Raw genomic sequence first — 51,745 nt, 5'->3', positions numbered from 1 at the left:
AATAACGTTAAATTACGTTAAATTTATTAACATAAATTAAGTAGATGATTTACGTACTTTTTGGCACGTTAACTAACAGTATTTAACAGATACCAATAACTACGTTAGGTAAAATCAAATAGAACATATATAATTACAATGAAATAATAATACGGCATTAAATTAAAGATTCATATGAGGAATATTCTTATTTATAATTTATTCTTAACAAGACAAAATTAGCATTTAACGAGAAATCGTTGAGTAGTAGACACTAAAAGAATGTCGAAACATGAAAATACTTTTACTGTCAAATCAAATATTGACCAATTAACACGATCTCGATTTGGGATTAGGGTTTTATTTCAATGACCAACACGGAAGTAAAAACTTTTCCTTTAAGAAATTATTTGCTATGTACTGTATCTACTATATATATATAATCTATAGAAACTCGTACCTCGAAAGTGGCAGCTATGTATTTGTATTAGCGTATCTTGGTATTTTTAACTGACAATGAGTGACATACGCACATTCAACAAAAATTCTTTAAGGAATTTTATAATATATTTTTCCGTAACAAAATTTGTTAAAATTTGTTTTGATTTAAATACTTTTCTTTCTTTTAAGCAAGAAAGTAAAAAGTAATGTATTATAAAATGCAATACAAAAATCTTGTCTATATAAAATTACTCCTTAACGAGTTTTTTTCAGTGTTGATAATAAAAACATAAAAAAACTAAAAGTTAAAAATTAATTATTTTTTAATTTTGTCAATATTGCTTTTGTTAAAAATAATAAAGAATTGATAGTGATATACATAATTTTACCTGAAAGCCAATAAGAGTTTTTAATACCATTTAATAGAGGAATTGATTTATTATTATTATATATGGTAAAGAAAACCAAGAAAACCCATGTGAGTAGGTTACTTTTTTATTTGTCTTTATGCATTGCATTACTAAACAATGTATATTAAGATTAGATTAAGAAATATAAAATTATTTACATTAAACACAAAGTTTAAAATTTTTTTAAAATAGTTTTAAAATATATTTAAAAAGTAGTAATGTAATTCTATCGTAGAGAATCCGCTAAATGTTTTCCTTGATTGGAGGATTCGCAGGAAAGTGGAGTTTAAGAAATCTTTTCCATCTACCATCCATCTAACAAACCTTCCTCCTCTTTCCACTCCCAGATCTCTGGTTTACATGCGACCATGTTTCCCACCAATTCAAATAATTTCCTCCTCCTAAACCAATTTTCTTCGAATTTCCTATTTCACATTTCCCATACTCCGTTCATTACTAGGTTTACTTGCCTTGACCACCATTTACGTTCTCCAATCCTGAACCTCAAAATATTTTACTTCTTCACTCTTAACGATAGTACCTCCTTCAAATATCTCTATAACTCCTTCACCATCTGCCTCTTCCAGTAGCACATCGTCCACGTATGTTAGACTCAAGATTGTCCTTATTTTCATGTTCATTTCTTTCTAAAATTTAAAAAAAATAAATTGTTTTTTTTTTGCTTTTCCTTAAAGTATTTATATGTCGTCGAAAATATATCTGCACCAGCCGTTTAAAGCGCACAACTGACAGTTATAGCAGACGGATAAGTAAAACTTTAAATGCGTTTTTCATAAAATTTCATTTCTCGAACTGGTGTGCACGATGTCTTAAGTTGTACTCGATCGACTAACTTTAAATTTGCACAGAACCTTGAGCAGACCTTACCGTTGTCGCATAAATTACGATAAGGTTTTCAAAAAATGTTTATCTTTTTATATTTTTTTAATATATTATAAGTTTAAAACAACAAAAGAAAAAGATATTTATCAAGATTTTTCATTTTTGGTGGTTCACACCATTGCCACATTCATACAAAACAAGATGCCATTTTGTTTGTTTGTTTGCTTCAGATAAAGACTTGCACTTTTTCTTTACAATACTTTTTTCAGTCAATCACAGTTCATGTAATTTTTATTATCTTTGGTCTAGAAAAATAATTTTGTATAGTTTAAATATCAGTAAATATGTGTACCACAATTCATACCCAAAAAGATTTATAGTTCTTTTTTTAAATTCCGAACAAAGCCGAAATAATCGCATTCTAGACAAGAACACTCCATTAAAGTATTCCCTTACATTCACAGTATACAAATTGAATCGCAACAAACTCAGAGAATACTCTACATTACATTCCCAAACCGGAAACATTTGCTCGTTCTTTTTTAAACCGTAACTCTATACTTTCGATATTTTTATTGTTAATTGCTAACTCGTTTTTGTTCTAATTATATATATCATTCATCTACTGTCCGTTGATTCATTGTCATCCGTACCTCTGCAATTGTCACGCTATTAAATAATTTAATATATGTACGAATTTATGGTCTTTCCCTATCCTCTTCAATAACTCTTCCTATTTGCTGTTTAGCAGTTCATAATTTGATTTCTCCGTTCCTTCATCGTTACCCTTTTTCGTCATTTTTAATTCTGTTTCTCCCCACATTTCTCGCATTAAAATTCTCCCCAATTAATACTCTTTCTATCTTCCACCTCTGTTTTCTCCCAAATTCTCTCTTTTTTGTTTCTCCCCTCAATCCCATTATTTCCTTTCTCAGTTTTTTAAATTACATTGAACTTTTCTCTTTTTAAAAGTCATATTGTGATGCATTATTCTCTAGCTTTATTCCGTAGCATCTGTTTTCGTCTATTACCTCCTTTTTACCTTCTATTCTCATAACTTGATCAGTGTCACCAATGTTCCTTCTTTTATTCTGTTCCTAACTATACAGGTTCCTATTAATTCCACATTTATAACCAGCTGTATCCACAAATTCCCTACTGTATTTTTTGCAAAAATCGATTTCTCGCAACACTTTAATTATTATAATTTCCTTTTTTCTCCCCGTTTTCCTTTATTTTTCTTTCCAATTCATTTATCTTCCTACGTGTACTTTTTTTCTGGGTCTTTATCACTTTTATCCCTTCCTTTATTCGCTTTATTTCTCTGTATTTTCTTTTCAATTCTTTCAACCAATTCTTCCAACAATTCTTCTTCCTTCTTTTTCAATTTCCCCAACTCTTTCATTTGTCCTCTTCCATTTAATTCTGTAGTCATTTTTCATCTCTTCTGCTTTATTTCTTTAATTCTTTCATATCTCTCTTCTCCGAATGCCGTGTTTTCTGACCTCTTCGAGTCTTTTTCTCAACTGTTCTATTACCATAATCAACTTCTTTAATCGCTTTCCCTCATCTTCTTTCGAAGTTATTCTTATTATCTCGCTCGTTTTAAAGCTTTACATATTTTCCTTTTCTTATCTAGTATCCCTTGAAATTACCTTCGCTTTCAATACTAAATAAATATATTTTTTCATCATTGCCCTAACCTGCCTTTCCTTCTCATTCCTCTTCTCGTCAATTATTTCCTTTCCACGTTTCCTTTATTTCGTTCTTGTTATTTTTATTTATTTCTTTTTCGTATTTCTTTCCACTTTCTTATTTCCCGCCTACTTCCTTCGTTAGTTGCGCTCTCTAAATTCTAGATGTCGCCATCTATTGCTCTGAAGCACCACAGTTACAAAGCAACACGAACACAAAGCAGCAAAAATAAGATCGGTACTGCGATACTGAAAGCTTAGAAGATGCTAAATAAAATTACACGACTTCGGGTAGGACTGAAACTTTATAATAAAAATATTTGTACAATTTACATATTTATATAAATAACAGTGTACTATTTTAAGGACAAGATGATACTTCCTATTGTCTGGAAGTATTTAGGTCCAGAAGCGCAAACAAATTCCAAAGATGGTACTTCAACCCACTAGAAAATTATTTAACAACCCACAGAGGTTTTAGTGTCAGACATGTAATTTCAGAAACTAATGAAAGTTGGCCACAGTTGCGTAATTTTGTTTAGTATCTTCCAAATTCTCGCTTAACAAAGTACATGCATATAGTAATATATTCTTCTCAGACACATTTTCATACTTGATCAAAATTACATATTAGTTTGGTCCAAACGCCATTGAAATATATAACAGTATTTAAACACAAGTTTTCTCCTTAATCGATCCTCCATTCTTATTTTGTGAACAGCGAACAAATTAAGGAGTTTTATAAAACACACCACAGCTTTTTCATTCGTATCCTTGCTTCTCTATAGGCTTGACCCTACTTACTTTCTTCATCTTCTTTTCAACCTATTTTGTACTGTATTGATTCCTTCTCCTTTTACATCATTCATAACTTTCCCTTTTTTCATTTTTTCCCCTTTTCTAGAATCCCTTCTCTCAAGTGCTGTTAAAATTGTAAGTCTAGACTCCTTCCCAAAGAATGTTAGCTATTTTTCAATCGTACCTGAGTCCTTGAAAATATAAAAATATAGACAAATTCTAAATACTTTAATGACGGTCTCAAAAACGACACAGTTCTCATGGCGTGGCCTTAACAGGGCATGTAAAACTATAAGTAAATACAATACCAACAATGTCCAGCAATTTTTCGCAGAGTTTACGAAAACTTACTAAAATGTTAAATCCAATACGACCTGCAATCTTTACAATAAATGATCTTTATGATATTATCTAGATGTTCCGCACAGCACAGAAACATCATATACACTACAAAAATATGAACGTGCAGATGCAACTACGACTCGTAGCATGAGTAAGCTAGATAAAAATAGTATACCAAGCAATGATGATCAAGCTCGACTTTTTCAAAGAAACTCTGCATCTATTGCATTACAGTAAATCATCCTGATACACAAATTTTTATTTTTACATTTTGCATTTTATCTTTATAATAATGGTGTCAATAGATTGGTGAGCTTCTCACGATCAAAATGAGTTCAAATACGATGAAGAAATTTTACTATTATTCCATTATTACTTTCGCTATCTGAGATATTTAAATTCATTGCAAATGAAATTCATACGATTTGCGTCGTGTTCGGATTCACTTTGATTAGGAGAATCGTACCAATCCATTGATACCATTATTATAAAGATAAAGTAAAAAGTGAAACATTTTAATTTTTGTACAATTTCTATTTCACACACTATTTCTATCCCGCTTATTTTCACTATGTTTATTTTTTTCCTTGTCAATGACCTCGAGACTCAAGCTCGAGATAATTTCTAGAATAAAATCGTTACATGCTCCGCGATAATTTCAATGCTAATCTCTGATTTACTTAAATTTAAATAAACATTAGTGTACTATTTTTCACCGCCTGTCTAAGAGTGAATTTAAATTTATCATAAAAGGCGTTTACAAATAAACAAATATTCTATTCTCTCTTGTTAACTTAAAAATTATCGGCGACTGTAAATACGCAATATATCGCACTCACAGTATCAAATTTATAGAGTTAGATTCTAAAATTTTTTAATCACACCAAGCATCCACATTCGTAATAAAATTAAATTTGCACATCGACGATAGATATTAAGCAACGTTTCAATATAAACGTTATAAATATTTGATGAAATATTTCATATAGACCGTATTACATGCGATAGAATTTTAATATAATGTACGTACATTGCACATCATAAATGAAGTTAATGTGTACTTGATACTTTTAAAGATACCAAAACATTGAAATCTTAGAAAATATTATTACTGTTTTATTTACGTTATTATGTTCATTATTACTTCGTGATTGTTTATAAATCGAATTATGCTTCATAAAATTCGTTTGCTGTAGATATGAAATCGGTAACAATACATAAATTATTCGTTTAACGAATCGAAACTTTCTTTGAACTTTTCTTGTACCCTTTTAGAATATTCGAAACATTACTCATAAACGTCACGTACTTTGTGTAACTGTATAAATTTCTGATTGGACAATGCGGAACAAAAGACGTCATGCCGCCGACGAATAATTACGTAAGCAACGCTTTGGTCAGAATTTTTTTCCATTAAATAAGTACGTGCAAATATTTAAAAATTTCGTACTATTCTAATGGGATATAGTAAACACAGATACACAAATATCCGTATTTAGAAGTAAACAAAATGTAGCACGCGAGGTATAACTGTAAAAAATGTTTAGGTAAATTTTCTCTAATTAACTCTTTTATTTCTCACTCTCAATTACATTTTTTTAATTGCACACCTTTATTCGTTCTATGCATGCAAATACACACAGCAACATATTTGTTCATACATTTCAGAAAATCTTTTAACGTAACTGAAAAATTACCGATCCTATACAGTGCAAAAAATTGTATTACCAAACAAATTGAATTGAACATTTTGTTTCTTGCCAACTGTTCACGTTTATTTTGTAGATTGCAGTCGCATAAAAAAAGAGTTACGAGTACATGTTTTCAATGTGTCGTTGCAAATTGCACTTCAATTGGGATTATTTAATCTTTGTTTAGAAGAATATGATTTTATATCAAAAAGTTTAAATTATTTCAAATTTTTATGGGGAAAAAACACCAGTTAAGGTGCATTGAAATCACATCGGGATCATGAATTTAAAAATTAGGTAGATTCACCACATTTTATTAATAAATTGTAATATGTAAGTAATTTTGAACAAAAAGACAAGGAAATTTTACAATTTCCATTAGTATACTATCGTTAAATCTACCGATTCCTTTTAATTTTGATTTTACAATTTTTTATATTTTTTTGAAGTCAGACATTGAATTTTTACCTTAAACTTCTAATATTATCACGACCATAACGCGAAAAGATTTTCGACAAAATAGAATCCGCTCTACTATCATTTGCTAGATGATAGTAACACCAATTCAGATTTTTAAATTTCCTTGTTTTCTAATCTTGTTTTCCACCAGTCCAGACCAAGTGTTTCCGTGTGATTGACCACCATTTTTATATAAATACAAATTTTTGTTCGTTAAATTTATTATCTAATAAATAAACATTTGATCAGGCCATCACTCTTACTTTCAACCTTTAACGTATCGATATTATTTTCTTAATGATTGGGTTAATTTTGAGTCCAGTTCACATATATCTTATGACGTCTTCAACACTTAAATGGTATCAATTGTTTTAGGTTCAATAACTTATACATGGCAATTACATGTTCAATGATGCAGCCAACATTGATTTAAATAACAAACGCGCCACGCGTAACAGACGCCCGGTCATTTGCAGGCATCACGTTAGGTGAATTGACAATGAATCATTGACACTTTTCATCAACCAACGATAGTCGACGTTCATTAACATACAAAAATACTTGCAATTAGCAAAGTCACGATTTTTATCAATATCTGCTATTTTAATTTATATTAATTGCATTAACGTGAAAATCTCATCCTAAATGAATATTAACATTATCAATACAGTATAGAATATTATTTTTACATTTACGATCAAATATATTATTCTTAATTTATTGTTTCTATACAAAATTTACCATTCCTTTTTTCCTTAATTATTTATATATTAATTTCTTTGACAATTTATGTACTATTAGAATCAAGTAATATATAACATTTCTTTATTATAGTGCTATTTTTATTGTACAAGTTTGACACTTGAATTTATCGAGACTTTAGAAGGTTTAGTGTTTTTAAAATGATAAACTTATTTGAGTAAGTTATGTCAATTATTTGTTGCAGTTCATGTTATTATCTGCTATTCTTAATTTATTCATTTCTCGTTATGTTACAGAAACATTATTTCTTTATTTTAAGAAGGGTACATTGTAGACATTGGTTAAATATTCTACAACCACGATAAAGATGCGACATTTTCAGTAGCAAAAACATTAGATATAACCATATTCATTTTCATGCACTTCATTCTCGATTTTCAATCCAATCGTCATTGGTGACCGCATCGACGTAATAATATGCGAACGCGGAGAAACATTTAACCAAATGTGCGAATTATGTATACACAGCCATCGAAATTTTTAAATGTATTCGTCAGATGAATGAATTTAAATTTAAGGTCGTAGAAGAAATGAAAGTCTCTTTAATAACGAATAGTTTCATTCTCGCTATCAATAAAACATGCGTTCAGTCTTATCATTTCACAGTTTTTGTTTTACATAAAGAAATTGCCATTTTTAACATCGCTAACGTATTATATTGAACATATTGCAATCGATTAGGATTTAAATTCTACTAGAAAATAGACTTCACAAAAATGAATATAATGTTTCTGTTTGAAACAGTAAATATTTGAATATCTAATTTAAATATCTAATTCATGGTGAGCACGAATGGAATGTGTCGAAACAATTACTGAAGAATGCAACACGTAGGGGCCCCGACCCACTCTCTATTGCAATTCACACGTGTGTGACGAAGACAATATACTCATCAGAAATGTATGATTTATAATTGTTTTTCTTACGAAAATTGTAACATCGAACAATCGATGAACATGTTATTTTGCATTAAATATTAAAGATTCTGTAAAGTGGTGAACAGAGAAATAATAACCTTTCGCTTACATAAAACGTTTTAAAGCACATAAAAATTGACATATACATAATTTATCAACTGTGTGAATATAGATTTTTATATAAATATATATAAATTATTCTATATAATGAAAGTAGTTGTTTTCAATAGTAATTATTTACAGAAGATAAATTCATGTTTAGTTTAGTTGCGTCCAACAATTTAATTTTATCAACGCTTAATTTTATCAATTATTATGTTATGAATATAAATGTGTAAATTTTAAGTTGTAAATTTATCTGGATCATAATTCTAATGATTTGGATGGTTATGCCGTCAATATTTAAATAACTACTTCCGATAATAGAAATTTTAATCTGGTTACTCTGCTAATAAAAACAAATTACGATAGTAGAAATCAATGAGAAACAAAAATTTGTAAAGTTATTTAGTACAATGGATCGCATAAATGCAATTATAAACTAATTTTAGAAGTCTTTTAGTAACAGTTAACGACTGATAACTAAATTATTTCATTAGATTAAATTGGATATTGACTCTAGTGTACTTTCGGTATGTCACAAAAGTATTATATAACAATAAAAGTTAAGTAATATAAAGTTAATTTTACGACGACTGAGCAAGGCAGTAAAATTTAAAAATTATATCTGGAAACGTGATTACAAATGTGACATCAAAACTTTACAAATATGATACAAATATATGATAAAAATGAAAGTAAACATAATAGTTAAAATGAAATATAATTTTAGAAGTCAGAAATCTTCCATAAAACTTCAGTAAACTTCCTTAAAACCATTTGTAACCGTAACACACAATTTATTAAATGTTTTCGACCGACTTTAAAAAATTATTGTATTTGTATGTAAACAAATATGGCTGATGAATTAATTTCTATAGATGACTTCACTGCCTGCATGAGTTTTCCTAACGAGCCAATTTAAAAAGGGATGGAATTTTATTAAACTCTAATATGTTGTCTATAACCTGTAGAAGACAAATTTTTTAATTTAAAAATTGCAAGAAAATTACACTGCTGTAAAATAAAAAAGAGATATTTTACCTAAAAACTTGCTCTTTTATTAGCAAATAAAAACCTGAAAAATTAAAAAATTAAATAAAATGGCTCGCTAGGCAAACAATAAATTTATCAGCTATATATACATCAAAACATTTTTAACTCTGTGTGGATGTGAATAAAGAGACACCCAAAATACTGTATTGTTGTGTTCTAAATCTGGATCGAATTTTGATAAATACATGGAAACCTAATTTTAGAACAATTTATTTATTATCTTGCCCCCAGAAAACTTAAGAAAATATACTGCAGAATCGAAAAATAAATATTGTAAACATAATAGAGATTTGCATGCATGGTGAAATATCCGACAAAATAACCTTGTAGAAATATTCGATAGAGCCGTAGACAATACTGTTTAGAAGGCAAGCTACAAAAAACAAAAGTTAAACAAACTAAAATTTTCTTTTAAGGTTTTACTATTATTATGTCCTTCACCTATAGAGCCAGAGCCATTAACATCTACGTCTATATCAGGGGATGAAACAATAAATAATGATCAGGATGATTCCAATAGATACATTGAAAATATATTACCTATGCTTAAACATTTAGACGACATGGAGTTAGATACAGACGACTTATAATAATTATAAATTTATATTCTTCAATGTTATAATTTAGTAATAAAAATAATGTTAAAACGGCTTTCTTTTTGTTTTCTTTACGTAGAATAATCGGACAGGAGGTTACCAGACACGTAAATAATTGAATTTTCTCATAAAAAATCAATTTTAATTGAAAAAGATCGATATTAAGATATTTCAAATTTTGGTCATGAAATACTGTTTTCCAAACCACTATCCAATGATCAACCGGAGCCGATTTTTGTGTCACCAACACAAAAAGATTATTTAAATACCCAGTATTTTAAAACTGTCATTGTGAGGCACAGCTTCATACAAATTGTTTAACGAGGAGGATCAACGAGATACACCAATATTGAGCCTAATAACGAGCGGACCTCATATTACAGGTTTTAAAATGGTGATCTAAATGTGTGTTGAGACACTACTAATGTAACTTAAAAAAATTTTAATATTTCTCATTGTATTTTCATGAGAGTATTGTCAGATAATTGATGAAATTTTTCCGACAAAAATGTTCAACTAATTACAATAAAAAATAATCGGAATACGATTGTGTTTGGTTTAACTTTCACCGAATGATTCTCGCTAATCCATTGATAATACTCTCATGAAGATACAATGAGAAATATAAAAAATATAAAAAGTTTTTAGGTTGCATTTGTGACTGTTACGTCGATATGCGCGTGGTATCGCTTTGAAGCAAAGCTAAACACGAACGACCGCCTATAACACGAAACGCGCTCACTCTTAATGTATTCCTTTCACTTTTCTCGACGGACGGTTCGCACGTGGCTAGGTTCCAGTTCGAGATACGAAAGGTCGATTCTAGGAACAAATTCGCTACCATTCCTCCCTAGAACGTTTTCAGCCAACCCTAAAGTGTATGTTTGAATATAGGTTTACCGTACAAGTTCTTATGCATAATATAGGTTTGATTTATGTTTCAACATTATACGAGGATCATCCAGAAAGTAATAACTATTTTGAAATAACAGCTATACGATTGCATTTTCAACAATTTTTTTTCATTAATATCTTAATATACATACTTAGCTATTTTTCATAATCAATTTCCATAATCACCTGCTCTATTTATACATTTATGATATCGTGAAATAAGTTTTTCTATATCGTCGTTGTACACTCCTGCCTCAAGTTCACGTGACCATTATTCCACGTAATTCTTTAAATCATTATTTCCTACAAAGTCTCGTCCTTTTAAAAATTCCTTCAATTTTGAAAAAAATTGTAATCACTTGGAGTTAAGTCTGAAGTGTACGCAAAATGGTCCAGTACCTCCCATTTAAAATGCCGAGGCAGATCTTTGATATTGTGGGTGATTGGAGGTCGAACATTATTAAGCACATCATGAATCAATTGACCGTGTCGTGTATTTTGGATGACTCCACGCAGTTTCTGCAATGTATGGCAATATGCATCTATCGTTGTCCCTTGAGATGTAAAATTAACCAATAAAAGCCCTTTTCTATCCCAGAAAACGTACAACGGATCGCACTTCATAATCGGCAGGATTTTTAATTCTCATAGTCATTTGAAAATTGCAATACAATAACAACATTGATTATTTATCCACAATATATGGTGTGCTTTATGCTATCACACGAAGGGAGCTAGAAAAACTTCTACAAGATCATTGAAGTGTTTTATCGGACTAGTAGACGTGCTCGAGTAGTACTTTTTTGACGAGTCTCACACCTACACACATAATTAATAGAATTTCAATCTCAAAAGCAATTCCATGAACTTAAATAATCTTTCTCTCTCTACTTTTATTTTATTTTATTATATTTTCTTTCGTCGCTTTACACTAATTTCCTTATTGATGTTCTGAGGATTACTGCAAACAATTGATCAAACAATTTAATTAGAGGTAAAGCTACTTGAGATAAGGTTACTTTAAGTGTATTTTTAATACACGTATATATATATATAGAGAGAATTTGAAAATACACTGCAAATGTATGTGTAATACCCATTTTGCATAAATCATAACTATTAATGTTATCAACTATGCTGTTAATTTATTTAATTTATAGACACACATACACACTTCATATTTTCGTACTAAAACTAATACAATAAATGAGATAGTAATCTGATCTTTAAAAATGAGAGAAAAGAAAAATATTTCAGGAATTATATAAAATAATTCAAATAAAGTAGTATACAAATAAGTAGATATGCCACAACGTTACAAGAACTATTAACAGTAATTGCATATTTTAGCACAATAATTTGTCCGTTCATATAATGAAAGTAGTAAAAAAACTTCGTTTACAAAAAGCCCAAGTTCTTGATTGCTTAACAAGATCATCAATTTTAAAGTTTTAGTGATATAAAGCAATGCATCGAAAAGAATGGCAACAATTATGGTAAAAAGACATAACAAAGTTTTATACTCCCCATTCTTTGAATATATATCTTACAATTAAGCCGATTATAAACAACTTTTACATTCTTTTAGATAAAATTATATTGAATGCCAACATTTCAGTTCGATCGATTGGAATTTACGAAAAAAAACTGTAAAAAATATGTATAAAATAAATTTCATTTATGTTATGTCCTATAAAAAAATTGACAGATTAGTAGGATGTATTATTTTTTTGTCTGAAACGTCTACAACGTCTGTTAAAATGTATTTCAACGAATCAAATTTTTTCTGTTTCATGAAATATTTAAGCAGCAAAAATATTGAAATACCTCGAAACAGTCAAAACGCGTAAACAGCTTCGACAAACCGTGTCGTGCGAAGAAAACCGAGATATTCCGATTATACACGAATGACTCGGGAGAACTGATCGTGAGGGGCTTTACATTCAGGATCCCGCTTTAGATTCGAGTCTCGTACTCGCCCCATTCCGAATATTCGGGATTGTCGGATCAGCTGTAATTAAGTAAATTTGTGGCTAATGCAATAAATATTTCCAGTAGTGTACATTGCAAATTTTGCTACAGTAACAATAACCTCAAAATAAGATTGTATATTTCTATATCTATTCCTACTACAATATTTTACACATATAACTACATATTTTTATTTTGTTCAATGTACACACATTCGTCAATATTCTTCCCAAATAATTCTTATTTTATGTTATTTATCACCATTGTATTTATAACGAAGCGGACCTGGAATACGTGGTCGAAAATGTTACAGGAAAGGCTGCTCGATAAGACTAAAAACATTTCATTTTATTCTTACTCTACAGGTATTCTAACAATTTTTATTGATTTTGAAAGTTACGAAACTTCTATAAGTGCATTGTTTCCGGACCACGAACGATACAAAAACAAAGACGGTACATTTACGCATTGCCACAATTTGACCTCGACTAAGAAGGTTCTTCCAAGATGGACAGAGTGGGAGAGGAGAAGCGCACTACTCACCCCTCTTCTCGCCCCATTCGTGAATACAGGTGAGTCCATCGTTTCACGATCACTCATAAAGCTCGCCTTCAAACGATCAGGCAATACAGAGACGGTGAAACGTTCGGTAGCACTGTTTTGTAAATCTTTATCGACCGTTGTTACTTTTTCCATCGCAAAAGAAAAGATATCCATATTCGAGAACGTCTGTGAAATTCATACTGCGATCTTCGATATCAGTCCCTTCGTCGAGATCGATATTGGATGTTCACGATTTCGAATAGAATTATCGTGATTGTCGCGTGTCGTAAAATCGGATAACAATAAGAACTCAGAAAGATTCGTATACGTATTTGAAACACTCCGTTGATAAACATGAGAACGTTCATCGGAGCATGGACAGTTTTCTTGTTAATGAAGCTTTCGTGCGCTGGGAAATCGGTGGACATTTTGACATCCAGTGGACTGAATACCTTAGAAGAGGAAGAAATTCTTCGAGTATTGTCTCGTAACGAGACCACCTCGTCGAATAATTTCACGCTGATCGAGCTGATTGGCAATCTGAGGAATCATACAATCGAGACGAGCAAGGATAGGTGGCCGCCTGTGAAATTCGAAGTTCAAGAGACCAATTTGTTCTACGGTGAGTTTGGTCACAAAATGATTTACTCTATGGTGAAAATATTGTTCGGATTACTAATTAAAAGGGGTCTTCCGCTCTAGATATTCATGGAATACTGACTTTTTTCAATTTTAGATGCTGAAGATATATATGGTAATACATTATTAGATTATAATTCGAAAAATTGTCAAAATTATGAAAATTGAAAAGCGTCCTTGTGTAGACAAAACATTAAAGTTTCAGCGTGCTTAAAAGTCTCTCAAGTCGCTCAATTTCAGTAGCGTATTTGGTTACAGTGCATACAAATACTTAGGCGAATGGAAACATTCTTCAATCTTCAATGTTAACGTCATTTTTCTCGAAATTTAGCACATATATAAAGTAAATGTTTCTTTATTGTCAGGACTACGACTAGTATGATATCCGTAATCACTTTTATTTCTTCCATCTTTTCTATAGAATTTTTGTTCTTATTGAGCCGGCCATAGCTATATTCATACTGAACGCGAAACAATGTAATTTTTCTGTTTCAAATGAATCGAATTTAGACAATTATGGGCGCGTGTTTTTTTCGAAGTTTTTCGGTTCATATATTTCCTCAATAAATTAGTATTTCCATATGAAGAAAAACATATGTTTTTTTGAAGTATGTATAAAACAATCTTCAAAGTTTGGAAAAGCTAATGCTAACAGTGTTTAGGAAAAAAATGTTAAAAAACCCTTTCTTTAATTAAATTAATATTGAAAACGACCATTAGAGAATTATTATAATCGGTAACTTAATGAACGACTTCTGAACAAAGATCATCCGATGCATTTTAGTGTACAAATAATTTCATTAGTTCTCATTTATGTTCAGACCATCGTGCACTGACAGTTTCAAATATTTTCTGCAGAAATATAACAGTTACGTATACGTTATTAAAAGGGGTCTTTTACTCTAGATATTCATGGAATTCAGAAATACAACAGTTACAGTACGGTTATTCAACGTACAAAAATCAAATGTTACATAATATTTGCGGCAATCAAATATTAATTTGGCTAAAATTGAATGACCTTTTGTTTTATTCATATAAGAGAGAAAGAAGTAATGGGTTGATTAGTTCCAGTTAAAAGGATACTAGTTTTGGTGCTTTGAACAGATCACTATGGACAAATAAAAAATCAAAATGTCGTTTACGATTTATAATATATGAAAAAACGAAGAATCGAATATAGTATCAAAGTATTTATAAGAGCTGTTAATTTATCGTAATATTAAAGGTCATTCTCGTCGATGATAACTTATTTACTTCTTTTATATTTTTTATAGGCATCGGATATATTATATCATCAAATTTTATGAAAAACTTTGATAGTGAAAATTTTTTATTATTCTTATATTATTATTATAATTTTTGGTACAAAACGAAAACTAATATAAAGTATTTGATACTTCTTTCATAATCAATTGCATTAAATATTGAAAGTAATTACTTAAATTTGAAAAGTATCTGTGCACTTATTATATTTCTTCTAATAATTAACTGTGTTTTTATAAAAATATCGCAAAACCGTTCCAGATTCCGTCCCATTCTTTGGACGTCCAATTATTTTACGTTGATTGATGTTTTGCAAAGAAAAATCTATGCTCACAATTTTAAGTGATTAATGTTCAACTTTATTATACGCTTGCTCTATAATCGAGGTACCCGAATTATGAACAGAAATTATGAACATTTCAGTTGTACACAGAAGGGTTAATCGTTCCAATTCTACCGAAAGGAAGAATAAAGTAAAGTAAGAATAAGAAAAAGAAATATAGACAACTGATGGTTCAATATTCAACAGAGTTCAGTAATGAATAATTCTGTATAAGAGTCTTGAAGGCACAATCATGTTATCAATATTAATGCTCTTAAAAACGTTACTTTCTGAATAAAATAACTTAATTTCACGCGCGCGTGCGCACGCCCCAGAGAGAGAAAGAGAGAGAGAGAGAGTGTGTGTCACTCAATAAAACCAGAAAAAAGTGACATCGATTTTATATAATCATAATGATGATGTTGCAATTGTATTTATTCAAATCATATTCAATTACCCCAACACCGTGATTACACAAACGCGGTGTTACTTTTTTTTATGGTATTATCGTGTAACATTGCTTCGGTGTTACACCGGTGTGAACGAACGCAGAATGACTGAACGTCGGAAAAAGGCAGAACTACTTTCGATATTTCGAAATAAGTACTACTCAAGCTCGATTTTCATCCACGTACTGTGTCTGCATACCGCATGTGATTTCGTTACTCATTGTGTCGCGTGCACGTTGCGGTGTCGACTTGCGAATTATTTGATTGTAACAGAACGTGAAAAGTAGCATGCTCCAATATGAACTGCTTGCAATACTATTTTAGACCAAAAAACCGAGTATAAAAAAAAAAAATTTGTATTACAATCTACAATGCATTAACATAAAATAAAGAAATTTTTCGACAATAAAATACTCATATTTCTGCTAGTGATTATTTTATATTTAGGATAAAATAACAGATGTAATAACAATAGAAATTGAACAACTATATTCAATATAAACAAACAATTTTCATAAAAATTCATACATTTCGGTCCAAGAAGTTTTCTTGACACACATACATGGAATTACATTTATTTAACACCACAAATCATATAAGTCTCTTCTTAATACTTTGAAGAATTGCTGAAGACATTTTTAACGTCAGTAATTGTAACTTTCTCAATACCGTGTAATTTTCATTCTCCAATATAGTAGTTATCATTACATCACATTGATGCCATTATTATTTGTACAACGTTTACCTAATCATTGATTTTTATGGTAATAAAAGAATGTTTCAATGGAAGAAAGGATGCTCTACAAAGAAATACTTTATTTGGATAATAAAACATCTGAATAGTACAGCATTTGGATAATTGAGTATTCGAATGTAATCTACTGTATGCTCAATTTCGTTATGCGTTAAATTGCTTTGTTTATTAAGTGGTACAAAGAAAAACAGAACTTACCACTGTAATTGACAACTCATGATAAAATAAATTATTTTGTTCACAATACAGATAGGAGGAATTAAGACAACTAAATTTTTGTACATAGTAGAGGTTATAAAATATTTTTCTATTGTACAAATTGTTTATCTTAAACAATATACATATTTTTAATTTTAAACAATCAACGAAAATTTAATCAACATAATGATCTTATTAATATATATAAGTGTTCGTGTCAATATTTGTTAAAAATCAAACTACATCACGAAAACATGACCTAATCGTAATTAATACAAATTTAACAACTAATACAAAGTAAAGATTGCATACGAATTTCAAGATTTGCTATCATTTTACTGTCATAGTATGTAAATTCAAGTATCTATTGTTATTATTTGTAACAATTAAAGTATTTATTCAAGTTCATGAAAACTAATCTTGATATATACATTATGTAAAAGGCATTTAATTATTTTGTACAAGACGAAAAAAATTGCCATGTACTGATAATCGCTTTATTATGTAAATAGTTAGTGTCAAAGAATTGATTAGCATGGTATTTAGTCACTCGTTCAACTTTCAAATAGCTGTTCCATACTACTTTGATATTTATGATCGTAGATTTTCTAGGGTAAAATTCGAAAAACAGTTTTACTTTCAGAAACATTTAAGCAGGACTACCTTATTGAAGGAAGGAATAAATTCTGAATAAATTTTACTCGTTATTTAAAATCATTTCGCTTTACTTATATAAATTTGAATTTATCGCAATTTTTTGATTCTGCGCAATGATTACGGTTTAAGATTGATCTTATAGCACATTTTACTACAAATTAGTCAGTGCAAGGCAATTCACAAACATCAAGGTATACGATAACGGTTTAGTAATATACATATACTAACCTGTTAAATTATTTGTTGCTTCGAAACTGATGATTCGTGATGACTTACAGCTATAGAGTAATCTGTGGTTTTGCAAATTTAATAAGACAAAATCGCATTCAATTACATTTAGGAAGAGTAGTCAAATTCGATAAGATGATATCGATATATTTTCCAATACTTTTATACCAATGATATAAAATGCTGTATAATAACATATACATTTTATTTGAGTAATATAGGACAAATATGTAACAACAATGAAGTGCCTAATAGCGTTTAACGAATACGTTTCTCTTTTCCAATAAAAATGATTGTTAACTTAACATTTATTTTTAATTACACAATTAAAAATTTAAATCCATTTTTTTAGAAAATATGTTTTTTCAAAATGGTATACGCGATTCGATATGTAACAAATTTTTGTAGAATGATGGACATTCTTTAAAAATATTTAATAGATTTCTCAAAATTCAAAATTAAAGAAGTTAGCTTTCTTGTTTCGGATACATACAAAATGGACATTTTTAATATTTTCCAAAACCATTTGATATACCATAGTGAAATTAATCTAGATTAATAAACTATTCGACTTTGTTTGTTTAAATAAGCCATTCTCCTCCAATTTCGAATATCGTTTAGGCGTGTTTGTCGAAGCGAGGTCTCGTCAAATTTTTCTTAATAAAGTAATATTTCCATATGAGGAAAAGTATATTGTGGAGAAAATTATTGTGATAATTATTATGAGAGTGTATGTATAAGACTATCGTGACTAAACTGAATACTAATCAACAACATTTATTTACAACTATCAACAACGATTCTCGTCCAGAAACACACTGCTTTCATTCAACGACACGCTATGCAACAATGCCCTATTCAATGCACTCGGGAGATGCAAGAGACGAAGGCCGGTTGCACTTGCAGCTTCATATAGTTGTCGAAAACTCCACTGTTCTCTCTCTCTCTCTCTCTTTGACATTCAAGCCGTCCATTTGTCCCACAATTTATGATACTACAATATGCTTTCTTGAAATATGTATAGAACAATCTTCAAAGTTCGAAAAAACTAATACTAACAATGTTTGAGAAAAACTGTTATTAAAAAAATCCTTTTCTAGCATTCTAAACTGTAAAACCTCTTTAAGAGACGTATCATACCTTATGCTTGTCACCAAGGTTGATTAATTAAACAAAATGCAAAATATTAGCATTTCTGAATAAATATTGAAATGGCCATTAGAGAATTATTACAATCGGTAACTTAATGAACGACAGTTACTAAAAACGTTGAATTTAGGAAGATGGATATTGTACCATGAGAGCAAATATGTATTCTTGATTGTCACACAAGTTCCGAGAAAACATCATTTGACGCATTGTGCAGTATTTGAATATCTTCATTCTCTTTTTAACTTATATCCATATCCTCACATTAATAATTTCAAGCATCTTTTGCAGAAATAATAGGTTGTACAAGAAATTTTGTCGTTTGATAAAACATATTGAGCAACCTAGTACTACACTGTTCAATAAGTTTTGTCGTTCGATAAATTGAACAGTATAGATTAATAAACTATTCGACTTTGTTTATTTGAATAAGCAATTCTCTGGTACTGTTCAGTACGTTTTATCGAATTATACTAGTTTTATATTAGTTTTGGTGCTTAGATAAAAAAAAAATGTCGCTATAGATAAAAAAAATATTAAAATATCGTTTTTGATTTATAATATGTAAAAAATGAAGAATCGATTATACTATCAGAGTGTTTATAAGAACTTTTAATTTATTTGTAATATTGGGGGTCGTTTTCGTCGACAATGACGATAATTTATTTTCAAGTGGAAACTTTTAAATTTTGTTCACAACTTCATTTCACTCAAAAATTGTTGCTGTATTATTGCAGTTATGACCATTTAGATCGAATTCATAACGTTTCTATGATGAAAATGATCGCAAAGTGATATATATTTAACCAATATTAAGTTAAACGGGAAGTATGCATCAGGTGACAGATAAGGGAGACTTAAACCATAACTGTGTCCAATTCTTATTCTCAGTTTAAACATGCGCAAATGAACCAATGAAATAAGAATAATCGAGTTTTACTTTCTTCTATTTCGAAATGCAGAGACTTAGTCCCGATTGTCTTACAACCTGATAGGTTTCGTGGTGGTCTTATCTAAATATAATGATAAATTTATACATATCTTAATTGTCGTTAGAGGATGAAATTTTCATCGAGGACTGTCAGCTGCTCGAGTCGATGTATTAATCACACAATACGATTTCAAATTGAACATTTAAAAATCTAGAAACTAGACGTTTCATAATCTATTGTTCAAGGAGTATAAAAACCTTGGTGACTATAAAAATATAGAAATTTGTTCACAATATATTAAAACCTTATTTTTTCCATATTTTTATTATTGTATTTAACGAATTCTCTATTTCTTAAACCCAGAGTAGAAAATATGCTGTGTAAGCATGAGGAGATAATATATATGAAAAAATCAAATCTACATTTTGTGAACATTTTAATCTATTTATTTTTTAATTCATTCATTGCAAACTTGCAATTTGCAGTTTGCAAACTTGCAAACTTGCTCATTCAAAACCTTTTGATGTTATCGTTAAATTCAGTGCACCGTAGAAAAATTCTACTAAACAGAAATCTCACGTTAGAAAATGTTGAGAGTTTAGAATGCTTAGTCCATATCTTACAATTGGTGCTACATTAAATGTGAAACAAATTCAGTATTCAGATCAGAAGTGGTAACAATTTGTTTCTATTAGACGATATAAAAATATATTTAAATGGTTGATACAAAATCGACTCGATTGGCTCTGAAATTGTAGTTTTTAGAAGATTTAAAATATTTTAACTGTAACTGTAAATTTTCCAAAAGACCTCGATTTCTTGCAATAATGAATGTGTGAGTGAAAAAGTTGTTACATGATAGAATTATTTAAATGTATAATCTTGTAATCGTTTTAAATTAGTATTTGCAACACTGTTCGCTGTTGATATGAGACACATCGACGAATGTAACACCGATTGAAGAAACATAAGGCAGCTATCTGAATGCGTTGTGCAATTTCTTTTATCTAGTTGGTAAATACATTACTCAAAAGGCAGACAATATTGCATTTGAACGTCGCATATTGCTGATGGGGGATCAACGATGAATAATAACAATCATCGAAGCTTCTATTTGATCTATGTACACCCCCGCTTAAAAGTCCAAGGACACTTAATCATTTTAACAAATTTTGATTACATAATGTAAATTACTCAAATTATTTTCCTTCTTTCCTAGATATATTTACCGCGATATATTCAGTATTAGCTAACAAAGAGAGCTTAGGGTAGTGGACATCGCTTTCGAGACGATAGTAGGTGCAACTTATAGTAGATACCTAATATCAAAAAAAACCTAATGGGTTTCTTCAAAATGAGGCTTCGTTTTCGAGATATTTTGATTTAAAGTTTGATACGCACATAGGAAACAAATTACTTAAATTTTTGTCAACAGAGCGAGTTTTGGGTAAGACGATAGAGCGAATAACTACAAAGCTGTTGGTAGTGGTATTTCTTTATATAGTAAAACTTTGAAATGCAAAAACGAATCTACAACTAATAGAAACTTTTTATCTTTTACGTACGATTTTAAAACCTTCTCTAAATACGCTAAAGGGCATATAAATCTTTTGTTAGTTTTCCAAATTTATTCCAAGTGACAACTACATTTGTGTAAGTCTGAAGCAAAAAATTTATTTGCCTTTTTACTATTGGCCCAAATTCATTCTTTTTAGTAGGTTCTTGTAAATATATAAAAAGGTATACAGACACCCTTTCAAGACACAAGGATTACCGTCACTCTAACAATTGTTTGGAGTATGTCCGAAAACAATTAGCGTCGATAGTGGCAATACCAATAACCAATATAGAATTTACCTGGTAATGATTAATACGATGGAAAAAAGACAAAAAAATATATGCGACATATACTGCTATTTTACTTTTATTTTTTATATTAAAAATTTAAGGTTTTTTTTCTTAATGTCGATGTCATATAGCACTGACATTAAATAAAAAACTAAATCAAACATATTTTTACATTTCAAAGTTGTACAAAAAAAAAATTTTAGTCAACTCGCTCTACCGATTTATCCAAAACTAGTTCTGTTGGGAATATCTAAATAATTCGTTTACTGTGTGCCTATAAAACTTTAAATCAAAATATCTCGAAAACGAAGGCTCATTTTGAAGAAACCCATTAGGGTTTTTTGATACTAGGTACGTACTATAACTTGCACCTATTACCATCTCAAAAGCAATGTCCACTATCGTAACGTCCACTTGTAAGTATCGGAAACATGTATTTAGTCGTTCCAATGTTTTAAGGAACGTAAATAAATTTAAAACGTATTTGAACCATTAGAAAAGAAATGTCCAAAGTCACAAACGCAGCTGAGAAACATTCGACCAGATAAATGGAACAGTGTTAATGAAGAAGTTATAAAAAAACTAATCGTTAGAATACCAAAATTAGTGTAAACCGTGCTTATAGCACACGAAAGATATACATATAAACGAAAAAAAGAATCTAATCATTATTAACGACATCGGTGATATTTTGTACAAAATATAGCAAATATATTTATTCTATGCATAGCTTGTAGTGTAAAATATAAAAAAAGATTGCTTTTGTTAAATGTTTCAAGAATTTTTAATTTTCGTTTTGGTCTTTATGACGTTTTTATAGGTGTCTTATGTCTTTTGAGCAGAGATGTATATCGAAACACTTGTACGGATGGTTTGTTTGCTTGAGTAACCTGAGACGATGAACAATACTAATCGATTGAGGATAGACGATTGACATATTTCGAAATCAATACTCATAGACGCGACACATCCGGTCCTATTCCTAGTCCGCCGATTGTTGTTGCAATAAAATGTCTCTTGACGCTTTGTTACGACAAAAACGATGGAAATTGGGTCATCTATTGCGGTTGTATTAACATTTCGAATGAATATTCGCGGTATAGGAAAACGCCACCGGCTTTCACTTAATTTATTTGCATGCTGTGGTGTACACGCTAAATTCCTCTAATAGGTTTACAACAAAAGTAAGAAATAAGTATTACTGTCTTACACGAAGAAACTGACACAGTCTTGACAATTTTTTAGTTTCCCTAGAATTCCCAATCATCCAATAGTTGTTCCTTTTTTGACATTTTAACGATACGCAAATTATGTAATTAAGTAAATTTATGTAATTCTTTGAAAATGAAACGTTCACGTTAAAAACTGTACAATTCTTCCTGATTACTCTAATATATTAAATATATATTTTTATATATCTTAATAATTTATTATGTATTACTGATGCTCTACTGAGTGTATCAATAAATAGAAATGAGCTATTTTAGAGTGATATTCTTATTATTCGTTCAATAATTTATACACGCATCCGATAATATTACGCCGTGGCCGAAATAAGACGCATCGCATCACGAGTGGGGGTTACTCTCGAAAAAAAACAATATTTTTCCTTGTCCACTAATTTATAATATATATTTCCGGTAACGTCGCGCCGTGGCCGAAATAATGCGCAAAATCTTTCCAGTTCAGATGATTTACGTATATCGATTAACAGAGATGAGTTGTTTTGGAGTTGTATTCTTATTCCTTGTTCAATAATTTATATATATCCGATAATATTACGCCGTGGTACGATATTTTCTTCTTGTCCAACAATTTATAATACATGTATATTTTCTGTACTTCGATAACTTTAATATGGAACCATTAATTTACACAAAAATTTGTATCCGAATATTTTCGAGATCTTTGATTATGAATCTAGGGTAAACATTGCTGAAAACAAAATGGTAGACCCAATTTGTTGAATGTACATTTTAAATAATTGTCATATTTACGTTAGTATTCGGAAAATGTCGAATTAATCTATTACGAATCAGTAGTCAGAATTCATAAAAAGAATAAATATTCAGTAAAAATAAAATTGCGAATTCAAAATTAAATCATAGTTTGGATTAATCAATTGAAAGTTTTAAAAGGTTTATGGTAGACTAAGGAAACACTAAAACTAATTGTTAACTCCGAGAAGAAAAGTATGCGTTTTTTAGTTAGTCACATAAATAGTAACAGTTAGAAAATTAAATAAATGTGCAACAGTATGACTCATCATCCGTACTATTGACGCGTTAATTCTGACAACTGTTAGAAAAAATAATCCTAATCTCAACCCGGTTGAAAGAGTTTTCAAACAACAATTTTCAATGAAATTTTTGTTTATTGAAATTTATTAACCCTAGATTTACCAACCAGTAAAAATTACTGGTTTCAACAGCTTTTACAAAGAAATTTACTTTTAATTTCATAGTGTATTTTCAAAAGATATTATAATTTTATCTATTGTATACATATAATCAATTTCATAAGTTTCTCTTTTTCTTTTATCATCGATTTTCCTGGAACACGTATGAGGAATCTATCGGTAGTTCTAGTGCTAAAGAGTACTCCATGGTTTGATTATTGGCATCCACAGAAATATGCAAAAAAAATTACAAAATCCTAAATTAATAAAGAAAAAATTAAACATTATTTACCTCATTGAACACTTCCATCGGTGTCGGTTACGCAACTTACGCATAACTTCGACCCTGCCGAATCGAGACAAGGAAACAGTGACGTTGCAAACAAACATTATCTCGACCTGCTCGAAATGTAAATCGTTTCGACATTTCTGTCAGGCAGTTTCTTTTTCAAAAATATTTACAGAATCCAATATTGGATAGGGTTTTCGTCCTAGATAAAGAACTTTACGTAAAAATACAAAAATATTGCAGTGAAACTACGTACACCAGCACTTTTCGAAGGTTTGACATCAATTTATAACAATTTAGGACCGATTGAAAACCCTTAATTTAATCACTCGTTACATTTTCACTTTTACCTTCTGCAAGAGAATCCCTAACGGAATTATTATAAACGTTCTTCTTTTCATCGATTCAACTTGATTCTTATTAAATGTAGTTCAGTCCATATTAATCGAACCGAAAAACTCTGAATATATCGTTTGTAAGAATGATTATGTTTGGAAATTCTTCTTATTCTCGAATAAAGGAAATGGTGATTATTAATGAAAACTTACATAATGAAATTATTCAACAGCAAAGATTTTAACGAAATATTTTTAGCAAGAGTTAATTGCCCCATCATTCCTCAGGAATCTTGCGTTATAAAAGATGTGTCGAATATCAATGCTTTTTAAGTATTCTATCTGTCTTGTTCGAGGTTCATTAAGTGGTTAACGGAAAAATATGTAAATACTGAGCAATACGTGGATCCAAGATCCAACGTTCTGCGATGAACAGCTCTGCTTTTTATATATGTATACATATGTAATAACGGTTCTTGTACTCTAGATGCAATCTAAGCAGTAGCAACTCGTTCAAGAAGACCGTATCGAGTGCTTTGACCTTTATCGAAATTCCAAAATGTTTCATCGACGATGCTCTCGCAAGTGCCGCGACCAGTGACCGAGGAAGGTCACATTTGTCGAAAAGTTGTTTTTCCGTGTGTAGTAGTAGCATGTCAATGTCAGGATCCCAGATGTCAATAAGTTTTCCTCCTACGATGAAATCTCAGCTTGCACGCGAAACACGTAATGTCAGTTCATTACGATTCACGCGTAACCTCGTGAGACGCTTGAAGGAGAGTGAAAGTCTCTTTTGAATCGATATTGTCTCAATCTCTTTTCCGTGATATTTTCGTTGCAAATCCTTTTGTATATTTTATAACTTTTAAAGAGAAACACAACCTCGACGGTTTCGAAGAATCAAAATCAATCGTTTCTTCGAAGCACAATCTTCTAAGAATACTAGACACTAAGAAATTTGTCGCATTTTTTCTCGGAAAATTAAAACAATATGTATACCACTCTATTAAATTTGTTTCCTTTTCACACTTAATCGATTAAACTACTCAGAAAAAATATAATTTCGTAGTATTATGTCTATGTTTAGATTGAGATTTAAACTATTGCTAAGATCAGTATGGAAATCTCAGTTAATATTTTAAGGTAAAATATTAAAATATTATGTCTACAGTGAATCCAAAAAGTATTGACATAACCATTTACCTTGTAATACCTTTATACGTAAAAGCGATGTGTTTGTTCTTGATACTTGAAAAAGACAAATTTCATAGTCAAGAAAGAATTGGCACGTTTGTGATTTCAATGGTAAGCTTAGGAATACTCGATCTTGTCCATCTATGACAATACGATAAGAATTAAAACGTACGGAAAATTTCATTAATTTATGTTTTCGTTTTATTTGTGAAATTATTTTTTATTTAGATTTAGTACAGAAATAATAACTGGTAAGAATAGTGAGGTCTTTCCGTGTCAGTTTAGATACTTTTTGAAATAATATTTGAGATTTTGTTAAAATTTGGAGATGTTACAAATTTTCGCGATATTAAAACCTGTCTCGAAGATCAAATTTTACCAAATTAAAATTATTAATTTAAAATAAAATTTGTTTGACAATTTTTTTTTTAATTGTCTTTGAGAAACATTCTTCTTAAACAGTTATAATTTACAGAGAAAATATAAAAATCTGGAAAGCAAATATTGTTTGTACTTGTAAAATTATTGCAAGAACAAAAGGTGTGCCAATACATTTTATACCCTCTGAAAATCTCTATTCTATCTACCCACTTACATATGTATATACAGGATATTTCGTTTAAGTGAGTACATTGGAATCTCACGAAGGATTGAAATTATAAAAAGAATATCCCTATAATGAATGAATATACAATATCTATTAACTGTATTATATCCAACGACTGCATACTCTACGTAGAATTAATTTTTATACAGCCAATTTTGAATAATTTATGGTTCTAAAATTAACCATTCTCATTTTTTAAATAATTTTTCAATTAGGCCTTGTTATTAAAAAATCACGTTTGTTTAAAACAATTGTAAAAAAATTATTGAACGAATTTTGTTTTAAACTGAAATAATTGTTATTTGGTACTCGTTGGCTACTTCACTTTTAGCACCCAGAATTCTACTCAGTTAGTACTATATTTCAAACAGTAAAATCAACAATTTTCATCATTTCAAAAATATTTCAAGCGACATTTAAATATTGGTAAAAACTACATCTCCAAGTTTCAGAAAGTCTAATATACTACTCTAAATAGTGTTCGACGTCGCACGAAACGATTCTATGTCGTCTTTTTTACTAATTTTCATAAAAATTAGTCAATACGAGATTATTCTGCTAGTTTACTACGAATGAATTGACTACAAGGACCCCTAGTGTTCAAAGATATTGTAAAACGCAAAATGAAAAATCCAAACCTACTTTAAAATGTTTAAGAGTGAATCACACATATCGAAACTAATGATGTCTTATACAGCACATCCTTCTACTTTAGTCTCGATAAAATTCTAACAGAATACTTGTGATTTTTGCAGATGATTTTGCTGAAGAAATCGACCGGGAAGCAAGGAGGTTACTACAAATCCTTCCTGTTTACCATCCTGGCGTTGGGCGAGTCAGCCCACAATGTAAAAGGCACGCCGACATATTTTATCAAGAGCTCGCTAAATTTACTTTATGGGCTCTCAAAAGTAAGTCTATCTATGTAATGTGCTTAAATTATACTTTACGTTTTCCTCTTGCCACTTATATTTGCATAGATGATGTACAATTACTCGAGACCTTTAATCCTGACTGTACAGACTCCGTAAAAACCCATACGATTTTAGGATGTACAATAATTAATAATAATGAAGTATATTCAAAGACTATTCTTAATTTGCTAAAAGATTGCTTACTGTTTAGTCTAAACAAAAATCTTTATAGCTTCTTTTTCACTACATATCTATATAATACTATTATGAGGTTTTCTTCAGAAATAAGTGGTATCATCTACAATAAAAAATATCTCTTTTACCTCAAGAGAATAGAGAAGCTAAGCGTTTATAGAAATATAAAATCTTCTGATGATAATCTATCTACTAAATGAAAGTTAATGTTCCAAGAATTAAAAATAATTTACTTTATTTTTGGATATCATTGGATAAACGTGTGTATGAAATATACATTTTCTCTGAAGAGTCAGAATTCTTAAAATCACAGTTATCGAATTCAGATCTATTAGAAGCGAAACTCTGATAGAATAGTTAGATAAAAGAAACAATAGAGATTACTTTAATACTTATAATCTTAGTGTGAAGACACACCCAAATACTATATTCTGTAGCTACTATCGTTGCGAATGTTTCGCATTTGTTTGACTCTTTAGCTCGTTTCTTCCTTGTCGAAGACGAGAGCAATATGGAGTAAGAGTGTGTCAGAGGTTGCTTTCATCTGTGTCGTACAAATCCTTGTTTGCGGACAAGAGTGAATTAGAAATAGTGGGAAAAGCGTCATCTTCGCAGTATGTAAGCCAAATCTAGCTCTCAACGAATAAGTATTTACTGTAGCTAGAAAATAATTGGCAATTTGGGATATTATACACTAGCAAACTGAGGGGGCTCTGTCTGACACTCCTGCTAGAGAAGCTAGGGCAGATGATTCGGTTACCTCTCACCTCTACTGTCCAAACATAATTGTTTCGGACAGTACCTGTACTATATAGAAAAGGAGGTGACTACGCACTATATTATCCTGACGACCAGGACACGACGTAGTACCTTATGGAGGATAGGAAACATATTTATTAGTAATAATTTTTATTCCAATGTGGCGTCTCTAGTCAAATATAAATACCTAGCAGGCCCTGCTTTATACGCCAGAAGCTACAACCTGTACCATATAAAAAAGGAGGTGACTACGCACTGTATTATCCTGATGACCAGGACACGACGTAGTACCTCCTGGAAGATAGGAAACATATTTATTAGTAATAATTCTTATTCCAATGTAGCAGCTCCAGTCAAATATAAATACCTAGCAGGCCCTACTTTATACGCCAGAATATTTGGAGATCGGTAAGGGATCGTATATATACCGATCGGAGCTGGTACGGGCACTTGCGAGAAATGGCCAGCGGTCGGAGTGTGGAAAGTACCGTCACACAAAGTTAAATTTAATTATAATTACTAATTTCAAACAGTTCACGGATAAACTTGAAGTTGACCAAACTGATGTACAGTAACTCCTGCCTTGAAGTAACAAAGTCGAAATTGTTAGTTCGTTTGAAAACGACCTCTCATCGTCAGGCGTGGTAAGAACCATGCTCGGTAGCGAGATAAATGGATGATCGTGACCTTCTTCTGTAATGTTGTAGAAGAAGCTCGCGGAGCGAGGACGTGAGGTCGTTGATAGGAGTCACGAGAGATTCCTGCCCCTCCCCTTGGTACGACTGTGGAGAGTTGAAATCTCCGGCACAAACTCACGACAAATTTCAAGGGAAAGTAATGTTAGTCAAAGTAGTGTGATTCGTATACCACACCGTGATCATTTCCATTCGTATCGCATGTCGTAATGATTTTCATAACCGAGTAGAATTTTGTAAATAGGATTTACAGTAGAATAATAATTTGATTCGAGTAATATTATTTAGCAATGAATTAACTGTTATGAATAATGGTAACGTAAATAGGTGGAGCATGTATTATTGGTTCACAGAAAATCCACACTGACTTTGACAGGTCAAGCACTATTGCCAATGGAGTGTAAATCTACTTATAGTGAGGCATTGTAGATGATCGTACAATTGGTTTAGTTTTCATTAATAGAACATTAACTGATATTTTTTGACATTAGCCACCTTGATATTTCTGAAACCTTAATTTATACAAAATTAAACAGGCATTCGTTCGATAGATTTCCTTCGATACAATAAATTTCGTATAAACCTTTTTATTTTATTAAATTAACAACTAACGAGATATTTCAGGTGACAATTTCGTGATGTATCATATATATTTGCACATCGATATATATTTACGCATGTGTTTATAAATCAATGCAGTAACTATTTCGAATATTTACATTTACTGTGAATCCGAAACTGCTTTAAGAGAAATTATCAATTAGTCAAATCAAGAGGAATACCCCATCTAAAATAACCCTGAAAGGGTTAAGACTATTATTAGTGTAATTGAAACTTGTACAAGTTGCATGACTTACAATGCAGAATGATCGATCATATAGCAATAATTTCGTATTTTATCCAACTCCAATTTCTGATCCATCGACTTTCGAGTCAATTACACGAAACGTAGAATAAGTTTCAAATAATTTCGTCTTACGAAACTACGCTGTGAACAAAACAAGGTGCACAGTAAGAATACCTTACGAGGAGAAACTTCTACGCGATCAATGAATTCAAAGTAATCCGAAATCAATCGACAAATTTATCTTTAATGGTGTTACACAATGGTTGCGCACAATGGACACTTACACAAAATGTTCATTGTCGAGCATAAATGCGACTTTTATTCCACGTGCGGCACAGAATTTAGAAACTCCGAAATAGTTACTTCAGACCAAGGCTTTTCAAACTGTTCCATTTTCGTAATTCAATGCAAGGTGTCTCATTTCAATTGATTCCTGCGAATATCGTCAAAGTTACTAATAATATCGAAACACAATAAAGCGTGTCTATAATTAAATAATAAAGGTTACAAGCGAGTCATTCGATTCGTAGTACGAACGTTATATGCAGCAAGAAAGTTCAGCAGCAGAAAAAAACTGATAATAAAAGCAATCAATCTGACAAGAATTTTTCGAAAAAAAAGAAAAATATGGTTCTGGTATCACTGATTAAATGTAACTAAGAAAGTTTCATTATTCTTACTGTAAAAATTGTACACAAAATTTTCAACGTGTTTTTTCGAAACTATGCTTCAGAAAATGACCGTGATATCTAAAAAAAGTTTTTAAAATGATAAAAATACAGTTAAATACAAGAATATAATCACAGTTATGACTCATTTATGTAGTTCGAATTTCTCAATCTCATTTTCTTCGAATGAAGGTTTATTTTTAAAATAATAAATCCGAAAATCGTGCAAAAGATTATTTGCAAAGATTATGTCATGGAAATCTTTGAAAATAAGAAATTATTTTATGACACAAACTTATATTTTAAACAAATAAAAAGTAATAATTTCTTATTTTAGAAGTAATCGAAGGTGTAATAAACTAGTATAAGTATAATAAAATAATTATGATCATGATTTGATATAGAGCAAGGTTTTTTGCAACATTTGGGTTCTTTAGGATGAAAACACGCCTTAAAAGCTTAATGGGTGCTTTCCTATTTCCCAATTTATTTTCAAAACAAATACAAATAAAATTTTGACAGTAAAAATGTAATGGTTTCTAATGGTTTACAAAGTATTCAAATAAATTGTTAAAAATTTGTTGTTTAAATCTAACAAATTAATAAACTGCATTTTCTATCATTTTTGCCATTGAAAAATTTATACAATATTTTTAACACTACCTTTTGGTGGAATATTGAAAAAAGATTTGTACCTATTTTAGCTCTTATACTAAATAGATGGTCTTTGGTGAAATTGTATTTGTTACATAGTAGTCTAACCGAATAAAATTTGTTTATACGTGCTGAATTTAAAAAGACAAACAAAAATGTTTCATGGAAACCTTTGAAATCCAGTTTTAAAATCTTTTATTAGTAAATTAGTTTTCCGAACAACTAGTTTTCTGTGTATAAAAACTCAACCAAACCTATCGAAATGTTCTCAATGTCTCTTATATTTCCCTTTTATTTACAAGTGTACGATGCAACGGCGAAAATACCGTCTGGCCTTCTCAATGGAAATGTAAATCAGTTTGGTGACTTTGACGAATGCATTGGGATACGAGGAAGCGAAGAAATTCAAGGACAATATTGTTTAGCGTATTTGCACTTGAGCATCGACGAATCACGAGTAGATCTTAAGTATCTCCATCGTCTTCTACACTCTCACTACGCGTTCAGAAGCAATATTACTGATGTAAGTACGTATTTATATTATCATTTTTTTTTTTGCAATACAGGTGCAAGATTCTTTTACGACAAATCTTATTTTTGGATAATTCAAATGAATGAATCGAATATCAGAAATGAACAAAACTGCTTTGCATTTGACATATTAACAGTTTTAACTAATGTCAAACACACAGGATAAGGGTAGTAACTGGAATAGCTCTTTTCTGAATAAACTAAGTAAACAATTTTGGAGTAAAAAGCTACAAAAGACTTACGATTGCGTTCGAATTGATTTTGTATTCATTTTAAAGGAAATTGTATACAGTGTGTGGCACACAACTGTCGCCATGATTTTTCAGGCACTTCCAATAGTCTGATGAAAACATGTTTCAGACAAACGTTAAGACTGTTTCCGATTGGCTACAAATTTAAATATAAAGAATGATAAAGGAAATTTTTTTATTATAAAAAATCAAGGTCATCTTCATTTTTAGAATGGCATTGCATATTTTTTGCTACATATTATTATAATTCGTGTTAAGACGAATTCAACGACCTGATATTCCATGACAATCGGATGCTAACAGATATATTTACACAAAGAATTAATCAAACCATTGTCATAAAAAAAATAATACTTTAAAAATTGAATTTTGATATTGTTAATTGTAACAAATATCGTAAAAAAATTTTTCTTGGTAAATATTATAATAGCTTTCGTGTGTTAATGTACAGACAAAGTGTATCCATTGCTTTCTTTAAAAGATGTATACTTTTCTTTAAGAAAAAACTTAATTTTCTGATTTTTATTATTCCGCTCGTTCTGTACTTCTTGTACGCGGTACAAGAATGTCAAATGTTAATACCTTTGGAACAATGTTCTCTTGGAAAACATGGCTTAATACTTTTTTGTGGGACCATGACAAGAATTAAATCGGATTGTGTCATACAAAATATTTGATTCTATTGAGAAAAATTAATTATATTTCAAAATCATCTTTATTACTCTACCTATAGAAAAACTGTTAACATTAGATAATATTCTTCTTTATATTAAATAACTCCAAGTTTTATATTCATATACATAGACTTCAAGTCAGTGGTAAGGAATACATACATACATGCAAACACACATACGTGCACGTGCGCACACACACACCACACTACGTGGTTACGTCTTTGAAATTTACCTTAATACCATATTTTGTAATGTCGTACCCATTGAAGAAAGGTGAAATGATAGCAAGAGAGAATGACAACGATATTGTGGTGCTAAAATGGAGAGATGTTCACGATGTTAGCATGTTATCGACAAAACATGCACCTATTATGACATCAACCTCGGATTCTACTCGTCACAAATAAAAAAATAGAAATAAGAAAATTTCGGAAACTCCTTGTTGTCGAATGGTTGTCCTCGGAAAATGATACGCTCGACAATAATGGAAATAAAACAAGAAACGTGTCCCATAATTTAGAGATTCGTAAGAATCTGTAGGGCAAACCTATAAGAAGGATGTGCGCTGTATGTTACTAGAAGAGGAGGCAAACTGCTGAACCTCAAGAAGCCTGAAAAAATGTAAAAAGAACCACGACCTATTGTTCCAATTGTCCAAAATCACCTCAAATGTGTTTCGAATGTTTCGACGAACACCATGTGACATAGCATAATGTAATATGTTACCCGAAATATAAATTAGTAAAAAGTTTACATTTTTCGTACTTTTATGTTGTACATCCTATATTTATATTTCACTTCTCATTCCATTAAATTTCTTTCAAAAATTCAACTGAAAATCCTATTAACTCGAATAAGAGGAACATCACCCAGATCTGGATGACGTGGTGATAAACGTGTTAAAGGAAACCGAAGTAAATCTGTGAGGCAAGATCGTTACAATTCGATCATTTTCGACGACAACCGCGATAGTGCGATTACGTCGGAAGTTTTTTAAATTGACGTTTCATGTAACGCGACGAGCGTTGTAGACATTTCACACACTACCAATTCAGAACGTGCAGTAGTGAGCGACTACAAGCCAAAGAAACCGTGCAAACTTGACACGACGATGAAGCTAGTACTATCAAACGATGAACTCGTGTTTCAATCTGCGAAACGTATATCGGTTTATAAGAAAGACATTGTCGATATGCAGATTGACGAATGGATCAGTGACGGAATCGTTCAGCCGTCTACATGCAACTACGCGAGTCGGGTAGTACTTGTACGAAAATGAGACAATTCGTATAGAAAATGCGTAGATTATCAACGTCTAAACAAAAAGATTATAAAAAATAGATATCCGTTAGCTCTAATCGGGGACCAACTCGACTTGCTGCAAAGCGTGGATGTCTTCAGTACACTCGATTCGAAGAACGGTTTCTTTCATGTGAGGATGGACCAAACGAGTCGAAAATGCACAACCTTCGAAAATACGAGATTTCTTTCGAAAGTGTGTTGTGTTGGTCTATATGGACAGCTCAATGATCCCATTCGACATCAAGAGCGGAATTGCAAATTTGAAGAACTGATCGTACTACGATAAATGTACACTGAAATTATTCGACGAGTGCTTAAACGGGGACATTTCTCTGTTGGCAAAACCGAAACTCTGCTGCGAAGAGATTTTTGGATGCTGAATCTTCGAGAGCAAGTGGGGAAAGTCATTCGAAGCTCTGTAACATGTATCCTAGCTGAGCGAAAACAAGGGAAGCGAGAAGATTCGCTGAATCTCGAGGGTATCCAACATTGTTTGACGACTGCGGACATTCCAAGGGGCAATGAACAAGTTGAACGACTTAATCGAACATTAATCTTGCTATTAACGAAGCTGAGTGCACCGAAACTTTCTGAATGGTATCGACACCTAGAGACCATTCGATAATGCCTCAACACATTTTCCTTGTACATAAGCTGTAACGACAACATATGATGTACATGCATTTTACATTGCATGGCACTGGCTAATAGCGTACGTGTCGAATCGTAGCGCGCGACTGAAGCAAATACTTCATCGTAATTTATATCCTTCGTTTTCTCTGGCCACTAATCTAGCTTTGAATTCGTCGATCGTGCCGACCTGATTATACTTCCTTTTGTACACCCATCTGCTAGTGAGGATCTTTAGCCTCGTGGTCTTTCTACCAAGTCTCATGTTTCATTTTCCATAAGTGAATTGTTTCCATTACAACTAGTCAGTCTGTCAGAGTCTGTCGTCACGTTACATTGCTTCTGTTGGTGTACTGGGCTCTGTAGATCTCTATTGTTGTAAATAAAAGTAGCGTACAGTATTTTTGAATCAAATCAATTTCTAGTACCAGTATTGTACTTCGTTTTTCTTTTAGCCTGGACATCGAGTACCTCGATTTAGTATAATAAACTGGGCAGTGTGTACACCAGCATCGTGCAGTTTCAAAGATGTTGAAACATCTATTCGTGATATCCTCGCGAGATATAGTTCACAAACTGGTATCAAGATTGCAGTAAAAGTGAACGAAGAAATGTGTCAGGTGAAGAGGAAAGAGATTGTTTCAACCGAAACTATGTATGCTAGGTAACGAGTAGTTATATATAAAATTCATTAATGCACTTTCGTTCATTTTATAAATTAACATTGATATTATGTCTTTTTCAGTTTACTATTTATGACTATATTTGCATTAACAATCGTAGCTGCATACTATGATCATTATAAAATACCTGCCAGCGAACTACTTTTATCATTTTCCTTAAAACGTAATTTTAAGCAACTTGTATCGTTAGAACGACAGCCAAATGATATAGCTACGCTTCATGGTGTACGAGCTATAAATGCTGGAATGCTGCTTTTAGCCCATAAAAGTATGGCCCTTTTTTTTAATCCGTATGCAAATAGAACAGAAATGAGTGAGGTATGATTGCATTACTTAAAGAATATTTTTTATTACTTTAATAAGAAGGTATACAATACGTTCATTTTTAGTACCTTGGTAAACCATGGACAGTCATAGGAAGAGCTGCTAGTCTTTATACGGATCCATTTATAATGCTTTCTGGACTGTTAACATGTTACTCCTTCATTGGAAAGTTAAAAAGAACTGGAAACTTGAATATCAAAGACGAATATTTATCACGTTTGATCAGGTGATAAAAATAATTCATAGTTTAAAAGTAAATACTTATCTCACACTCCATAATGTATTTTAAAAACAGAAAAATATCAATTGAAACACAACTTCAATCATATTTCAAAAAGTATGCCTTAACAAATGCTAATTTTATTCTTAGACTAATACCACCTTTAGCAGCACTGATGATATTTTGTACTTATATAATACCTTACATTGGATCTGGACCACAATGGAACTTGGTGGTAACTGAACATGCAAATATTTGCAAAAGGACATGGTGGAGAAATTTTCTATTCATTCATAATTACTTTGGATTTGAATCAATGGTGTGTATTCCATTCTTAATTTACGTAATACAAACGATAAGTAAACTACTCTAAAGGATAGTTTATATAGTAAATATCTTTGTTAATTTCAGTGTCTTACCCATACGCATCATTTAGGTATAGACACTCAACTTTTTATCCTTTCACCTTTAATGGTACTACTTCTTTTTAAAAAACCAAAAACTGGATTTGTCGTTCTTACTATGTGTGCTCTAATTTCAACAGCGTTACGATATTTTGTGACATATTATAAACATTTAAATAATTATGTGTTCTTCGGTACATCGTAAGTTACTATATTATAAATTTTATTTACATTGCATAGAAATTTCTTTAGAAATACCTATTTAACTGTATTTATATATTTGCAGAATAAAACAATTATTTGATACTGCAGATTTCTCATACAGCTTACCATCACATAGATTGACAGTTTATATAATAGGAATATTTATTGGTTACTTATTAAGATACATACCTAAAGATTACACGATTAATAGAGTAAGTAAGATAAGTATACAAATTTATAAAATTTCATTTGTACTTGTATTCAGTTACACCTGTGTCTGTTTAGGCAACTTTGTATACAGGTTGGATCTTGTGTATAATAATGTTAGGCTGTGCATTTCTCGGCCCTGCACATATGGGATCTATAAATTACATCTATAACCCAATACATGCAGCACTGTATAATGCATTTGCTCCTATCGGTTGGTGCGCCATTTTCGCTTGGGTGATCGTGATGCATCACAGTAGAAATACAAATGGTAATTACTATTCCATGTAATATAAATTGAAAATAAACGAGTATTCGTGTTATTGCTTATAACACAGTGCAACACGAATTTTGATTTACAACATCCATTGGATGATTCTTATACTATTTATGAACCCAAATAGTAATTGTGAAAACACATTTTTTTAAAAATCCAGGCTTTTCAATAAAAATGAGGTATTATGTGAAAATTAAAAACGATAGAGGCTTTGGTTTGGTCTTAAACAATAAAGGAGAGTTTTCCGAATCTAATGGTATAGAAGCTATTAATTTTCACTGGTCATAAATAGTTATAAATGACTGTCAAAGTTTAAAAAAGTGCCGATATACGTAGTTCTTACAAATTATTTTTGCATGTTTTAAAAGTTCTTTATCTAGCACGGAAACTATACATAGGATTAGATTCTGTACATAGTTTCCGTGCTGGATAAAGAACTTTTCGTAAATATAAAAAAATAATTTGTAAGAACTACGTACATCGGGACTTTTTTAAACTTTGACAGTCACTTATAACTATTTAGGACCAACAAAAATTAATAACTCCTATACCATTAGATTCGGAAAACTCTCCTCTATTATTTAAGACTAAACCAAAATCCCTGTCATTTTTAATTTTCACGTAATACCTCATTTTTATCGAAAATCCTAGGTTTTTCAAAAACTGAAAGCGATAGAGCAATTCTGCTTCCAGATTCGTGTTTAGAACCATAAACAGTATAAGAATCATCCACTGGATGTTGCAAAACAGAAAAAAAGTTGTGATTTGTTGCATTGTGTAATTACGTTTGAATAACAGATTTTTACAAATTGCAGGTTGGTTTAGTAAATTTTTAACATGGAAGGGATTTTTGATTACTACAAGGCTGAGTTATGCAATATATTTAACACAGTTTCCAATCTACTTTTACAATGTTGGAAAAACCAGGAGTGCTACACATTATGAATTCTTTAGCATGCAAGTGAGTTAGAATATTGGGCTTTTAAGTATATCTTATGAATGTATTATTATATTATAATATATTTTTTGTTGCAGTTCAACCTAAACGAATTTGTATGTATTATAACTATGTCATTAACTCTCACCTTACTTTTTGATACACCATTTCAAAATATTAGAAAGTATTTACTGAAGAAACCTGTGCTAGAATCTACAACAAAATTAAAACTGCAATAATGCGTTTCAGCAAATACATATAATTTGATTTACTGCATACAGCACGGAACATTGCAGAATTGTTATTGCAATTGGTTTTGCAGTATTATAACAGTATTACAGAAATATGTCCGTGCAACATTATACAGAAAATATTTCGAAAACATTATGAAACAACTATGGCCCTAAAATATACATTAATGACATATAATATATATGTTATATGTATACATGAAGTTATATGTACATATAGTGCTTTTCATCAGTTCACTTATATCTGAAATATATATACATTCATGCATATATACAAATTGCTCATAATGGTACATTATTTAATGAATATATAATGCACCATCAGAAACCATTATTACTCTTTAATAAATAAAACCTATGAAAAATAATGGCTATATAGGAGATATTTTTTTTGTTTCATATATTTATTACAAGGCAGCTTTTTAATAAGATTTGTAGCTCAATGTTGAAGAACTCTAAAATCCGAATTGATCAAAATGTAATTGCATTTAAAAGTGTGTATAGACTGGGCAATATTTGCTGGATACATGTATAATATTTAGCGACTTGACAATATCTTTTTGAGACACAGCAACTTGTATCCAACATTTTGCCAACAATGTTCCATGTTTAGATTAAACTCAATTCAGTAATTATGGATCTGTTGACAGTGTTTTTGTTTCGTTCTAAACCTGCTTTTATTCTCTTGAACGAAACAGATAGGAGAACTTTACCAAGATCCATTTTACCTCCTTCCACAATCTTTTTAATGTACGATTGTACACCAATTACGGTCACTATTAATTTATATCCACTTCTTTGAGTACAAGTGACCAACCATGTTGATCATGTGTATTCCAGCAATTATTGCTTGATTTGTACCAAGCCTAAAGCAGATATGTCTCACATAAATGCCCATATGGATTGTCACCTAACATAGACAGATATACCAGGGCAGATGCTTCCCATGAGCTGTTAAATTACATTTCTGTGGATGGAAAGAACATGATGGGGTACTCTATAATTGGGAATTGATATATGTAAACAGATCACGAGTCTCACAGCAAAATTGCAGCAGAATGGGTACATCTCCATTTCTTCTCTGCCTACTGCAGTTGATCTTCATATCTTGTCTTTCCATGGCATCACATATCCACACGTTTGCTTTTAACTAACAAGGTGAGGATCAAGATTGTCTCAGATTTTAATGACAGTATTAGAGGATGGAAGGTTTATATTTATGCAAACCTTGTGTTTAATATTAGCAGTAGCAGACTTGTTTATTTTTAACTATAAACAATATCATGTTCTTTGATGATCATTAGTTACCATAGACATACGAGAACTTGACTCTGCTTGTACAAGTTGAAATGGCACAGGAACAAGGAGAATCATCCAACTCTCATCACTTATAATGTCACAGTGATGAGGGATACGAACGAAATAAAACATGACGAAATGAGATGCTTTCGTAACTCTATTGTTGCATCTCATTTGTCATGTTTTGTTTCGTATACATTCCTCATCATGTAGTGGACTTCTACACCTGCTCAATGTAGTTAATAGTGAAAATGAGTCTACATAGAGAAATGTGTCTCTTATTTGTGCACTATATTCATACATAGGTATTTATAATACTGGTTTAGAAATGAGGTGATGCTGAAAATTGGCATCTAATTTTGTTTCCTTGAATTGCCATGTGACGTACAATGCACTGAATGGTACATAAATTACAAAATGCTTAAAAACAAAGATTACCGAAATACCAGGAAAATTGTGTTCCTCTTCAAGCAGATAAATAATGTGGAATTATAATGTGAGGATAGGATTTCTCAGTGAAGGAATATATTATTTATAATTAAAAATACATTTTTACATTTGTGTTTACTATTAAAATATTTAAGTAATAATAAATAAATAACATATTCAAATATATAAAAAAATTTGCATCTGCAAAATTTTAACATACATATATTAAAAAATTGATAATCTACTAAACTGCCACTACACACTAACTGTGCTTGGTAATACAGCATGATTATTGACACATACAGAGTACATCATTTTCTTCCAAAATCTTATCCATCTATAGCTAGTATTATACACCGAGTTTTCGTCGTATAGACCTTCCAAGTCAACACTGTTATTGAAATCTGGACGGTATTGTACTGACACTGACTCTCTTCTTATAAATTTGCAAATAGCATCATTTGCCCTTGCATATCACAGATTAATTGAACATGCCTGGTTTAAGGGAAACATTGTTGGGTCAGCTGTTAATACTGAGTAGTCCACCAATAAAACCAAAGACAAAACGTTAATTTTATTATTTTTGTGATCTTTTCATTTAATGTCACAAACTACAGAGCAAACCAAATAATGCCAATGTATTGGCAGCATGATTGTGCTCCCAAAATTTTTGCCAGATGTTTCAAAAGCGCAGTTGTATTACCAATATAATCCTTCTATGTAGCCATTATTTTGTTAATTTTAAATTAATATATACTTCAAGTACAAAGAGACTGATAAAAAGCAATATATATAATTTTGAATGTGTATCTCAGTAATACTTACAAGAAAATTACCAAACAGAATGTATCATTGATCACTTAACGAAATTCATATGGAATACTAATTTAAAATTAATTGAAAAGAATTATATAATATGTACATCCTTAAAGGTAGCCATATAACACAGAACATTTCAGAAATGTTGCTGCAATGTTCCAAAAATATTGCGTACAGAAAACAGATAATTGCTGCAACAATCAAGTATTATTCTTTTAAATATTCCAATATTGCACAATAATATTTAAAAAATGATGCAGCAACATTTGTGTCACATATAAAGTGGTTTAAGCTATTGTAAATAGTGTTTTAAATTTTCATTTTGTTCTTAGTAAAATTAAATCCAAAAGCTTGCCCTCATATACAATGTATATGATAGCTAAGAACACCATATTTATATAAATACTGTCATATCCAGCTTATATAAGTGTTTGTAAATAATACATATTTTTGTATTTCTAATTTTGTATACTTAAATTATACCATCAACTTCGATTATTATACTATACTTAAAAATTTGTATCTAAATAATTTAGTACAGTGTTATTTATTTTAAAGCATTGTTTGTTGTTTGTTGCATTTATAAGAATATTTCAAAATTTGTATGAAACAGATGATTATTTCACTTATTTTCTAAAGATACTTTAGAAAAATTACAGTCCTATAAGATGTAATTTATGGTATATGTTAGTTGCAAAAAGATGTTCATTAAACAAATATGATTATTTTCTCCTTCTTCAAATTGATAGACTGCGTTTAAAAAATATGTAAAATAGAAGTTCAAATAGATTGTGCACTGTTGAAGACTGTGAGGTGACATTTATATGTATAAATTGTATGCAGATATTCATTGTGTATATTTATTATAATTATTACTTTTTCATTAATTTGTCACTATTATTTTTTTCTAATATCTAATACTAACTGTCAATTCTGATTAGTAATTAATATAGTTTATATTAGTGAACTTATTTGTAGTTTTAATTAAAACAAAGAGTATAATTTTAAAACAAAAAATATTTTTGTATGCAATTATTATTACAATAAAATATTCAATGCATTTATGCATATTAAATATATGTGTATATTAATTATACATGATCCAAGAATGAAACTTATCTACCATTTTAACATTATACTGTCTAAGATGCATATTTAGCAACAATACATTACTGGGTTTAAATTCAATTGAACTTTGTTTATAACTCGAAGACGAAAAGTTTTTCCAAGACATGGCTTATGTCATTTAAAAAGCATAAAATACACTTTTTATACCGATAAATAAATTTTTGGTACAATTTAAAGATACTTTTTTTGTATATTGAATTTTTTCTGAATTTTTCATAGATATAAAAACTAAAAAAATACATAAAATTGTAATTGAAAATAGCGAAAAAGTGCAATATAGTATATCATTGGAAAGTTTGAGTTTTGTTTTTTTTTTTCTGTAAGAATTACGTCGATATTTTTTTTTAGTTTAAAGTTGCAGCCTTTGAATCCATACTTTGACTCTCTCCATCCATTTCTTGAGCACCCCCAAAAAAGGGGTAAAAATCCATCTTAATAATTCACTCACACAAATTCAATTACGCGTGTAAGAATGCGCAGCGCCACGATATCGTTTCAAGAACTACGCGTCGTAACTTAATGTTTACCAGATATATTATAAGTTATACCTTTTTATAGATGATATTTTTATAGCAGTCAATTTTTGTCAATAATAGAAAATACAATAGATGTACAAACTGATAAAATATAATAAAATGCATAATAAATTAAAGCATAATAAAGTTTATTTAAGATATTTAAAAACCTAAATATACTTATTGTACAACATTTTTACCTTTAAAACAATTTTACATACAATAGGAATTAAGGGCAAAATTGAGTGGTAGAATATACAATTATTTATTATATTAATATACACTTATGTTAAGTAATTATTAATCATGGTAGCATTTATTTTTATAATTATAATACTTTCAGTTAAATATTATTAGCAAATAAAATGGTTTTGAAAGACATATTATGACTGTGTTTGAAATAATTTAACAGTACAATTAATTTTTTATAGATATATGCCTCTTAAATGCAACATTTCCATGGAAGCTCAGAAATAAAAATAAAACATATATAGAAGTTTGAAAATTGTTTTAGTACTAATTACCCTATATTATATAGATTTATATACCTGCTAAATACCATTCCTCACGTTCTGTGACGAAATTCATGTACTTAAGAGAAATTTCGATTTGGAAATAGTGCAGGAGCGACTAATGTCCATACATACAACGCTAAACACATCCAGGAGGATATAATTTTTACCCACATTGAAGCAGCATTGGAGTTCAAAGTATTCAAATTGGAATTTGGTCTAAAAAATTATTGTTGTATGTATACTAAAATATAATGCTTATAACAAGAGCTATTTGATTTTATTTTACGAAATAAATGAATTACTTACTGGTACCAGTTAGTAAGTGTCATCATAACATACAATGTAGAAAGAGCAAATACAAAATGGAAGAAACTCCAACTGTAAGCTACTTTCTCTTCTTCATTGTCCCAGACTTTAGCTTCATTACCACTTTCTGAGTCAGGATTGCGGCCTTCTACTGGAGTATAATCTGATTACATTTAGGAAAATGGAAAATAACTCAAAAAAAAATATCTACAATATCAATTTTCAATTTTCTAATCATTTCTATTAGAACTATATAATAGCATAGCAGTAGCAACAAATGTTATTACATGCATTTGTACACATACCAACTTTATTTTAACCTTTTTGGTACATGGGCAGATAGTTATAAAGCATTTACTTGTAGAACTTTCAAATGGATACAGCATAAAATACATGAGAAATATAATTCTCATAATAATAGAAATAGAATTATAATAGAAAACTCTTCTCTTATTAGAAAACTAGTAAGAGAAAATTCTTAGAAAATTTATCATTTGCAGGTTGTCTCTTGTGAAAATACGTAACTTAATATGTGCATTTCTACTTCAACAAAGTAAATAAATCTCGATAGCTTGGATGAGACAATATCTATTGAAGAGAAATATGTATCTGTATATCTGCTTTGAGAACAAGCATAAATTCGATAATTACTAAAGTCAGTGTCTGACAATATGAAGTATTTATTACTTGACAGCCATCAAATAAAGATGTCGCCTGTACCAAAAGAGTTAAATTGAAAATAAATAACAATTCACTTTTTTATCAAGCAGTATGATATCTTGAAATAAATGAAAGCTGATGAAAAAGAATAATATCTGATGTAACAATTGAAATTATATATGTACAAAAATTTGAAATGTTACTTATAAAATATTTGCATTGGAAACAAAGTACAATGTTTAAAAAGATCAAACAAAAGAATATGTAAGATAATGAAAATGGGCACACGCTAACTACCAAGCAACCATAAAGTATCCCATATTAATGATATAACTAGATACTTGATTGTACATTATAAATATAGCATATTCCGTGCTTCCAAACATTAAAATAATTTTTCCTTTCTTGATAGAAATGAACATTCAGTACTAATATTTATTGTAATAAAAGATTTCTTGTACTTATTTTATGATCATCACTAATATAAAAGAATGCATAATATTAATGTTTTCAAAAATTATTATAGATAGTCTACAAGAAGAACTGTTAAATCGATACATCGTCAACTATACACATACTTGAGAAATATTCAAAGAATTCTTGAAACCAAGAACTTGTATAAAAATTTTGATTTTACACTTTTGATTCATTTTTCAGATGCAATCATTGACAGTCTAGTTATACCATCGATCATGGGATACATTATATGTCATTTATGATAAAAATTGTTGAATATTTTACATTTCGAAATAATGAAAACTAGCATACAAATTTTTGCAGGTATATAAATTTGAATATTATACGTATAATGTGATTTATACAATTTTCAATGATAAAAAAGGTAAATGATCAGGGTAATTAAATTGAATTTGAGTTCTACTTTAAGGTAATAGTGTGTGCCTACCTTCATTGTCAATAAGATACTGGTCTCCTGCATTCCTAACTGTACGAAGAAAGTACAATAATTAATTAAAGAATTGAATTATTCTTTTAAATGTATGGAAAAAGAGTAAATGTTTATGTTAAGTTATTAATGAGTATGCTTATATATGATTTTATATACATTTTACATGCAATTATATATATTTTTGTTATTTAACTTTAATAAATCAAAAGACATGTATTAGCTTTAAATAAAATGTAAATAATTTGTTACATACCGGCTCCATTACTCTTGACTAGAACATTCTCAGACATTGTAATCTTTGATGATTTCGATGCAGAACCTAAAGAGCTATACAGTACACAACTAAACCAGATAATTAAACCAATAATACTTTCTTTGTCAAAAGCGACACGATTACGTGCATCAGCATTATCGGAAGTAAACATTTCCATGAATCCAGGATTACAATGAATATCTATAAATAGAGTCGACAATTGTTATTGCATTAATAAGTAGATATTATTAATATTTTCTACATATTTAAGGTATGATATGTACCTGGACTGTTTGAAATTCCACTCCATGTTAAATAAACAACATATAATGAAAGAACAGATGATTGAAGAAGACCAGAATGTGGACGATGTTTTTGTACATGTGGAAGAATTGATACAATACTAGCAATTACACACAAGATCAAGTTAAAAGATATGAAAAATGTATTCAAGGCACAACTGTTTGCCTAGAATAAAAAAATAAATAAAGTAACAACTGGAAAGTTAAATAATAAAAGATATTTTAATTATATTGTCTAGAAACTTACATGAGTAAAGTATATAAAGAGTAAAATAATTCCAGTAATGGAAACAGCATAATTAAACAATGTTGCTCCCAAGAGTGCTGCATACCTGATGTATTTATTTAATCATATATACTTATGTCATTATAAATTAAAGTACAGTAATACATATAGGTATACATACCATTTTTTTGATTCAGTTTCTTCATAATTACCCACCCAAATTTCTGCCCATGAATAGGCAAAATCAATAATAAGAATTAATTGAATAATAATAAAAAGAAAACCACCTATCATTCCAAAATACATCCATGTTATACCAAACGATTTTTCAGGAATGAAAAAGGCACCAATAATTCCACCAATTATTAAAAGATATTTAATAGTCCAGAATCTAAAAACACAATTTAAATGTTAGAAATAATTTTTAAAATACAAAATATATTATATTATTTTATCATACCCATTTTGTATAGGTGCCCGAGGGTCTTTAGAACTTCTTACTCTGATCATTATGACGGACATCAAAAAGAAGTAAAGAGTTATGATGAAACATATTCTATATACTGCTAAATACCCAACAGCAGATTCACAATCAAGAGTGAATTTTGATGGAACATAATTTGAACTGTTAGCACAAAATGGTACCTATAAAAAAATAAATACATGTAAAAAACTATGTACATGTGTTGTTCACAATTTGATTTAAATTTTATAATTTCTCATTTTGAAATGTTACCTTTTTAAGAGCATCTTGTAAACCAGGAGCTAATGTAATGCAAGCAGCAATAGTTCCGAGCATTAATAATAATGCATACATAATACGAGTACTTGTGCTGTTGCTACATGTTGGACATTGAGAACAACAGAAACTGCAGGCTGTGCTGCCACATAGGCATGCAAGCTATATAACAAAATATATAAATTAATGTGAATTATATAATGATAATTATGTTTCAACTTTTTAACTATGGTATGCTTCAAATGAATGCTTTATTTTGTGCACAAAATGATGATTAAATGTTAGTTGTTAAGTTAAAACTAAAACAATTACTTTGTTGAAAATAAAAGGTCATCAAAACATTAAAAATATTCAAACATTTTAATTTATCTAAATTATTGTTGTATATAACTATACAACATGTTCTTATATATCCAATAATATAACAATTTAATAAGAAAATCAAATATTAACATGTAAGATTTTATATCATGACCCAAATTTGCAGTAAAGGTAGGGTCAGAGATACTCTATAGTTTAAAATACAATAAAAATATAGAATAACAAAATTGCATTGGAGGCTTTGTTTTTTGACAAAGATTCATTTGAAAATCAATCTAATAGAAGTGCGTCTAACTGATGACTAACATTACAGATTCCACTAAAAACATTTAAAGTGTCTTCTGCACATGAACTGTGTTTTAAAAAAATTAAGAATACATTATAAATATTGATAATAAACAGTATCTGACATTACATCTTGTACAAAAATAATCATAGGAACTGTTTATATTAAAATCTATAATGTTAGTCGTCAGTTAGGTGCAAGCATGTTAGATATATTTTTAAATGTATTTTTTGTGAAAATGATGCATCCTATGTAATTTTGTTTATTTTATTTTTCTTTTATTTTGAGCTATAGAATTTCTCTGATCCTATTTGTACTATGAATGTTAAACTACAATGTATATGTGTATATATACATATATATATAAACCTTCTATAGACAGTATGACAAATTTCTGAATCAAAACATAAATTAAGCATATATATACATGTTAAAACTTAAAGTATATTTTTATGCAATTATATATTTGTAATACTATAAGTTTACAAGATAACAATCTTTTCTCAATCAGTTTACACAAAAAATTCTTATTTTTATTTAATGAAACGATTCAACGCTGTTTAAAAAAAGTGTGTGTTGATTTCAGTGCTTTCAAAAAATCAATACAATGTATAATCAAACCCATAATTGAATTTGATAATTGATTAGACTTTTTACTAATCTTTGTTTCTCAGATAATAACATTATTTAATTAGAAGTAAATAACTCCATGATTAAATTAAACTAATATTTTTAAAAAATTATTGAATTGATGCTCGAAGATGCATTCTAAAATTGAGAATCGAGTATATTAATTACAATTTAATTTATTTACCTGTGCTGTAGAACAAATAAGACCCATTACAATGTTTTCTATCCGTTCAATTTATTGAACGGTATAGACACACGCACAATTTATACTAATATTCTTAATCCCAAAACACGACAAGTTATATGAAAAGCCAAACACTGTAGCTCAACACAATAAAAATGTTCACAATAGTAATGGCGGCTTGACAGTTAACCGCATACAACTTCTCGCTATCAGCTGACTTTGACGTCATATCCTTTCACCACAAAGAAAGTATTTGGTAAATTCATCCGTTGACCAATTTTTTAATCCATAAACTACACTATTGCTGTTTCTATAATAATTATATTTTTGGAGGAAACCTAATTATATTGGTCAAATAAAGCATAATAAATAATACTTCAATATTTATTCTAAACAACAACTTCAAGCTCAAGTACAGGTTCTTATCATTTGTTATATTACAAATAGTATTGAAAAAATAGGTATCGAATTTATAAATTTAATTAATTTATTTTTAAAACATTGACATTGTTTTAATCAGAAGATGTTTCTTATATATCATAAGCATGCATATAAGATTGTTATAATTACTTAATGCAAACTTAATACTCAGTGGCACATGGCGGTACATACAGATGTCACTAAAAGTTTCATATCAAAGTTTTACATACGGTTATTTTTTTGGGCAAAACAACTTAAAATATTATTTATTTTAATTTGCAATCGAGTTGTATACTTTTTATCTAGAAAAATGTAATGCTTTCAATCAGCAACAAAATTTCATAATACTAGCAATTCAAACATATAGCTACAATATATTGTTGTGAACAAATATTAGCTTATCTTCAAATTATAAATTTATCAATTGTAGCGATTTCAACATTACAAAGTTCAGTAATAATAATAATTATTCTTTGTAATCTGCTCAATGAACAAATAATAATTAAGTTATAACATATAAACTATAGCACACACAGGATATCCTTGCACAGTATTAACTATACTATTTTCATTACATTATTATCTATTTATTTCACTTATGTATTTCATTTTTTTTACTACTTTAATGTTTATTTATATATTTCATTTTTTTACTATTTGAACTTGAAACTTTGCTTTGTATATAGCAAAATTAAAATTAGATCAAACTTTAATCGCCAATCGAAGTTGTTTCACTTTAATTTTGCTCCGCATCAATACTAATAATAATTAAAGAAACTGAATTTTTATTATTCATTAACCGTATTATGGGACTGTTCATTGGTAACAATTATAGAATAACTATTATTTTTAAATTAGAAGAAATTAATTGGAAGCTTTCGTACAACATATTTTGTAAGATTCTAATATACGTGCTCTCAAATTTGTCCAAGAATTTTGTAATTGTTATCTGTAATAGGCATAATGAAGGTATGGTAATCTGTATATATGTGTATCAATGCTATAATTTATTTTGTTTTATGGATGTTTGACAAGATAGTTAAGACAATTAATATAGTACAATATTTTAATATAATACTGTAGCAATAATTAGTATTATGTAAACAATATTTAAACTGTATTATATTTATATTATAAACATTTACATACTTTTGACCATAAGGGAAGGTTATTGATAGACAAAATAAATTTTTACAGTTTAAATGCATCTAAATGGAGAAAACTGAATATCATCTATAGATGGTATTAGCTTTTGTATGTTATAAAGCTCAATGCAAACAATTAGTCTTTAATTTTATTTATAAAATGTCTTGCTTATAAATGTATTAGTTGGAAACATTAATTTTTTGGGGGGTTAGTTAAACTTTCATATTAAAGTTCATGTAACTAAATGAAGCTAAGCCTTTACAAACATTTTATTTTTCAAACACAGATCAATACTTTATACTTTCAAAGAAATTAAAAATGTACACCATTAAATAGAATCTAATGTATACACCTTTTTATTAATAATTCAGATATTCATAAAATAACATAGTATGTAAGGTATACCAATATAAATTATCTTGGTAATCTTTAATGTACCTATATATGTACCTGTATATTATACTACAGATATACTATAATATATAATATTAAGCTTATTATCTATAGTAACTAATATAGTAATTATATAATAATATAGTAAATAACACAGCAATCACAAAACAGTATAGTATGTAATATAGTAATTATACAATAGTATAGTAACCGACATGGTAATTATACAATAGTATAATAATTATTTCATGTTAATATGCATTTTTGCCCTTTGTCCCCTCAGCAGAAGTTGTATTGTGTATATGAACCTACACTATGAAGAAAATATATTTTACTACTTTATAATACAAATATGTCTAGTATCAAAAAAAATTTCAAACTAATAATCACAATATCTTGATGTATAATTATTAACAATATCTTAGTATAAGTAACAGTATACAATATCAATTTGTTGAAATATTCGGTTAGATCAAACAAAGGCAATTGAAGTAAAAATTAAATTACCTTGAAATACCCATACAGATCTCCCGAGGTGGTCGGACGTATCTATTATACATTTGCCATCTGGATACTCCACGGATCACCATGGATACCGGTTGACCCTTTGATAATCGGTACTGACCATTGATGATAGACGATGATCAGTACCGGCGACGATTTTCTAATTTCTTTTTTCTTATTTTTTGTTTGCTTCATTTATTTTATTTGTTTCGACATATCTGTATTTAGTCTCGCATTTTAATTTGTATTTGTTTTCCCATGTTTATTTTTTTGTCATCATTTCATTAATTTCCTTTCTTACTGCATGTCTGTATTTAACCATTAATCCACATGTACTGTGTTAACTTTTTGAACGTGTCTTAACTTGTTTAATATTTATTATAAATTTCATTTGGCTACCTTAGCTAGGTACATCAGGAAAAGAAAAACGAAAATCAAAGAACGAAGAGGATTTCTTTATCGCATTCTCCGCGAGATCGTTAATTTTAAGTTTAGACTAAGTTAGGTTTAAGGCCACCATGTACAAATATCTGTATTCTGCCAAGTAATTATGGAGTAAGTAGCTTATTTTTACTCGCTCGCTTGTTCCTCAGTTCGGTCACCTCTGCTTGTTGCATAAGCAAGTGACCGGCCATGTAGCTGATTTGCCGTCTTTTTTGATGCGTCTGCTTCCAGAGAAAGATGTTGCGAATACACACACACACAGAGAGAGAGAGAGAGAGAGAGAGATTTTTATCTCTGTATCTGTGGAAGTCACCGATTCCGGGATAAAAGCCTTTTTATGTCATCCTTCGTGAATCGAGTCCACGCTTGCGTGGCTTCCGTTACGAAGTTGTGGGTACTCATTTGGGTAGCGTCAACCTCTTCCTCTCGAATCGGATTCATTAACAATAAGAAGAAACGGGACCGATCTAGTAGGACCAACTCTACGGTTCAAGTCTTTCCCAATTTTGCTTCATTTTGTTCGACTGTGTAATTACTTAGTAAAATTAAACAAGGAGATCGAGGGAACTTAAGTCTATCTCTCTCTCTCCGGATCTCCGTCGCAGCAACCTCCACGTGGTAAGATCTGGTAATCGGTATTATTTGCGACGAACAATAATTCCTCGTCATAGATAGTATCGAGCTAATTGACTGCGAATTTTGAATAGTTCACATCGTGTAAATTATTAGAATTAAACAAATGTTAAATTAATGGATCTAATGATTGTTTTCCATGTTTTAAAACTCTACTTATTTAAGAAACATGTAAGTAACCATCTTTTACTTCGAATCTCGATCAAAATTAATTATTCTCCTAGTCTTCTTTCTTATTACCCACCTCCTTTTCCTCTTTATCATCCTCCTCTTAAAAAACTAGTAACCGTTTTAAAAAA

General features: G+C 29.9%; 2 protein-coding genes and 1 long non-coding RNA gene across 11 annotated transcripts; 1 reads left to right on the top strand and 2 right to left on the bottom strand.

Moving 5' to 3' along the window:
* Positions 1 to 897: 897 nt before the first annotated feature.
* On the bottom strand, positions 898 to 4,634 carry LOC143145488 (uncharacterized). 4 transcript variants are annotated; one of them, XR_012991702.1, is made up of 3 exons: positions 4,517 to 4,634; positions 4,172 to 4,356; positions 898 to 1,477 (listed from the first exon to the last, which is right to left on the bottom strand). It is a non-coding gene; the product is annotated as an uncharacterized LOC143145488 (long non-coding RNA). The 4 variants fall into 4 exon arrangements; XR_012991703.1 differs by having other exon boundaries at positions 4,474 to 4,604; XR_012991704.1 differs by lacking the exon at positions 4,517 to 4,634 and having other exon boundaries at positions 898 to 1,231; positions 1,301 to 1,477; positions 4,172 to 4,505.
* An 8,940-nt stretch (positions 4,635 to 13,574) lies between these two features.
* On the top strand, positions 13,575 to 41,405 carry LOC143145889 (nose resistant to fluoxetine protein 6). Its single transcript, XM_076309677.1, has 12 exons — positions 13,575 to 14,117; positions 27,516 to 27,671; positions 31,795 to 32,015; positions 35,336 to 35,544; positions 35,626 to 35,881; positions 35,953 to 36,113; positions 36,258 to 36,426; positions 36,519 to 36,712; positions 36,798 to 36,927; positions 37,001 to 37,193; positions 38,015 to 38,160; positions 38,235 to 41,405. Exons 1-12 carry the CDS (start codon positions 13,850 to 13,852, stop codon positions 38,373 to 38,375), a joined length of 2,244 nt encoding a protein of 747 aa, XP_076165792.1. The 5' UTR covers positions 13,575 to 13,849; the 3' UTR covers positions 38,376 to 41,405.
* Positions 41,406 to 42,818: 1,413 nt separating this feature from the next.
* On the bottom strand, positions 42,819 to 48,093 carry Tms1 (serine incorporator TMS1). 6 transcript variants are annotated; one of them, XM_076309821.1, is made up of 10 exons: positions 47,907 to 48,093; positions 46,483 to 46,647; positions 46,207 to 46,391; positions 45,928 to 46,137; positions 45,768 to 45,852; positions 45,503 to 45,686; positions 45,219 to 45,419; positions 44,963 to 45,001; positions 43,399 to 43,561; positions 42,819 to 43,308 (listed from the first exon to the last, which is right to left on the bottom strand). In XM_076309821.1, exons 1-10 carry the CDS (start codon positions 47,931 to 47,933, stop codon positions 43,170 to 43,172), a joined length of 1,398 nt encoding a protein of 465 aa, XP_076165936.1. In that variant the 5' UTR covers positions 47,934 to 48,093; the 3' UTR covers positions 42,819 to 43,169. The 6 variants fall into 6 exon arrangements, with proteins under 6 accessions (XP_076165936.1, XP_076165937.1, XP_076165938.1 ...); XM_076309822.1 differs by having other exon boundaries at positions 43,399 to 43,549; XM_076309823.1 differs by having other exon boundaries at positions 43,399 to 43,546.
* Positions 48,094 to 51,745: the final 3,652 nt, after the last annotated feature.

This window comes from Ptiloglossa arizonensis, chromosome 4 (genome assembly GCF_051014685.1).
Source record: "Ptiloglossa arizonensis isolate GNS036 chromosome 4, iyPtiAriz1_principal, whole genome shotgun sequence".
Taxonomy (NCBI): domain Eukaryota; kingdom Metazoa; phylum Arthropoda; class Insecta; order Hymenoptera; family Colletidae; genus Ptiloglossa; species Ptiloglossa arizonensis.
The sequence above is the reverse complement of the archived record's forward strand: the minus strand, read 5'-3'. Positions and strand labels throughout refer to the sequence as shown.

Excerpts from the sequence above, each read along its gene's own strand:
- Tms1 (XM_076309821.1), bottom strand. The coding sequence starts at position 47,933 with ATGGGTCTTATTTGTTCTACAGCACAG. Across the intron at positions 45,853-45,927 it reads GAAACTGAATCAAAAAAATG|GTATGCAGCACTCTTGGGAG; the intron begins GTATGTATACCT and ends TAAATACATCAG. Across the intron at positions 45,687-45,767 it reads TCTTTATATACTTTACTCAT|GCAAACAGTTGTGCCTTGAA; the intron begins GTAAGTTTCTAG and ends TTTTTATTCTAG.
- LOC143145889 (XM_076309677.1), top strand. The coding sequence starts at position 13,850 with ATGAGAACGTTCATCGGAGCATGGACAGTTTTCTTGTTAATGAAGCTT. Across the intron at positions 27,672-31,794 it reads TACTTTATGGGCTCTCAAAA|TGTACGATGCAACGGCGAAA; the intron begins GTAAGTCTATCT and ends TTTATTTACAAG. Across the intron at positions 32,016-35,335 it reads TCAGAAGCAATATTACTGAT|CCTGGACATCGAGTACCTCG; the intron begins GTAAGTACGTAT and ends TTTTTCTTTTAG.